Consider the following 72,089-nt stretch of genomic DNA (forward strand, 5'->3'; position numbering starts at 1 on the left):
AACATCTGTGTTTATGATCTTAGTTTCGTGCAACTACGAGCTAAGTGAAACCGAAAATTCAATACCTAATGAATTGACGGTGAACAATTAATTTGCTCAAGTTTTCACCAATGAATTGATGAATGTACCTTCATGAAATCTCAAATTTTATTTTGTGTGATTCCTATGAAATTGTTGAACACCATAACATTTCTTCCCTCGGGATCCAGTTTTTATTTTTTTATCTGAGATTTTATATTTTTCCAACCCACTTTAAAATAAATTCCTACCTACTTGTTCAATAGACTAGACTAGTCTCACAAGTACTTTGATCCCTTTCTTTCTTATTTCAAGACTAGAAGTGTTGCATCAAAGCGAAAGCCACCCTCAAGTAGCCTAATTAAAAGAAGCCTTTCAACATTTCTTCATAATTGATTGATCGTAATTCAACGGGAATCCACATTAACACTTTAAGGTCTCTCTTGACCTTGAAGGAAGAGATTCGTGCCCGGGATCATCAGTTTCGTGTCATTATTGACATCACAGTAAATCCTTAAAAGAGTTGCTTTATTTCTTTTTCTTTTACACTCTTTTGCACGAAAATCTTTGATTTTCCAAAATTCCGTTACTAATTATTACAGGCTGTATAATTACTTTGGTGGTTAATTATGAAGCTGTGGTCAAAAACAATCCACGTGGGTATTTAATTCAAAAGATGCCATTTAAAAAGATAAGACGAAAGGTTGCTGACTCGGCGGGAGTTAAACGGATTAAAATTCAAACGACGGTAAAAAGGGGGCGTCTGTGAATTTGAAACGCCCATACTTTTACTGACATTATGGATGCGTGTGCGAAATCCAAGCGACATCCTTCTGGCATTTAAAGGCGCGTGAGGATTTGAACCGGTTTTCTTCTGAAACGGTGCTTGTTGGGTGGCGTGATCCTAGGATTCTGACACTCTCTCTCCTACGTGATCATCGCATAGAAGATATGAAACGATATTTCTCTCTCCAATCCCTCACTATAAAAGGCAGTATACACTCTCATTTACCTTTTTACTACTTCCGGATTTTCTACAGAGCAAAAACTCCCAAAAGCTTCACTGTTCATCTTCTTCTTCTACTTCATTCAACAATGGCGGAATCATCCTCAGTGCATGCTACCTCACAAATACTTCGTATTCGTCCGCAACAATGCCTAGTGATCGATCTCAACCCCCTGGCGTATGACTCCTACATGTCGCCGATCATCGAGTGCCTGAAGTACTCACAAATCGCACCGAATCTATCCAGGATCGAGTCCGTGCCCATGGCATCTCTCTCGCAGGTTTATGCGACTGCTTATTACGACAAAGCAGTTGAGCGGGTGTTCTTCGAGATTGCTGAACACAAGACCTCCATATCTCGACAACGTTTCAGCACAATGCTAGGGTTGGCTGTTGACCCATCGAGAATTAATCCGGAGACGATTCTGGTTGGGTATCTGTATAATATGTTTTACAACATGGGGTACACGGAGGTCCTCACCTCCGTCGCTAAGTTCAAAAAGTCATGCCTGCCGCCACAGTGGAACGGCTTGTTTACCGTCCTATTCAAGGGCTTGTCGGAACGAATCTCAGGATCTGACGGTGCCAGTCGACTTTTCTTATCGATAATGTACGCAGTCTACAACGGGGTCAACTTGGACTTTGGGTTGGTCCTATGGCAACAGCTCATCCAGAGCCTTTCTTCATCATCCCGACACTCTGAGGTGTCGCTGGCGTGGTTCTGGATTTTGATCACAAAGTGGGCGATGGACAAGTTCGACATTCCCACTCCTGAAGGTGCATCGATGTCTTCTATTGGTACGTTTCATACCAAGAAGATCATCGTCTCGGATGCATCCAAATTCTCCTTTATTGTCTCTATTCTGGAGACAATGTATGGCGTCGTCCCCTCTGACAGCAGACTCATTCAGACGATCAAGGAATTCAGGGTAACTGGTCCTAGGGAACTTACACCGGATATGCTCAGGTCCATCCACGATGCAGACAAACCGGTGAACAGGGGTAAAAAGGCGGACAAAGGGAAGCAAGCGACCAAAGCTACTAAGGGTCCTTCTCCCAAGAAGAGGAAACAGCCTAAAGCTGCACAGTCCCCACAACCGAAGAGGAGGAAGACTCAACAGAAGCGCAAGCTTTTTATTCCCTCTTCTTCGAGTGAATCAGAAAACGAGGGTTCGGGTTCGGACGGCTCTCAAGGAGGCGAAACCCCTCAACGAGGCAACACACCACCTCGATCACCTACCCCAGAAATGGAACTTCATAATTCACCAGTTCCTTCCCCTCCTCAAACTATTCCTACTTCCATTCCGACCATAATCCCCACTACCACTATTCCTCCAACCTCTTTCCCTATACCACCACCCATTTTCACAACTGCAACCGAAACACCACCTCAAACTGAAACCCATACAACCGAACCTACCCACACTCAACCACCACTCGAAACTACCCCACCCCATACTCAACCTGAACATACCCATACCCCAACACCCCCAGCTTCACCACCCCCTCCATCTCCAGAAAATGCCTCTGATGGAGAAGATCCTTTCCTTGGCGGTGATCACATGACCTTCGATTCGGTCTACTATAGTCCGTTTCAGGTTCAGAGTGACAAAGAGGATGATGCTCCAGTGACAAAGAAGCATCTTAAAGAGCTCCACGAGAAGTTTGATCTACTTCTCGCCTCTTCTTCCAACCAACAGTCATCTCTATCTAAAGCTGCTCTTCAGAAGATCGTTGTTGCCTTCTCTAGGGCTCAACATGATTCGGTAGCCTCAGCCACTGCTGCCATCGACACCTCTACCAAAGCCTGTGAGGCAGCGACCGAAAAAGTCGATAAACTATTCTCAGACGCCTCTTCTTTGCTGAAGTCACTGCAAGAGAGTGCGGCTGCCACCAAGACGACTTTGGAACCGATTGTTCAGCAATTGGCCAAGATCGTCTCAACGGAGTTGACTTCGTTCGCTGCTCTTCGCCAAACCATAAGCGACGACAACTCGGCCCTTCGTGCCTCCATCGATGAACGCCTTGCTAAGCTACAAGAGGATCTTGCGGCTGAAAATTCTTTGATGGACGTTCTCGCGAGCAAAACAACCGCCCTCAAGATCAAGAGCACGCAACTTTCAAACTCACAACAACAACTTGAAGCTCTTCGATCCGAAAGGGAGGTTATCAAAACTTGTGTTTCGGATGTACACGCTGCCTTATCAAACATCCTGGAAGCACATGATCCGATTCTAAACCACTCAGTGAGGCGAACCCTTGCTGAAAAGCTTTCTCCGGCCATGGACCTTCTCAGCAAAATCGAAGGCCTTCCGAGTTTCATGTCCATTCTGAAACAAGGGGGAGATGAGAAGAAGAACGGATCGAAACCACCTCCTTCCTCTAAAGCTACTCACACAACCGAACCACCTCCGACTGGTCAAGCTTCGGGTTCGGGTGTGAAGGACAAAGGGAAAAACATAGCTGAGGAAGAAGATGAAGATGAAGATGAAGATGAAGATGAAGACAGGGAGACCATTGCTAACATGTTGAAACGAAAGAACAGTCGCAATGTGGATGAAGATATAAATCGTGTGGCGCGAGAGGCTGAAGAAGCCGAACGCAAGCAGAAGGAAGCCCACGATCTCCTCGAGAGCAGGAAGACTCTCTTCCATGCTTGGACTCGGGAGCGTTTGATTAAAGAGGCCATAGAAACTCCCATCATATTATGGCTCGAGCCGGTAATTTCGTTCGATTGCGTTAATTCTGTCGATTCGCAGTTCGACATGCCGTTGACTCGAAAGGAATTCATCTTCCATGCCTTCTCTAATATCTTTGAAGTCCCTCATCCGAACGCTGAGCTTGACAGGGAGCTCATTGACTTCTATCTGGTGGCTGCTCGTCCTCAATATCTTACTTGGAGCGCACAGAAGATTGTAAATGTTCGGGTGCTGAAGCCTTACACCGAAGGTCGATTCATAAACGTTCGGTTCAAGGTGATTCGGGGATCTGCACGAACTGCACACCTTATATCTCTGGCGGATCTACCGAACTTAAATCCTCATGATTGGATTGTTCTGCACAACATCCTCTTGACAAACGAAGCTGAATATGGTCCGATTATAGACCATATCAAGAGGATGATTGTTTGTTATATCATGGAGGTTGCCCTGATGGATCAGGAGGTCGCTACTGTCTTCAAGAAGAAACCGAAGATAGCTCCTGTGGGTTTGGCCAGTGATCTCAATCAGATGAAGATGGGCAAGATAGATCCGAGACGCAACTCGGTTATGTTCACTAGAGCCTAAGGACAGAAATGTCTCTTCGCTTTAGCTGACAAACATCTCTACACCACTGCTTGTCTGGAGCATGTGTTATCAATCATCAAGAGGTGTAAAGAGAATTCAGCGGATGATGTCAAGTACTTCAACGACATGATCCAATGGTACATCAGGTTTAGGCAGACGATTCTGGCGCTAATCTCTCGTCTGTTCAACACTGTGAAGAAGAAGGTACCTGGCTCCGCTACTGGCCCAAGTAACAAATGAAGGTCTCACTCCAATTGACGCAAAGGGGGAGATTGTTGGGCTGAAGTTTTGGTTAAGTGTTGCGTCGTTGGGCTCGAATGTTTATTTATTTATTTTGTATTCCGGTTTGGGCCTGTCCAACCGAGAGCCCATTATGTTTAATATATAAGTATATGCTTGCATGCATATTAGGTTAACGATTGATACGATAATTCGAGAGCGTAACGATAGCATTACAGATTTCTTTAATCGTTCTTGTAACCTACCAATCCTCTACAGTTGATGTTCTTAATCGAGCTCATCTGAGGATTTTGTTTTAATCATTCTACTCGTTTGATTCACACTTGTCTCGTTCTTATTTTTGGGTTCTTACAGTTTTATATTTATTTGCCTGTTTGAGATCTAATCGATCTTCATAGATTTAAAGGTTTTAAATCTCATCACGAAGTATAGTAAATACACTTCGACACTTTACAACAAGACTTCGACCGTAACAATCTCAACCTTTGTAAATGAGTCGAACTAGTCAATTCTTGAGAATCTGAGCATCGAAGCGCATCATCCTTCTGATTTCCGAATACCAAGTTAACACTTTCTTCAACTAGGTCTTGTCGCCTTCATTATTCTTCGTATAATTATTCATACGAACAATGAAGTTCGTATATTGTGAAGTTGTGTATCTTTCTATCTCAGCAACTTGGAATAAGAATCTTTTGGCTTGCCCCTTTGTATCTTATCCTGCAAACACCATGCCAAACATTTTTAAGCATATATCACCATCTGCATACTTCTTCAGTTCAGGTTGTGGCTTCGAAGGTAACATAGCAACTGTTATTTTCCTTTCCATACCCGAATCCAAGTCTTCGTCCTCAGGGCCAGACAATCATAGTAATTGTCAATGAAAATTTTAATGTGAGCAAGACCAAGTCTGAACACCTCTTTGTTTGTACCCTTGAGTTGAGATGCTTCCATATCCTTCAAGATTAATGGAACTTGAATAAGATCATTCAAGTTCATTAGTGGGAAATCTGCTATACTAAAGTCGGCTTGTTGATTGTTCGCACGAACAACATGATACCTAAAGTTTTGTATCATGTCTTCGAACAACACATCTTTCTTTATTGCAACAACCTTATTGATTTTGATAAGAGACCATACTTCTTCGGGTTCCTTTCCAAGTACAACATGAAAACAAATTTTCATGTGTGTGTAGTCATCAACATTTTCAAACTTCTCGCTTATTTTGTACTGAGCTGTAATGAACATCATTTCATTAATATGGAAATCAAGCTTATTCATGTCAGTTTTGGCTATGGAATAACTTTTCTTCGCCTTCTTTTCAAAGGCATATATGTGGTTGAATGCAACCCTTGACTCTATAGATTCATAACTGTAGAGTTTCTTCGGATCTCCCTGCTCCATACCTGGAGGATCACTTTCCCTCAGCCTCATGATACTTTGAATATGCCTCTAAAGTTCTATTTCAGCTTTGACTTCTACTTTCTTTTCTCTTTTGACATATCGACTACAAAACCTTTCCCTTTATCTTAATTTGTTTTTCCAATGCCTTCTTCTTTATTATCATTTTTCGACCCTTTGCTCACCCTCATTTCTCCCCCTTGCACCCCTGTGACAGTAGGTGGGCCATTCTGTGGCAACATCTGAGCAAATTTTGTGATAGGAACAACAACCTTTTTTATGACTTGATCAAGAATGTTTAACTCCTGAGTAAGAAACTCAGGAGTTAAGAATGTGTAACATCCAGATTTCCAGGTACATTATTTATTCATTTATTTTGGAGATTTTGGAGGGACTCGGCGATTGATGCTTAGATTCGCCGAGTAGAGTCGCGAATTTCATTCGGGTTCATGACCGGACTCGGCGAGTCGACTAGTGGACTCGGCGAGTCCGTGCTGTTTAATGAAACCCTCATCCCGGGGGTTTGATGCCTATTTAAAGGGGCTTATAGCCACCAATTGCGGCTACCAGACCCCTGAGTGAAACCGTAAGCGATCTAGAGCATTTGTGAGGAAGAAGAGGCCATTTTGATCCTTGTGTGGGTGTTTTTGCAAGAAAAAGGTGACCAAGGCAAGAGGGAGCTGAAGAGGGCACTATTTTGTAGATTTTAGAGCCTAAGAACTTCATATTGAGGTATATATTCGATCCACCATCAGTTTTGGGTGTTAATCCTTGAGAGTTAGGGTTTCTAGCCCATTTAGAGTGTAAATGATGGTGCAATTGGTCCTTTCTTGTGTTGAGGCTTCGGATCTGGATCCAAAGAGGTCTAGAGACCTTAACTCCTTGATCTTTATGGGGTGACGTTGGGTAATATGAGCTTAGGGTGACATATTGAGACCATTTCTTCAAATAGAATCATGGGATCTTTGCATGGGCAGCAAGATCCAGACTTTACTTGTTTATATTACATAAGGAGGCCATATCAATGGGTTAGAGGAAGGGATCTGACCTCAGGAGGTCATTGGAGCTTGAGCATGGCATGAACTCGCCGAGTCCCAAGAACAGACTCGACGAGTAGGGCTAGGGTTTCCCATAGTTCACTCAGTGAGTAACTTGACGAGTCGGGGGAATGACTCGGTGAGTCGGAGGGAAATAGAGGGCTGGAGTTCAAGGTAGAACTCGTCGAGTTCATAATGGGACTCGGCGAGTTGAGTCGGGGTGGCCCTGCGATTCATGCCAGGTGTAACCCGTCGAGCAGGGAAATGAATCGACGTGTCATGCGAGACTAAAGGGATAGTGGACATGCGTAGACTTGTCGCGTCACCCAAGTGCACTCGGCGAGTCGGGTCAAAGTTTGACTGTTGACTTTGTTGACTTTGAGGGTTGGTCAACAATGGGGTCTTTGTGTCAAGGGAAGGGTAAAATGGTCTTTTACCCTTCTGAGGATGCCAAGAGAGGGTTGAGTCTAGTCTCGAGAGTTATATTTATGAGAGTATTTACTTTATGTGATTTGGCGGAGGCTAGACCATATTTCTACCGAGTTAGAGATTTACGAAGACATCTGAGGTGAGTCTTCTCACTATAGATTACCTAGAGTGGTAACAGAGTTATGTGCTAGTGTATTGTATGTTATTTATGTGTTATTGTTATATGTGATATGCATGATTCAGAGTTTCTAAAGTTAGGACTAGTGGGTCCATAGAGTTGGGGCTAGAGGGCTCACAGAAAATTAGGACTGGAGGGTCCCACTGAGAAACACTGACCACGGGTCGGCATAGTTATAGCTTTGAGTGGCTAATATATGTTAGAGTGGTATTTTGGGGAACTCACTAGGCTTCGTACTTACAGTGTTTTGTGTTATGTGCTTCAGGTACTAGTGAGGACCGCGGGAAGGCGCCGGCATGATTCGTACACACACACATGGAGTTTTATGTATTTCGATCTTGGGAAAATGTTTGGTGGAACAGAGATATGATATAATGAGATTTTATTAATAATTGTGATTGAACAATGTGTTTTGAAAATGCGAAAAATTTGCTTTAATATTTACGGTGTTACAGAATGATGTTGGAGTAGGCTTAGAGACAACTTCTTTCAATTCTACAAGTAGGGCATTCAATTTCGCAGACTAATTTTTATCTTCAAGTGCCTTGGCTTCGAACGTTGGTACAGTTGCTTGAAATGATTGAATGAAGTTAGTTACAACCCCAACTATGATATCAACTTTCTCCTAAATCGAGTTGTAACGATCATTCACTAGATGAATTTCACTCGAAGACTCCTTCTTCAATTCTTCGAGTTTGAAATTCACATCCTCTCGTACCTTCTTCACATCTTGTATGAAGAGAACATGCCTCTCTTTAGCAACATTTTGAAGCTCCTTTAACGAAGAGTTATACAGATCACCCTGAGCTTTGATCTGAAGCTCGTTATTTTTGTCATTTACATCATGCTTACTTTGCAGACGATGCTCTACAACTTTTAGCATCACATCAACCTGTATTCCTGATACAAAATACGTTGCACCTAAGTCTTGTTGAAATTGAAGAATAGAATTAAGTTTTCGATTGAGAACTTTAAATTGTTTTCTTGACATAAGCATATGATCAGGAATATCTTCTTCCTCTGAATCGAAGTGCAAATATTCAAATGCTCCTCCGAAACCTCCTCCTTCTGTTTCATCATCGGAATGAGGCTTTTGTGGTTCAGTGGATTGTGATGAAAACAGAGTTGTGACAGGTTGTTTAAGGATATTATCAAATATTGGTGAGTGCTGACAGTGGATATAGGAAGAACAAATGGTGGTAACGAAACTAAGGACGATGATGAACTGATTGGTAATGAAATAGAAAGAGAAATGGGTTGCAAAACGTTGGCACTCACTGAAACATTTTCTCTTGTATCAGATACGTTAGCATGGATGTTTGAAATAGGGACCTCCTCAGAAATTGACTTGGTCACCACTATTTCGAGTGGAATAGGTGTTGAAGGTTCAATAGGAATAATAGGAGTAACTGATGAAATGATAGGAACTGAAGTTACCATAGGAGTAGACAAAACTGGTGGTGTATCAGGGACCACTTCGTTTTCGGACGAATCATCACGAAGAACGATATTTTGTTTGTTCTACTTCTTTGAGATATGATTGATTACATCTTGAGCCCTTCGTTTTTTAGATGATGGAGAAGTAGGAGTAGGGATCTCACGAACAATGACCCCTTTGCTACTGACTTGAACTTTACGAACTATCTGTGAGTCATCAAAAAATGTTTGTTTGTGTGACAGTCTTCTTAACCTTTTCAATACTCCCGACTTTGATGGCATCACCTCCTTGGAAGGCTTAACAACAACAACCTCTTTTATCCTCTTCATATTGTAAGAACCCATTTTTATAACGAACGGTGAATACGGAAGAAAAATATCTTGAGATTAATCGTGTTTTTGGAAGTATGAACACAAAGAACATAATATGAGTTCATGAAAAAGAATAAGAACAAGTGATAATAATAATATTAATGAAGCATGAAGAACATGGTGGGAGAGAAACTCTCCCTGGGTGGGAGAACCCACCAACTTTCTCTCTCTCTAGATTGCACTGTGAGAAAAGTAATCTTCTAAGAAAAGTAAAATGAGCTAGCTAAGAAATAAATGACCAACTTTCCCTTTATATAGGAGGGAGAGTATTTACACCACAAAATACAATAAAGGGAAAATACAACCTAATAAACACTCATTATTTGTGGAGCATTTCCATGCACCAACATTCTCTACCTAAATGCTTACAAATGATGAGAGATACATAAATGATACAAGGCTATAATATAGTAATCTGACTAGCAAGTGTGGTAATAAAGTGAAATCAAGTGTTGAAATGTCTCTGAAACTCTGAATTGTCTGTGAAGTCTGAAACTGGCCATGAATCTCTAACAATGAAGGTCTTCAGCTTCAAAGCACAACCAATGAAGCAGAAAAAATAAGATCCAAATCTTCAAACCAGTCATAATCACCCGAAGAAGGAGGTCACCATGAGCAAGTAGAGGATCCAATAAAAGAAACACTTCGGCTTCAAAATTCTGAAAAACATCTCGAGTTCTCGAATCATAATACACTGATATTCCTCAAAGAATAACCTGCTAAAAATGTGAAGCATCCATAAAATGATGTCCAGATAAAATTAATGTGAGTCCAAAAACATTGTCCAACAACGCTACAAATTCGATCCAAGGATCAAAAATAAGTGTCGTCACATCGCCAAAAGAATCTTCGTCTTCAACATATCACAAATCAAAACTTGTGAAACCATAAGATCTGAACCAGATGCGAACACAAAATCATCCTGTGGTAGAGTCCGAATAATAAATAATCTGAATCGGAAAACATCGAGTAATGCCAAAAATTTGATCCTTGATGACCAAAAATAAGTGTCACATCACATCACTAAATAAATAATCGTCTTTAGAAGTCTTCAAAAATCCAAACTCAAATAATAATAATAATGACCAAATCCGGATGATATTCTCTCCCTATTTTTGATAACCAATGACCGGATCATCAAACATCAACAAATCATCGGATGGAGAGTGTCAGATACCAAGAGCTAAGAGAAGCTCTCCCTAGACGTATGAAGGGTCTCGATAAGAAACAAGAAAGATTAAAATAAATACTCTTGCGGTCATGAGGAAGCGAGTGACATAGTTGCTGAAGCTGTGCTGAGAATAATATGTTGTGCCAAAAATATATCCAAATATCCAAACTGCGGTGCCGGAACACTTGAAGTGGTCTTCAATAGAGAATAAAGTCCACATGCTCAAGATACATGATTCATCAACCAAAAATCAAGAGCGATAAGTCATAATATCCCATAAAGTGAAGAATTTGAAACAACTTTGTTGATCATTCTCCGTTGCGGTGCAAGCATCACAAAAAGATAATATGAAGTCCGACTGCGTTAGGAGTATTCTTCCAATAATAATAATAACCAACATGAAATGAATAACCAATGTGACAATCCATGGGTAGGTGGTGGCAAAAGTTGGTGTTAAAAAAATAATTGGCTAAAAAAATAATTGGCTAGAAAAAAAATAATTAAAAAAAATAATGTAGAAAAAACAAACTGAATAATAAAAAAATAAAGTCTAAAAAAAGTTTAAAAAAAGGAAAGGAAAAAGGAGGGGAGGGAGGAAAAAAGAAGGAAGAAAGAAGGGGGGAGGAGGAGGAAGGGGGAGCTGAAGAAAGAAGGAAGGGGGAGGGGAGGGGCCGAAGTCAGGAGGGTTGCAGGTGGGAGGTGATTGCAGATGAAGGTGGTCTTGGGTGCGGATGGGTCAAGGCTACTGATGGGGTATAGCTGGCTGCGGTATCTGAGGAGCAACTAGATTGCGGATGCGAGCTGCAGCAGGCACGAGCAGGCAATGTGGTCTAGATGGTTGCGGATGAAGCGAAAGCTATGGCGGTCCGAACCGGAGAAGGAGTAATGCGGTGCGACGACCTCGGTCCGAGGCTGCGGTCTAAGGGGAGGCATCCGAAGCTGAGAAGGCTCCATTGCGGGTCAGAAGACTTCAGCCAGCAGGGAAGGGAAGGCTGCGGTCTTGAGGCTTCGGATCAAGGGCTAAGAAGGGTTGTGGGGAGGCTTCTTAGGAGGCTCCAGTAGGCAGTTTTTGGCTGCGGTCCGGGGACTGAGAGGGGCTGAACAGATGATGAAAAATGCTATTTTTCCATGAAAAATGCTATTTTTCCATGAAAAATGGTACCACAAGGGCCATTTATTCATATTTTAATAAGGGAAATATTTTATAGAGCATTTAAGTCAACAAGTGAGTCTTAGGAAGGCAAAAAGAGGAGTGTGCAGGGGGTTTAGGGACAAAAGGTGATGGGATTGGACAATGTCGCATGGTTTTTGTCTTTTTGAGGGAGTGAAAAGTGGAGTACTCTTTACCTAAAAGAGTAACAATGACAATTGACTTTTTGCAAACAAATAAACACGTCCAAACAATTCAATTTGAGATCTACAACAACTAATACATGAGAATCAAAAATCTTCATACCTCATGATGATGAAAGTTGATGGGAAAGAAAAATTGTCAAAAAGAAATGTTTTTCTCCACTTTCTTCAAGAAAAATAAGACCATAATTTTTGTGTCTTCCCATCCAAGAAAAAGAACTCCCTGGAACAATATCTTCAACAATATGGAGACCACAAAAAAAAAAAATTCTTCTCCCATTTTTCTTCATTTCTTCAACAGCAAAAATAATAATTTTTTAAGAACATCTTTTTCCAGCAACAAATAGAAAGAGCAGCAGCAGCAACATTTTATTTTTACTAAGATAGAATCACCCATAAGATAGAATTCAGATAGAACTCATAAAAAAATTCTCATAAGAAGCCCGAAAAATTTTCTTGCATAAACACGTAAAAATCACAAGATAATCACCAAACAGGAGTTGTTCCCTTGAAGTAATCGTGAGATCTTCAAGGTACGACTCTGATACCAATTGTAGGAACCCATTTTTATAACGAACGGTGAATGCGGAAGAACATGGTGGGAGAGAAACTCTCCCTGGGTGGGAGAACACACCAACTTTCTCTCTCTCTAGATTACATTGTGAGAAAAGTAATCTTCTAAGAAAAGTAAAATGAGCTAGCTAAAGAAATAAATTACCAACTTTCCCTTTATATAGGAGGGAGAGTATTTCCACCACAAAATACAATAAAGGGAAAATACAACCTAATAAACACTCATTATTTGTTGAGCATTTCCACGCACCAACACGTATCACTTTCAGTCTTGTTCTTAGGAGACTTGGATTTAGACTTTTTCGTATTTGTAACTAGTACCTCTACTTCATCATCCTTAGACTTCTTGGATTGTTAAGAAGTTCCAGCTTTGACTGTAAGAAAAACCCTTGTTTCCATATTGGGATTAATAGTCTTCAAATACTTCACAAGAACCTTGTGAGTAGGATTCACCTTCTTTAGCATAACATCTAGAATTCGTGATACACTTGGAAAAATATTCACATCATCTTCCACAACTTTCAGAAACTGATAATTTGCAAATTCAGCAGTGGTTTCATCAGCAGGGACATGGATTCCCTCTTTTTCATATACCTTCTAAAGAATAAGGCTCTAGTACCTTCCACACGAAATCCCCTTCACTAGATTCGTGTTCTCCAAACTTTTAACGAACTCCTTCCATCACTGAGTAGCATAATCAACACTCAAATCATAGTAAAGACCCATTACCATTGATTAAACTTCCAGTCTATCCTTGTCAAGTCCTACACTTTTTCCCGTCAAGCATCTAAGGTAAATTCCAAAGAAGAAGTTCCACATACAAGGAAGTCCTGATTTCTTGAAATCACTAATCTTCTCGAGTGGGGGCTGGTGACCCATCTCGTTGAATATGTGCATGATTTGTGGATTCGTAGGCTTAAAGAATGGTGGAGAGTTAGGAATTTCCAAATACTGAGTGAACATGTTCATCGTCAAGCGAACTCTCTTCTCATTGATTACATTGAAGGTAATGATATTTTTTGCTTTGTTATAAGAAGCAGTTGAGGCAGCCGTTGACTACCATGTCATCGGGACTGCGAATGAGTTGAACATTGCAGTTGCTAATCCAAAACGTTTCTGGACAATGATTAGCATCTTCAATTCTTCAGGATAAAATGAAACATTGGCCTCAACTTGGTATTGGTGCTTTGAATTTTCATCAACGGTTGAGATTCAACCTCTTCAGTGTTGGAGTTCTGAATAGAAGCCATTTGTGAGTTCTAGAAAGCTTTTTGAAAAAAATTAGGGCTTTTTGGCCGTCTGTGAATTTTTGATCGCGTCATGATCAAAGGAAAAGGATTTTCCTTTTATAGGTAAGCCCAAAATAATTTGAATCGTTTATCATTAAAGAGTAGGCCACGTCATTCCTTGAAACTCGCACCTGTATCCGTTTATCCCATCACGTCTCATAAAGTACCTAGAAACTAGGGCCAAGTTGCCAAACGGTAACTTTAGACAGTTCGTGAGTACAAAGTGGATAAGATTGAACCCTATAGATTGGAGGCTAGGCTCTTTCATTTTTAGGATTCGAAACGAAGTCAGTTTCCAGTCTTGTGAAATCTTCAGTGAGTGCAGTGTGCCAAGGAAAAAGATAAGCAGCAAATTAACAAAAATTTGGGTTCTGTGATGTCTAAAATTTAGACACGAAGTCAGTTAAACCCTAGGCAAAGGTTGCTTCATTAATTATCAAGAGAGATAATCAACAACTTGTGTATGTTCCCGTGTGTTAGTCCCAAAACCGAGGATCCAATTTAGTAATCAATGAAGTTAATTGCAATTAAATTGAGATGAAGAAGAAGAAGAAGTAGAATCAAGCATGCACACATCTATTGCCATTAAATGTCAAGTACATCTTGATAAAGTACAACTACTGCAGAGTTCTGACACAAAGCCAAAAACTACAAACTAACACAACTCAGTTGCTTTAAATAGTACTCCTTCTACCAGCACAAGAGTGTGCACCCGAACACATGAGTGCGGCGGCACACACATGTGTGGCAGCACACATTACAAGACAACACACAATCACTGCAAAAATGACACTATCACCTATACAAAATGATGGCTAGCTCAAACCACAAAATTATGTTCTTTCAGTCTCCCCCTTGGTTTGAGACTAGCATAGTCTTGTCTTCACTCCTTTGGCTCCTCAGCAGGCTTCTCAAACAACCTCAGATCTGATCTCCCCATCGATCCCATCCACAATCTTCCATTTATAATCGTAGCCACCATTGCAGTGTATTCTTTAGTAGTAGCTTCCATTACATCTTTTCTACAGATTATCTGGTGACGAGCCAGAGTCCGGATATCCCTTTCTCGAAAACGAAGAAGATCTTTTGCATTAATCAGCCTCAGAACATATTCTTGATCCTTGAATTTTATAGCAGCAGTTGCAGTTTCATCATTGTATGCCCAAAATTCCATATTGTCAAGATATCCCTCCTGGAAGTGCTGAGGGATTGGAATTTCTTTTTGCTTTTTTTGTAACAGGCCATAAAATAATCTTCATAGGTTTGCCTGTTTCTGGGTCGAGAACATCCTTATCCTTTCGATAAAGGGCTTTGGCAGTCTTCATACTGGGAAAATTTTTCTTGACCTGCCTATCAACGAACCTCTTAAAGTTAGATGCACTTGGATCTTGCGAGGGATTGTGAAAGGGGACCCTATATAATTATGCTAGATTAGTCTTAGTCCAAGAATTGAAATCATGGGTGCTTTTGTAACACTCAGATATTCCTGAGTTTCGCTTTACCACCCACAAATTCGTTTCTGGATCGAAAGCCCACATACGGATACCAGATCTGTCACCATGCTCGTCGCCAAACTTTCTTTTTTTCAATTTGTTACAGTCAGAACAGGGTCTTTAGCTTTGCGATTTTCATTGGCATTTTTCATGAATAAAAGTCCTTCACGTTGATTTGCAGTCACAATTCCTTTGCCCTGTTTGATTGTGATTCTGGTTCTGCTTTCTTCTGGTTCTTTTTCAAATCTGTTGACAATTGTAGTTGTTCTTGGAGCAGGTGGGTTAACTGGTAGATCATCAGTTGCAGGAGGTGATTGAACAGAAGGAGGATCAACTACTCCATGAGGCTATTGGAAGAGGGCTTTGACTTTTTCACCAAAAGCATCATACAATAAGTTCTTGAGATTGAAATAATTAGCTAGAACAGATGCAAGACTTGTTTGTAGATCATTGATTTGTTTGGTCTTTTCTTCATCCTTTGCCCTGAGCTCAAAGATATGTGCAGAAAGTTGATCCATTTGAATTGACTTTTCAATGACCTGTTGGCGGAGAACTCCAATTTCCTCTCGGAGATCATACGAAGAGAATTTGTCATCGTCTGTCCGACCCTCATTCAATGATATTCCTTTCCCGCGTGAAAAGGTTGGACTAGATTAAGCCAGATGTTTTACTAATCTGATAGAAGCTTCATCTAGAGAAGGTCGAGTTGGAGAATATTCTGGAATAGAAGAGGATCCACCAGTCTCGAACATGGTACTTGGACCTTCATCAGTCTGCTTTGGTGGAGAGTGAGCAGAGGTTGCAGTGAGTGTTGAAATAACTTGAGGAGCACATTTTACAGAGGGTACCTCCAGACTTTCAAGAGATTGGCTTGTTCTTATGGAAGTCTGAGAAGCATGAGGTTCAGATAAGTCAGAAATGACTGGAGCTGATGTTGAGACAAGTGACACAGAGGGAGGAATCTCTGATGTCACATCTCTTTGGCTTGTTGTGACCTCCAAGGGCTTTGAGGTAGAGAGTAGAATTTTGAGAAAATTTCCTTCATCTCTAGTCTTGGTTGCTAGAGAAGCAACTTCATTGAATTTATTTACACAGCTGCTGGGAATATCAAGAAAAGGATCAAAATCTTCATCACCAAAATCAAACTCTATGTTTGTTGGAATGTCGTCATTGATTCCTGTAAAGTCGATTTCTTTCAAAAACTCCACATCTTCATAAAGATCATCGTCATCATACCCTCGAGAAGATTTTGAATCATTTGATTTCTGATAATCATGCTCATCAACTACATAAGCTGTGAGAGAGTGATGAATCTCCTCCACTTCAGGCTCGGAGGGAGAGTGATGAATATCTTCATTTTCCGTTGGCATAAATTGTTCTTCTGATTCTTCTCTATCATCCTCTTTAAAAATTCCAAATTTTATCAATGGAAATTTTCCTTCAAATACAAATTTCCCGCCTCTCTTTTGTTTCATTAGCCCAAAAGCACTTGGACCAATGGATTTGAAATCCAAGATATCATTTCCTCTCTGCAGCTCGGGGTGATTCACATTAAGGATGATTTGCAAAAATCTTGGATACATCCAAATTTTGTCCCTTTTGCTCCCTTCAAGATTTAGAATCATTTGATTCATTATGAATTTGGAGAAATTAAACTCAAAACCTGCCGCCAATGCTGCAATGGCACCAGTGTTGGCCAGAGAAATCTCATTTGCTCCTGATCTTCGGCCGGAAATGCAGCTCACGAACACATGAGCCAAGTACTTCCAGCAAGGAGGAAACAACTTCTTAATTTTAGGGGGAAATGTTCCCTCGTAGCCCATATGCTTTAAGACATCCTGAGTTTGATGAATATCAATCACCATGGTATACTCAGGTCTGTCCTCTATTTGAAGGGATTCTCTAATGATGCTTTCTGTTACTTGGATTTTCTTGTCTTCGATTGTTGCTTCACCAAATTTTTCACCATGACCATTGTTCTTTACAACAGCATTCCTCCAGAATTCCGTAATCAAACTTTGGTAGATAGCAGGACTTGTAGTTAGGGCATGAACCAAGCAGGATTTCTTCAAACCATCCACAATGAATTTCAAGTCACTGTGGGCTGCAGGAGGGTCTTCAAGAAAAATTGCAGAATTATGAGCTTTTGCAAATTCCATGTCTCCCATGTTAATCTGAAAGTTAACACACAAAGTTATTAGGACAAAACAATAAAAAATGAAGTCGCACACGTGATTACACACAGCCGCACACGTGATTATACACAACCGCACACGTGATTACACATAGCCGCACACGTGCAAGTGTGCGGCCGCAACCGCACATCCACAAAATCATGCAGCCACGTACGGTCAGTAGCACACGCCTGTGTGCGGCTGCACAAACCGTGTGCAGTTATTTTCGAAGACAAACAATTTTTTATGAAGATCCAACAGCAAACAATCAAGATCCAACAGCAAACAATGAAATTTTTTACCGAGTTCATAAGAATTTACCGAGTCAAAGCTTTGATTTCACGAGAAATTTAATGGAATTTTTCAAAGAGGTTGAGAGAGAAAAGGTGTGTGTGCGGTTGAAGCAAGGAATAGTGACGATACATATTTCACCGCACACACACTATATATATACACAAAATTTTCACTTCCTCCCCCTTGTCCTTTAATTATTTATCCCAAAACCCCTTTCACTGACATTTTTCTCAAAAATGAATTATTTTGAGGATTAATGTGAAATTAATTTCAAAATTCCTAATAAACTAAAGCTTAAAAATAAAAAATAAAAAATAAAAAATAAAAAATAAAAAATTTAAAAATAGAGTAGAAAAAAATTTGAAATATTATTAACGACAAGGAATAAACAATTCAATAAACCTATATAAATTGTTTTAACCTGTTGAGGTTTAGGGATCAAAGTTTTTAGACAACCATTATCCGCTTGTCGGTACCTTTCATATTCACATCTTTGTCTGGTCAATTGTCGGTATTGTTGTCCACTTAAACACGAAAAATTGTGACAAAATTAGGACATACTATAAGTGACAAGACAATGTGATCCTAAATTCCTAGATATTATATCTGATCCTAAGTTTCTAGATACTATATCTTATGGACCATTCAGCTGACGACGACCAGGGATATTGTTGTCCACCTAAATTGAGCAGCGAGATCTATAGACAATCTGTATGTGTTCAATTCTAAGTGTACTAGAACGTGTTTCCCGCTTCCTGATATGCCCCAGCCATTAAGAACTTCCAGAGTACTCCTTACACCGGGTGAGTAGAAAACCATTCAGAGAGAGGATAGATTCAGAATTCTATTACTTATTATTTATTACTTTAGAGGGGTTGAGAAGTAGAAGGTTGCATATGCTGTGTACCAGGTCGGATTAGAAGTCGCGCAGAGGAGACAACATATGGCTAACAGATAAGAAGTCTTTCATATATATAACCTGTTGCATATGTTGTGTACCAGGTCGGATTGGAAGTCACGCAAAGGAGATAACATATGACTAACAGACGGAAAGAAAGAAAATGATATTCTAGAGACCTAATTTATCGGAATTTACCAGTCGCCCCATCCAACCGAAATTAAGGACAGAATCCGCACATCGAGGAAAAGTTAAACCACGGTTCCAAGTATGGGTTCATTTAATGTGACGAGTAGATTCCCATATATATCTCCCTGCTCAACCTATCCAAGCGTCATATTGTCAGGCTAAACGGAACTATCTAGGTCAGGATTTGTCAAGTTATTTGATTTCCTAAGTTCAATTCTGCCTAGTCATGTCCATTTAGAATCTTTCGTGCCTACCGACACATCAAAACAGAGCATAGAACCTTCAACTTTGGGTACGTTACGCAGACTCAGGTTGCCTGTTATCACATTATCATATCACTCCCCAGTTGAACGATTGAGCTACCATTGCCATGTTTGCAGATTGATTGTTTGAAGATGATCCTTTGTTGTTGTTGTGAACATATGTTACTGGCACCATGGTTCTTTCAGAGTTTGCTCGCTACTCAGGTTTTGGACATTCCCTTGCAAAGTGTCCTGGTTCATGACAATTATAACAACGTAACTTTCCTTTGCTAAAACCCATCTTTTTATCTGAATTTACACCCCAGTTGTTCTTCCCAGTGTTTTTTGAGAATTGTTTAGCCCTGAATACTGCCATTGCCATTTGCCAAGTAATATCCATCTCTTCCACATCTTCAGGATGGATTTGATCTTGATCAGTGAATGAGAGTTGTGGAGAGAGCTCTCTAGCAACAAAGGCATTATAGCAGTTCACCAACCCAGTAGCTAGAGCCATATTTTCTTCCTTTTCCTTTGTAAATGAACTTTGGGAACCAATTTCATGAGATTGAACTGAAACACTTGTGGAAGAACTAACACAAGAACCAACTTGAGATATGTTTTGAGGGATTTGAGTTTGTTGCACTTTAGGTATGTTGTATGGTATGTTTTGATGGGCTGCATAAGATTGAACTTGGGGAACCTGGATTTGAGTATTTTGATGGGTGGTGAAACTTGAGAAAGCAGTGTTGTTGTTTTGAATTCCAAGATTGGCTGTAGAGTACGAATTGACATGGTTGATTTCTCTTTGTTTATCATCAATATCGCAAGCTTTAATGATTGCCATTGTTTCAGACAAGCTTAAACGGTTTAGGTCTTTTGTCTTTTTAATCACCGAGACATTCATATACCATGATTTTGGAAGAGAATTTAGTAACTTCTTGTTGATTTCAGACCTAGTAACCATCACACATGCGGAGCTCATTTCAGTGGTTAGTGTGATAAATCTTTGCAATTGATTTTCTAATGTTTCTCCCAATACATAATTGAACATGTTGAATTTTTGTCGGAGCATGTCTTGTTGACTTTGCTTCATGTCTTCATTTCCTTCATAGACTTCTATGAGCGCTTCCCACAATGCTTTTGCTGATGTATATTCACGAAACCCTTGTGCAATCTCAGGACACAACGCCATGGTGAGTGTGGCAAGTGCCTTTTCTTGTTCTTCAACTCTTTCAAAGTCATCATCAGTGTAATTTTCAATCTGTTTGTCGATTATCGTGCCATCTTCTAGAGTAGAAGTAATCGTAATTGGTCCTCTTAAAATACTTCTCCAAATTTTGAAATCCTTCATTTTGATGTATTTTTCAATTCGGTATTTCCATTCATGAAATCCTTCAGCTGATAGCACTCTAGGAATACGAGTAGTGGTTCCCAAAATCGCATCCAAATCTTGATGAGCAATCATGCTTTGAGATTCCATTTGAGCAAGCTTCAACCGCACACTAACACTCAACCGCACACTAACACTCAACCGCACACTAACACTCAACTGCAAATGAATCTTAACCGCACACACTTTCCAACCGTACACGTGTAACCGCAGGCAGTTTAACAGCAAACACTACACTTGTAACCGTACACACTTCAGCAAACGACTTGGTACACACTTCAACAGCAAACACCAACCGCACAAGCTTTAATAGCAAATATCAACAGCAAAACTTCAACAACAAACACCAACCGCACACAGCAAATATCAACCGCACACAAGGTAACCGCACACTTCTTCAAAGGATACGCTCCACCGCACACACTATTGGCAGCAAACCTTCAACAGTTCTTCGATCAAAATTCTTAAAAACAGTGAAATTTTTGCACTCTCACACTCAAAAACAACTTCGATTGATATCAAATTGGCTCTGATACCAATTGTTAGTCCCAAAACTAAGGATCCAATTTAGTAATCAATGAAGTTAATTGCAATTAAATTGAGATGAAGAAAAAGAAGAAATAGAATCAAGCATGCACACATCTATTACCATTAAATTTCAAGTACATCTTGATAAAGTACAACTACTGTAGAGTTCTGACACAAAGCCAACAAGTACAAACTGACACAACTCGGTTGCTTTAAATAGTACTCCTTCTACCAGCACAAGAGTGTGCAACCGAACACATGAGTGCGGCCACACACACATATGTGGCAGCACACATTACAAGACAACACACAATCACTGCAAAAATGACACTATCACCTATACAAAATGATGCCTAGCTCAAACCACAAAATTATGTTCTTTCACCATGAATTAAAGGGTTTCTTTTTCAAGGCTTCAAAAGATGGCTTACGGATTTCGTTACATATCATCTTAAACATAAGGTGAGTAATTGTAACCGAAATTACTTGTTTGACTAGTGTAGTCAGTGACAAGTTGCTTTGGAAAATTATGTAAAAGTGACTAAAGAAAAGAATTGATACTCACACTAAAATCACACCCAAATAAAAATAATTAAGCTGGATCTTGTTGGGAAACAAATTCCGTGGGCTTCGAACATTTGATCAAGACCACTTATATGAAAGAATGTGGTTTGGAGTATACGAAATTTTGGTATAGAAAGAAGTGTTTCGTAAGAATCTGGAACAAAGTTCCCCGTCAATTCCTTGATAATTTCATATATTTGGGTTTCACTTGCATCACGGTCTCATGAATTAAGATCATTAACAGAGATTTTTGAAATATTTAAGTCATGATTGGTTTGATCAATGACCTCTTGAACATGTGTCTTTGTGTTTGAAAAGTGTTAAGAATTTTGTAATGAAAAGATGGTTAAAGATTCGAATGTACCTCTGTTAGACATGGACCAAACACTAAACTCTTAACTCATTTCAGAAGAGTAAGGTAACTCCGTGACTAATGCGAATGTAATCCTGATTGGGAAGAAACTTTCGTATGAAAATTTTCATTAAGGCTTTCATAAACACACATCGAGTCTTTGGAGGCTTGGGTCGACATGCAGCAGCATGCTTCTACGGATATCTTAACTAGTGCATAGTTTGAAGAAAAATACCTTCCCTAAGAAACATAAGCATGACCCTTGAAAAATTCTTCGTGTAAAAATCCTTGATACTTAAAACAACAAAATAACAAAGTAACAAAAATCCTTTTGGATTTTATATTTTTGAAAAGAAAGAAAAATATTTTTGTGATTTTGAATTTTTCGAAAAATAAAACATGCAACAAAAGAAAATATTTTTGGAATTTTGGAATTTTCGAAAATGATTATAAAGAAATGAAAATATTTTTGGTTTTTCAGTGTTCCAAAGAATAAGAGACAAACTAATGAAATTTAAAGATGATACCTAACACATGAAAATTTTCAGCTCCAATATACAAAAACGAAGTGTGTCGAAGTGCTGAATGTGAACAGTAACCTCTGAATGCTTAATATGATCAACCTTTGAATGAATCATTTTTCCTCTAAATCGACACTTTTTTACCAATAGAAACTTCATTAATTTTGTATGACTGATCCTGGTATAGAATTCGCATCTAACATTCCAAAACCTGCCAAAATTCTCATAAAATAGTTTTCATCAAGAGGTTTTGTGAAAATATCAGCAAGTTGATCAGTTGTTTTCACAAAATGAACTTCAATATTTCCATCTTCAACATGATCTTTTATGAAATGATAACGAAGAGCAACGTGTTTCGTTTTCGAATGTTGTACCGGATTATGACAAATGCGTATAGCACTTTGTGAATCAAAATACAATGAAATCTTTTTCATATTAATTGCATAATCACGCAATTGGCTTTGAATCCAGATGATTTGAGAAGTGCAAGCAGCAGCAGAAATGTATTCAGCTTCAGCAATGGAAATTGCAACACAAGTTTGCTTTTTCGATTGCCAACTGACAAGTTTTCCATCCAGTAGTTGAGATCCTCCACTTGTACTTTTTCTATCAAGAGTACATCCACCAAGATCTGAATCATAAAAGGCTTGAATGAAAAATCCAGATTTCGAAGGATACCACAATCCTAACGAAATTGTTCCTTTGAGATAACGAAAGATATTTTTCACAGCTGTTAAATGTGGTTCTCTTGGATTTGCTTGATACCTAGCACAGTTACACACGGAAAACATGATATCAGGTCTACTTGCAGTTAAATATAGTAAATAACCTATCATGCTTCTGAATAAAGTAAGATCAACAGCAAGTGTATCTAACGAAGGTGTTAATTTCATTCCAACTGCCATTGGCATTTTTAGCTTTGTGCTATTCGTCATTCCAAACTTCTCAAGCAAGTTCTTCGTGTATTTTTCTTAGTTAATAATAATTCCTTCTCTACTATGACGAATGTTTAACCCAATAAAATTGTTAATTTTACCTATCATGCTCATCTCGAATTGACTCTACATCAAATTCTCAAATTCACTGAACAAAGCTCGGTCAGTGGAGCCAAAAATAATATCGTCAACATAAATTTGAACAAGCATTAGATGATTCCCAACTTTCTTAATAAATAATGTGGGGTCAATTGATCCTAGTTTAAATTTTGACTGTTTTAAGAAATTGGTAAGTGTTGCATACCCTGCTCTTGGTGTTTGTTTTAACCCATAAACACCCTTATTTAAGATGTATACGTGATTAGGAAATACTTCGTTAATAAAACTTGGTGGTTGTTCAACATATACAGTTTCTTCAAGCTCTCCATTGAAGAATGCACATTTAACATCCATTTGATAAACATCAAAGTCCTTATAAGATGCATAGGCTAAAAATATTCTAACAGCCTCGAGTCTTGCGACAGGGGCAAAGGTTTCTTCATAGTCGATACCTTCTTGTTTTGAATAACCTTTAACTACAAGTCTAGATTTATTTCGAATGATATTGCTTTCTTTGTCGGTTTTGATTTTGAAAATCAATTTTAACCCGCCAATCGAAACATCATCTGGTTTTCGAATCAATCTCCAAACCTTACTTCGTTCGAATTCAGCAAGTTCAGATTGCATTGCAACAACCCAATTTGAGTGTTCCATAGCAACCTTAACTGTCCTTGGCTCAATTTTCGAAATAAAAACATTAAACATGCGTAATTCTTGATTCGTATGTAGTACCTCAATTTTCGCATGAATCTGAGCTCTCGTTAAAACTACATCTTGTGGATTTCCTATAACTTGCTCTTTCGGATGATTTTTCGTCCATTTCTCAAGTAGTGGATATGTTGGATCAAATTCCAATGGTGCATCTTCATACATATCTTCATTTTCAGATCCTGCAACAAAAATATTATCATTAAATTCATGAAATTCATCATTTTGATCAACATTTATTGTTTTTGTTTCATTATGCTCCCCCTCATCATAATTGTCATTTTGATGCTCCCCCTCGAAAATATCATTCATACTACTCTTCTCCCCCTCGAAAGGATGCTCCCCCTCAACACCTGAAGGTATATTCGTATGCTCCCTCTCTATACGAGCATCTAGCATACTTTCGCCTTTTGTAATAGTACTTGGGTGTTTGATTATCAGCAACATTAACTTCAACATCAGCAGCCCTGTCTAGTACACCAAAAATTAAATCATAATCAAAATCGATTGAATTAACATCTTCAGTATGACTATTTGATTCATTAAGAATTGATTTTTGTTCAATTTGTCTTTCCACTTAGGTTACATAATAGTCATCAAAAGTAAGACTGAACGTTTCTTCAATTTTTCGTGTTCGTTTGTTTAACACTCTATATGCAACTGAATTGTTCGAATAACCCAAGAATATTCCTTCATCAGCTTTAGCTTGAAATTTCGAAATATTATCTTTGAGGTTCATTATGAAACACCTACAACCAAAAACATGAAAGAATTTGACATTAGGTTTTCAATTGTTTATTATTTCATATGGAGTGATATTAAATCATCTATGAATAAATGATCGATTCTGAGTAAAGCATGTTGTTGATACAGCTTCGGCCCATAGGTATTGAGGAAGATTAGCATATGTCAACATTGTTCTTGCCGCTTCGCACAATGACCTATTTCTCCTTTCGACTACACCATTTTATTGAGGTGTATATGGTGATGAGAAATTATGTGAAATCCCTTTTTCAGTTAGAAACAAATCCATCACATTATTTTTAAACTCATACCCATTATCACTTTTGATTCTTCGAACATTCTTTTTCAGACTCATCTCTATTTTCTTGATAAATTGGATCATTGTTTGAGCAACTTCATATTTTAACCTGAGAAAATATACCCAAGTGAATCGTGAAAAATCATCAACTATAACCAAAATGTATGGTTTCTTATTGAGTGTTTCAACAGTTGATGGTCCACAAAGATCAATGCGAAGAATTTCCAACAGTTCAACAATTTTCGAATCTATGACTATTGGATGTCCTTTACAATGTTGTTTTCCTTGTTCGCAAGCTGCACAAAGAGTATCATTGTCAAATTTTAGCACAGGTAAACCACAAACTAAGTCTTATGTAACCAGCTTATTCAAGTTTCGAAAGTTAAGATGTGATAAACACCTATGCCATAACCAGCTATCATCATTCGAATCTTTCAAAAGTAGACACACAGATGGTTTGCCACAATTGGTTTGATATCAAGCGCGAACATATCTCCATATCGTTTCGACTTTAACAACACTTCATTCGTTTCAACTTTTAATATTATGCTTCCTTCTTCTATAAGCACAACTTGATTCCCAGTGCCCACAAGAAATTGCGAAACACTTATCAAATTATGTTAAAGACCTTCCACATAAGCAACTCGATTCACTATGAATTTGTCACAGCACAAAATCGAAACGACGGAAACGTTCAGGGGTGGAGGACATCATAGAATTCATACACAAATAACAAAACAAGACTTGAAGCTATAATGCTTCATCTTCTGAATCACCACCACGAGCACCTGTCTAATAGTCTCCTGAGAATACAAGTTATTTGAAATAGTTTATCAGCAATTAAGCTGGTGAGTTCATAAGATTTTTGTGATGTGAGTAAGCTGTAAAATGTTGTTGAAAATGTCTATGTAAAATTGTGATAAGCTGTAAGTTCTGTTTTGAAAAGTTTGCCTGTTCCTCTAGAAAATCCTATATTTCCTACTTGAATGAAAGTTTAGTAAAATGACACTACAAGCCTTTCTATGGGTACTAAGTGGGTACAATTTATATACGACTCAGAGTAAACAAACAATCGATTGTGCGCATCTACCCTAAGCTCACAACCCAACAAGGAGCATAAAGTAAGGCGGATAGCACACATTCCATTGCTTGTTAGATCATTGTCATATATAACCTTGGTGTATTCACTTGTTACTCATGGAGTTAATTGTAATGGTTCTTTTATATCTAACGAAAATTTCTTTAAGAAAACATATATTTCTTATACTAAAATAGTGACCACAATGACTACTTTTATAATAGCTTAGTTTATACTGCTATATATAATCCAATATCGGATAGAAAGTTAATTGAGTGAATCTGCCCTAAGCCCACAACCCAACGAGGAACAGAAAGTAAGGCGAAGAACACACATTTAACTACCTATTGGGTATTAGGTTTATATATAAACATGGTGTATAAACTATAGTATTATAGAGTTACTCACCTAAAGTCTTTAAAATTGTACCGGTTTAATAAAATGGATTAAACCCTTTACTGGGAAGTTTCTAGTTTTCCATACCAAAACTACTGACTTTGGAAAGTATGTTTTGTACTAGAAAATATGTGCTTTGACTCTGTGTCCTATAACCTGACCCATACCTGGTACCCTTATGATGTCTTAATGTATACTAAGCATACATGTATATAGAATCGGGTAGATAATAGATTGGGTGAATCTGTTCCAAGCCCACAACCCAACAAGGAACATGAAATGAAGTGGAGAGCACACATCCTATTAGCTGTCGGAACCTATTGGTATATATGTATCATGTGATGTATACATTAAGGAATCATAAGAGTAGCATTATGGTCCTAAATTTTAGTCGTAGCCTTCTACCAAGGCATCTTCTGATATGTGCCAGACTCGACTATTTTGAAAGTAGCCTTCTACCAAGACCCGACTGTACGACTATTATTATTCTAATCTACCTCATCGATCATGTGAATATGCCATATTGTAAAGGTATTAATAATATATTATCTGGAGTTTTATATCCTTTTGTAACTGTCGTAAGTATTGTGGTATTTGTAATAAGTGACTACTTCTTACTAATTTGACTTAATTAAGAGTTAAGGCATAATGTGATGGCTAGATCCCATGCTAAACGCTCCCTGTCAAGAGATTATGGGAACGAAACGCGACCCCTGCAATGATTGCAATCCGCGAACATCCACATTACTATTATCACGTATACCCAATATAACTATCACCTTTTGTTTAAAAAAATGAGTTAGTGATTCATTGGTATAATTAGATCCTATGTGCGTGTTCTCATGCTATAGCAAGTTAACTTGTTTGTTATGTTCTGTATGGTATTGATTGATTCTCTTCACTGTTTGTTTGACTCATGTATGAACTGACTCCTTGTGTGCTTCTCTGTACTAGAAGTAATGAATAGCATTCTCCTAAACTATACCTATTATAGTTTACTAATGTTCTACTTGGACTGTTATTGAAAAGACTCATTTATCTACTAAGTTATGCCTATACCTTAAAACAGGGTTTTGTATAACTTTAAAGTAACATAACTATAAAAGAGTTTTGAAATGTTTTGACATCTTATAAATATTCATAAGTAACATTTTGAAAGATGTTTGTAACAAACAATTACACAATTATCATTGTGTTCAACTTGTATTCCCCCCCCCCCTTAAAATAGTTAAAACAGTTTAAAAGATTCATTACGGGGTATGAACTCACCTGATGTGGGTGATTCAAACGGGTTTGCACGTAAGGATGAGAAGTTCCATGAATGAAGTCCTGAGACACAATAAATCCTAAATGAAAAATAAGGACAGATATTGACATGAATATAGTGTTTATAAAAAACTATATGAAATGAAACACCTTCCGGGACTAAGAAAAACCTTGATCAAGTGTTGGAATCACATGTGATTCATCAAAGGGAAGTGAAATGGCACTAAAAGGTGTTTACGGTTTTGTAACCATCACCTTTGGAGTTTACGGTCGTAAACCCATGAGTTTACAGCTGTAAACTCATGTTTTCTTGACCATTTTTGGTTTTGAAGTCTTACAAGTCATTCTAAGCATTCCTACTTCATGTCTTAAGCCTTAGGAAGTGATTAGGGCAACATTTCACTCCTAAATGGAGTTTACGGCCCATGGACCACTTCTCCATGTGTCTACTATTGTAAACTCATGGTAAGAAGTACCATTTCTCATATTGAAATCCTTAGATCAATGGTGTAAGGTCCTAGGCTACTATTCAAGGCTTAATCTGGTGTTTAAGGCATCAAAACACACTTTGGGGGTGTTTATGGTTTTGGGAGATTCCCAAACCGTAAAATCATATTAATGGGGGGTTTTTGGTGTTTTTCATCTGCTATACTCATCAATGGAAGGTTCTAGGTTAGTTTCCAAGGCTTGTAAGGACATAGGGCACACTTTGGCACCATTTTTAGGTTTTACGGTCCAAGAACATCTTGGACCATAAACACCTTTGATCTTGGCTTTCTTGGGTGATGTCTTGATGTTTAGAAGTGTAACAAGTCTTATAATACTCTAGGATAGAAGTACTTACTAGTTAGAAGCTTGAAAAGGTGCTAAAAGTCCAAGAACACTAGTGTGTGTTCTTGGTGAACTTGAAGATCTTCACTTTTGGAATGATTTCACGGATGAAAGTGTGTTAGATCACTAGATTAAGGTAGATATCAACTAATTAGGGCTAGAAACATTTACAAGTTGAAGATCAAGAAGGAAAATTCGGATGCTACTTGAGAGGATTTGAGTTTGGATCTTGAAATTGTGAAAAACTGATAAAAATAATTAAGTCTTACTTATATAGTCATTAGGGTTTACGGCCCTAATACCATATGGGCTGTAAACTCCAAACTCTTGGGGTTTTTGGAACCTAATTGATGTACAATAAACACTAGGGCATCCTCTCTCCAGTTATCTCTTGAACTACTAACTTTAAACCACTCAAACTTATTCCCAAAAGCTTGAAAGTTAGCAGAAACAGTTTTGACTTCAATTGAAGTGGATGGTTGTACATAATACAAATTTTTGTGTTGTCACATCACATCCCCCCATTTGAATGAATTTCGTCCCGAAATTAGCTATCTTAGCATTATTACTGGGTTTGCGCTCTCCTGATTTGCAGAATACTCACTCGTATATAATTATGGTTAGTTAGATGGTCGGATGTGTGAGTCTGCCCCAGGTCCACAACTCAACGAGGAACAGGAGAAAGCGCGCAAACACACATACTAAGTATGTGTAATCATAATAATATACCACCCTTGCATATACACTAAAAAGTAATAGGTAGGCTGTATTTGTCCATAGCCTCTGTGCTCGAACTTGGTCTGCTGGACGAGTGGTATTTCGTGACGGTCTACCGGCATCTTGATGAGTTTATAAAACTCTTTGATCGATTAGATCTTATAACAGGTAAATCAAGAAAGCAAAAAACAGTAAGATAAAGCACAAGAATGAATCTAAATGTGTCGAATGATTCAATTGAGTCAATCCTCAGCAGAGCTTGATGAAGAACTTCCGTTGTAGAGGATATTACGGTTACAAAAGATAAGAACAATGAACGCTATCAAATTCTCTATCAAATCTTACGTTCTAGGATGCATGCAAGCATCTATAAATATAAAACCCTACAAAATAACTCACGGATGGACAAGCCTATACCGGAGATTAAATGGACTAAATATCGAGCCCAAGACGCAACACCTTCTGGACCTAACAATCTCCCCCTTTGCGTCAATTGGAGCTAGACTATCACTTCTTCTTGTTGGGTCCAGTTGCAGGAACCTTCTTAGTGGTTTCAAACAGACGAGGGATGAGAGCGAGGATTGTCTATCTGAAGCGAATGTACCACTGGATCATGTCATCGAAGTACTTCTTGTCGTCTGCTGAATTCTGCTTGCAACGATGAATGATTCCCAGAACATGTTCCAGGCATGCAGTGGTGTAAAGATGTTTGTCTGCCAAAGCGAACAGGCATTTTTGGCCTTCGTTCCTTGTAAACATGACATAATTTCGTTTCGGGTCAATCTTTCCCATCTGCATCATGTTCAGATCACTGGTAGTGCCAACAAGTGAGATAGCGGGCTTTTTCTTGAAGATGCTAGAGATCTCCTAATCCATCTTGGCAACTTCCATTATGTAGCATACAAGCATCCTCTTGAAGTGATCAATAATCGGACCATACTCTGCTTCATTTGTGAGGAGGATGTTGTGCAAAATTATCCAATCATGTGGATTCAAATTGGGAAGATCAACAAGCGATATGGCATGTTCGGTCTTAGCAGAACCCCTCAGCACCTTGAGCCGAACGTTCGTGAAGTTCCCTTCTCGAAACGGCTTGACGACTCGAACGTTGACTATCTTCTGAGCACTCCAAGATTGATACTGGGGTTGGGCAGCCTTCAGCAACGTTATCAAAGGCATGGAAGATGAAGGCCTTTCGGGTCAGTGGCATGTCAAACTGTGAATTGACAGAGTTGATGCGATCCAGTGAAATCACCGGTTCAAGCCACAAAATGTTGGGAGTTTCAATCGCTTCCTTCAAAAGCTTCTCAAGAGTCCACGGAGGAAAAAGGGTTTTCCTACTCTCAAGAAGGTCATGAGCCTCTTTTATTTTTCTTTCAGTTTCCTCAGCCTCTCTAGCAACGCGAGCGCTCATATCAGCATCCTTATCACGACCTTGCTTCTTTAAGAGATCTGAAATCGTCTCTTTATCGTCATCACTCTCTTCAGCAATTTTCTTCCCTTTGTCTTTGACACCCGAACTTGAGGCTTGACCTGTTGAAGGAGGTTCGGTTGTTTTTGTTGCTATAGAAGTGGGAGGCGGTTGAGATACATCCTCTCCCCCTTGTTTCGGAATGGACACGAACTCAAGGAGCCCTTCAATTTTGCTTAGGAGAGAAAGGGCAGGAGCAAGCTTTTCTGCGAGATCACGCCTCACCGAGTAATTCAATATTGGATCATGTGCTTTAAGGATGTTGGAAAGGGCGGTGTGGACATCCGAAACACATGATGAAATAACCTCTCATTCAAATCGAAGAGATTCAATCTCCTTTTGAGAATTGGAGAGTTGAAGACTCTTGACCTTGAGAGCAGTGGTCTTTCGAGCGAGAGCATCCATGAGTTAGTTCTCGGCAGCTAGATCTTCTTGTAGCTTAGATAGGCTCTCCTCAATAGTCGCCTAAAATGAGGAGTTGTCATCAGAGAGAGTTTGACGAAGACTGGCGAAGGACTGCAGTTCTGAGGCAACTGAGGTAGCCAGCTTGTTGACAATAGGGTCAAGCTTCGTTTTATTGGCATCGGTAGTTTCCTGTAAAAACTGCAAAAGAGAAGAACCGTCAACAAATAGTTTTTCGACTTTTTTGGTCGTAGCAGCACATGCCTTGGTGGAGGCGTCAATAGCGGCAATTGCTGAGCTGATGGAGGCTTCATGAGCCTTAGTGAAAGCATCAAAAATCCTCTGAATAGCAGCCTCGGAGATGCTAGACTGTGATGAAGAAGAGGAGGAAGCAATGAGAGAATCAATCTTCTCGTGAAGCTCCTTGAGATGCTTCTTGGTGACAGGAGCATCATCGTTATCATCACTTTGCACCTGATACGAACTGTAATAGACCGAATCAAATGTCATGTTCTCCCCACCAAGAAAAGGTTCTTCATTGCCTGCGGAGTGAGCAGGAGATGAGGGTGGAGGTGAGGGTGGAGGCTCGGTTGTGAAAGTAGGTTCGGGTGCTAATCTATGCTCGGTAGTGGGAGTGGGTTCGGGTGATTTAGAAGGAGCCCCCGTATCAGATACGTTGGTTCTTTCTTCAACGGTTGTTATGGTAGCTTCAGTGAAAATGGGAGGGGGTACTGGGATAGAAGTGGGTGGTATTTGAGTGGTGGAGGTTATGGGGGGAATGGAAATAGAAATGGAGATTGGTGGAGAAGAGACAGGGGAAGTGGAAACGTGTACCTCTGGGGTAGGCGATCGTGGAGGAGTGTTACCATGGGGGACTCTTCGGAGTCAGAACTTTCTCCCTCAGAATCGCTTGAGGAGGAAGCAAGTATCAGCTTTCGCCTAGGTTGGGTTTTCCTCTTCTTCAGTGGAGGAGATTGAGCTGCCTTGGTAGGTTTGCGTTTCTTCGGAGAAGGGCCTTTCGCTCCCTTGACAATTGTCTTTCCCCTTTTCGTTTTCCTTTCCCCTTGGAGCGGGCCTATCAGCATCATGGATTGACTGAATCATATCAGGAGTGAGCCTTCTAGGACCAGAGCGACGAAACTCCTTGTAGGTTCTGATGATGCGGTTGTCGCTTGGAATGTCTCCAAACATCGACTCAGGGATTGAGCCATTGAACTGAAACTTAGATGCATCAGAGCAATAATCTTCGTAGTATAGAAAGTACCTATCGAAGAGAGTGGAGAACCAGCAACAATTGGAACGAGATACTTCTCCATCACCCACTTGGTGACCAACGTCAAAAGCGAGCGTAGGAAATCTCTGAATGGCGAGATGTAGATGCAAGACTCTGAATCAGCTGCTGCCATAAAACCGACCCATAGTCAAGGTTGATACCGTGGTATACCCTATATAGAATCATCATAAAGAGACGACTCGCTCCGTCTGAACCGGCACTGCGTTCCGATAATTCCTTGAAGAGCACTGTGAAGAACCCGTTCCACTGAGGAGGCAAACAGGATTTCTTGAATTTTGTGACCGTCGTCAGAATCTCAGTGTATCCCATGTTGTAAAACATGGAAAACAACTGACCCACTGGAATGGATTCAGGGTTAACCCTAGATGAATCAGGTTCAAACCCTAAAAGCGAACAAAATCGCTGCTTGGAGATGGATGCGTTGTGATCAAGAATGTCGAAGAAGATTCTATCGATAGACTTATCATAATGAGCGGTGGAGAAGATTTGTGATAAACACTCCATTGGAACAGCTTCAACTTTGGTGAGAGCGGGAGCTAGCGGCAAAAATTGGAGACATTCGATGATTGGAAACATAAATGCATCGTAAGCGTGTGGAGTGAGATCGATGATCAGGCTTTGTTGAGGACGTATCGGCAGAATGTGGGAAGTGGCATGAACAGAAGATGAGTCTGCCATTGAAGTGAAGAAGTTGGGAGAGATGATGAATAGGAGAATAATCAAAGCTTTTCTTGCTCTCTGAATTTTGGGTGCAGTAAAGAGGTAAATAATGGTCGAAGTTACCTTTTATACCGTGGTGAGATGAGAGAGAAGAATCTGTTCCCAAATCTTCGAGGAAAAAACGAAGAGTTTCCTTAGGTGATTGACGCATGACAGTTGGGAACCCCAATGATTACGCAGGAGAGAGAAGAATTGTCCCGATTCATACGCCTTCCCATCAGGCGCCGTTTGAAGTATCAAAAACGGTTCCACTTCACACACCTATCCTTCAAGCGCCGTTTGAGATATCAAATCGATTGGATTTTCGGCTGAGGTAGCAACTTATCCCATTAGTGTGAGCTGTCATCATAAAGTGGCTTGTAATTAAAGAAACCAGAATTATGGAAAATCAAATAGATTTTCGTGCTTAGTGTGTAAAGGAAAAGAAATAAAGCAACACATATGTGGGAAATTGTGATGTCAATAAAGACACGAAACAATGGATCCTGGGCACGAATCTCTTCCTTCAAAGTCAAGAGAGACCTTAAAGTGTTTGTTTGGTTTCCCGTTTAATTACGATCTGACACTTATTGAGAAGTGTTGAAAGGCATCTTTTAATCAGGCTAATTTGGGTGGCTTTCGCTTCAGTGCAGAATTCCTGATCTTGACATAAGAAAGAAATCGACTGAAGTACTTGTGAGACCAATGCAGTCTGTTGAACAAGTAGGTTTGAAAAGAATTTAAGTGGCATGGTGAAAAGAATTGTAGGTGAAATGTCAAAAAAAAATTAAAACTGGATTCCATGGGAAGAAATGTTATGGCATTTAACAATTTCATAGGAATCACACAAAGATAAAATTCAGAGATTTCAAGGTACAGTCTTAAGGCTGAATTCGTCAATTCTTTAGTGAAAACTAGAGCAAAGTTAATTGTTCACCGTCAATGCATAGAAGGTAGTGAATTGTGGGTTTCACTTAGCACGTAGTAGCACGAAGCTAAGATCATGAACACAGAAATTGTGTAACCATAAACCTCAGTGGTAATTTCTGAGAATCTCAAGGGTTACGTGTATGAGATCGAAATAAGATGGAGAAAATTAGTTGAGATGGTGTAAGGAAACCAAAGTACCTCTGCTGTTAAAATAAGAACCAAGCAGAAAACTCTTATCTCATGTGAGAAGAGAGTAAGGTAGCTCATGATTAAAATAAATATAAAAGCCTAATTGGGAAGACAAGGTTTGTATATACCAAGTCAGTAAGGCTATTATTCAGAATCAGGTGAGGCTTTGGACACATACAGCAGCATGCTTCTAGGGACACTTAACTAATAAAAGAATTTGCCCACAAATATCCACACAAAAAAATTAACGAACACAAATAATAAAAAAATGTTTTTGTAGTTTTTGATTTTTTTTTAAATTTTGGAAATTTTGATTTAAAGAAAGAAAAATAAAAAAAACACAAAAAAAATTTGGAACCGAACCCGAGCGTTCGGTCTATTTCGGTTGCAAAAAAAATGAATTTGAAAAAGAAAAAGGACTTTGAAAATAAGAGCGATGAAATTGAGAAAAGGATACAAAAGGTTTACAACCAAAGAAACTACCTTTGAGTGATAAGCGAAGATAAGAGAATAGGACCGAACCCGAGCGTTCGGTTCATTTCGGCACACACGTGAACCGAACCCGAATGTTCGGTTCATTTCGCTTCCGACTTTTAGTTTTGAGAAGTAGTTTTTGGTACTGACTCCAATTCCATCATTCCTAGCCCTTGTAGAATTTTATTGAAACTTGCTTTAGGAAGAGCTTTGGTGAAGATATCGGCCAGTTGATCAGTGGTTCGAACAAAGTGAATTTCGACGTTTCCATCTTCCACATGATCCTTAATAAAGTGATACCTCGGTGCTATATGCTTTGTCTTGGAGTGTTGCACTAGGTTATGACAGATCCTAATTGCACTTTCTGAATCGCAATATAGTGGGATCTTTTTAATATTGAGTCCAAAATCACGGAGCTGGCTTTGGATTCAAATCACTTGAGATGTATGGGAGGCAGCTGCAATGTACTCTGCTTCGGCTGTAGGCAGAGAAACACATGTCTGTTTCTTTGATTGCCAACTAACCAACTTCCCATCTAGGAATTGGCAGCATCCTGTGGTGCTTTTCCTGTCTAAACCACATCCTCCAAGGTCTGCATTTCAGTAGGCGTGAACAAAGAAACCTAAGTTTGATGGATACCATAGACCGAGGGAGGTGGTTCGTTTCAGATACCAGAGTATGTTTTTCACTGCTAGCATATGTGGTTAACGAGGATTTGCCTGAAACCTAGCACAATAACACACTGAAAACATTATATCGGGCCTGCTAGCTGTGAGGTACATCAAGGAACCAATCATCTGGCGGTATAACGTTATATCGACTGCCGGTTTTTCCAAGGATGGTGTGAGCTTGGAGCCGAACGCCATTGGAACTTTGACCTTTGAGTCTCCCATCATGCCGAATTTAGCAAGAAGAGTCTTGGTGTATGCTTCCTGGTTGATAAAGATGCCTTCGGGTCCCTGTCTAATATTTAAACCAAGGAAAAAGTTAATCAGACCCATTGAGCTCATTTCAAATTTAGTCTCCATCAGCTTTCTGAATTCAGCTGTTAAGCTAGGATTCGTTGAGCCAAAGATGATATCATCAACATAGATTTGAACTATCATAAGGTGGTTACCTTCCTTTTTACGAAAGAAGGTTGGGTCAACCGAACCTTGTTTGAATTTTGACATCTTTAAGAACTTAGTTATTGTTTCATACCATGCCCTAGGCGCTTGTTTCAGACCGTAAACTGCCTTGTCCAGAATATAATAGTGATTTGGCTGCTTTTCATTCACAAATTCAGGAGGTTGCTCCACGTAAACCGTTTCTTCAAGTTCTCCATTTAGAAAGGCGCATTTTACATCCATTTGGTAGACCTCGAAGTTCTTGTGTGCAGCGTAAGCCACAAATATTCAAACAGATTCCAGCCTTGCTACCGTAGCAAAAGTTTCTTCGTAATCAATTCCTTCTTCCTGGCAGTATCCTTTCACCACGAGACAAGCTTTGTTTCGAATCACATTACCTTCCTTGTCCATTTTGTTTCTGAATACCCATTTGAGACCAACGACTGAGGCATCTTTAGGTGTTGGAATGAGGTGTCATACCTTGTTTCTTTCAAACTCATTGAGTTCATCTTGCATAGCTTGAACCCAATCGAAATGATCAAGAGCCATGTTAACTGTCTTCGGCTCAACTTTGGGCACGAAAGAATTATACATGCAGAACTCTACTTTGGAGAATAGAGATGATTGCTTTGCCTTCAGTTGGGATCGGGTCAGGACCTTTTCAGAGACATTACCCACTATCTAAGATACAGGATGATCTCTGGTCCAGTTAATAAGAGGAGGATAATTTGGATCATAAGATGGATCCAATTCAGCGTTGACCATTTCTTCCAATTCAGATTGACTATCGTCATCGTAGAACATATCGGAATTCTCCCCCTCGACTAATGAATCTCTTTGATTTTCAGGTTGGTTCGTACCTTCGGGTGCAACAGAACTCTCGGGTGTAGCTGGACTTTCTGGTGCTACAGGACTTTCGGGTGTAGCAGAGCTTCCGGGTGCTACAGGACTTTCGGGTGTAGCAGAGCTTTCGGGTGCTACAAGAATAGAATTCCCCCCCCTGAAAGTGTGAGATCGGTTGATTTGAGGAAAATGGATTCTCCCTCTCAACTGAAGTGACGTGCTGAGGAGGTTCGTTTGGAACTTGTTCTCCTTCACCCATTTGTTTGGCTACATCTTCGACAATTTGTTTCAGATAATCGATTTTTTTTGTCTGCTGCCTTGGCTTCCAAGAGAATAGCTTTCTCAGGTTCATCGAATAAGTCCACAAACTGATCGAACAAATTAGCAATCGTGGCCGTGACTTGACCTGTTTGAGAGAAAATCTCTCCAATTGCTTCTTCAGTAGTCTTTAGCTTCTTGACGTAGCTATCATCGAAAGTCACATAATATGTTTCTTCAATCTTTCTAGAACGCTTATTTAAAACCCGGTATGCTTTTGAAGTAAGAGAATATCCCAGAAAAATTCCTTCATCAGCTTTAACGTCAAACTTGTTACGATATTCTTTGGAGTTGAAGATGAAACATCGTGAGCCGAACACATGGAATAATTTTACGTTCGGCTTCCTGTTATTGAAGATCTCATAAGGAGTAAGAGAGAAGCGCTTGTTGAGATAAGACCTATTCTGCGTAAAACATGTTGCAGCAATAGCGTCAGCCTAGAAATATAAGGGAAGAGAAGCGAAACTTAGCATAGTTTGGGCCGCCTCACACAAGGATCGGTTTCGCCTTTCGAAAATTCTATTCTGTTGAGGCGTGTAGGGGGCAGAGAAGTTGTGACTGGTTCCTTTTTCTGCCAAAAATTCTTCAAATTCTTTGTTCTTGAACTCTAGTCCATTGTCGCTCCTAATGTTGCGAACGACTTTTCTCAGTTGCACTTCAACTTGCTTGATAAACATCTTTAGCTTAGGAGTAGCCTCAGATTTGTGCTTCAGAAAGAACACCCATGTAAAACGTGAGAAATCATCAACAATAATAAGAATATACTTTCTACCGCCAATGCTTTCGATTGATAATGGACCACACAAGTCGATGTGAAGCAACTCAAGTGGTTCAACAACTTTTGTGTTTATAATTGATGGGTGACTTTGACGACTTTGTTTCCCCATTTCACATGCAGCGCACAAGTGTTCTCGATCAAACTTGAGCAAGGGAAGACCCCGAACATGACCTCCGGTGACAAGCTTGTTGATGTCTTTGAAGTTGAGATATGAGAGCCTTCGGTGCCACAACCAGCTTTCGTCAGAATAAGCTTTGGACAAAAGACATATAGCTGGATTTCCTTTGATTGGATTGAGATTTAGAGGAAACATTTCGCCTTTTCGGTCTGATTTGAGGATGACCTTGTTGGATTTCTTCTCTATAATCTCTGAACCTTCGTCGTCGAATGAAACTTTGAGACCGGTACCTCCCACCAGTTGAGATACACTGATGAGATTATGCTGCAATCCTTCAACGTATGCCACCTTTCTTATTATGAAGTCTCCATTGGTTATCATCCCATAACCCTTTATCGTTCCATAGGAGTTGTTACCAAACTTGACATGACCACCATTTTCAAGAGATCGAAACTCCCTCAGCTCTTCCTTCCTTCCTGTCATGTTACGTGAGCAGCCACTGTCAATGTACCATTCTTCATTGAACTGCTCGTCACTTATAACCTGCAAAAATTAAGCAGATTTAGGAACCCAAAGTTTCTTGGGTCCACGTGAGCTTTTCACAGGAACATGAATAGTAAGAGAAACATCAACAAGATATGTTCGTTTTATTAATGTTGTTTCATCTTTTCTTTTAATAGTAAACACTTTGATTTTGATAGGGTTAGCTATAGTCGTTTTGGTTTCAGATTCTGGTGTTTGGGCATTTGTCTGCTTTTGGTATTCCTTGACAGAGGAAATCTTCGATTTTCCTTTCAATTTCGTTGATGATTTTGAATTTTGTGCAGGAACAGAATTGGGTTTAGAAGAGAATTGAGAATGAGAAGAATTAGAAAAAGAGAATTTAGAATGGGAAGTTTTTCTAACTTGAGGTTCGAAATGACCCTTTTGTTTATGGTCATTAGAGGGACCGAACCTGGATCTCCGGTAGCTACTTGCTGATGAGCCGAAGTTGGATTTTTGAGTGTTGTTGATCGGACCAAACCTATCCTTTCAGTTCTTTTTGCTCTCAGGACCGAACCTCTCCTTTCGGTTCTTGTTGCTTTCAGGACCGAACCTATCCTTTTGGTTCTTGTCGCTTTTAGGACCGAACCTATCCTTTCGGTTCTTGTTGCTTTCAGGACCGAACCTCTCATTTTGGTTCTGTTCTTCATGTGGCCCGAAAGTCTTTTTCCCTGACTTTGAATCTTTATTAGGATAAGAGAAGTGAGCATTTTGAGAGCGCCAAAACTGCTTTCGCTCTGAGAGATTCTTTTTGTATCTCAGGTTTCTCTGCTGCTTTTGATTTTTTACCTGTTTCGGTTGTCTATGGATATTAGCTTTTTGTTTTAGCTTCTTGACAGCCAGTTCACTCTTTATAGATGAGTTTTCACTTGTGGAGGTGACTTCTTCTACAGGTATTTCTTTTCTGCCACTTGTACTTGGCACGTCAAAGTTGTCAGGCTTATTCAGCGGCTCTGGTACATATCTTCCTTTGGTTTTCCAGGACGTTCGCTCTGACAGACCAACTGTTTTGTCTGCACTATCTATAGGAGCTGACCAGAAAAACTCATAACAACCATCTGCGTTATCTTCGTTCACTATGGAAGTGAGTTCGGCTGTTTGATGTTCGGTTACTCCTGTGACCTTATATAATTGATTCGGTGTGGTTCTCACCTTTTGGTACACAACAACCTTTTCTTCAAGGGCCGGGGACTTATTTTTGGACAAACGAGCGAATTCCACAGAATTTTCAGAAATCAGATTTTTGTGGTTTTCGGGTTCGCTCTTGACAAACTCAGAACAGTCGACTTCAACCTCTACAAAAATTTCACTCATATCATCGTCCTCATTAAGTTCAAATGCGTTTTCAACATCAATTTTATTTTCTGAACTTAAATTGGCACTCAATGAGTCGAATTTGTGTATGGTTTCGGTCCTGAGTTTCAGCTTATCGTTTTCATCCAAAAGATTTTTAAGCATATCCTTATGGTCTTTGGACTTTATAAAAGATTCTATTTTGTCCAGACCATACATATAAATAGGATTCACATCATCAAAAGATACAAGACTTTCACAGTTGTATGCTTCGGCATCGATTTCATCCTCCTTAAATTCAAGGAAGGGTAGAATCATGCGATGTATCTTCTGCCCTATTTCACAATTCAGATGTAGTTGAGTAATGTTAGCATAAAGTCTTTTAGCAATCAAACAAAAAACATTCCTTTGTTTTAACAATTTCAAATTGTCTCTTTGCAAATAAATGTTTTCATCCTTAGACTTAATTAGCTCCGACTCCTTCTGCTCAATCCACATCCTTCGCTCCTCACTCTTGGATGACACCCTGCTTATTTGGTCAGTTAGGTTAGAATTTGTGACCCGTGTTTGAGTTAAAGAACTATCTAGATTTGAGATTCTTGAATTTAAGTTATTTAATTCCTTTTCATATGATTTCTGTGGAATTTTGAACGAAATAAAAAGAGATTGTACCTTCTTGATCAGTTCATCAAGTTCACTGATCTGCACACTGAGAGGTTTTGCTGTGAAGCACAAGTCCTCTCGCTCCTTGGTGTCTTCATTTCCACCATCAGTATTATATCCCCTCATGTGAGATACGTCAGTCACCATCAGACACTTTCCACTGCTTTCACCACCTCTTGTGACATAAGCCTTTCCATGAGAAGCTTTCTCACCTCATCATCTTCTAAGTCGGTCGACCACACCTGTACGCCACCGAACTCATCATCCTCTGTCTAACCCTGTACAATAAGAGCATTCATAGAAGGATTAGTAGCAGCTTTCTTCATTTTAATCTCTTCTAGCTTTTTCATCAGGATCGCCTCTTCATCTTTCTCCTCATCTTTCTCCGTCATTTTCTTCAAAACACAGTCTTTGGCGTAATGCTTCTTTCCTCCACAGTAATAGCAGCTGACACCGGAATCTGCTTCAACCTTCCTCTCTTTCTTTGGTTCTTCAGTCTTCGGCTCCTCCCTTACTTTTTCAGAACTGTAGCTTCCCTGCCAATTTCGGTTCTTATTGGTAGGAAACTTCTTCTTGATGAACCTTTTAGGATTGGACACCATCATAGCATAATCTTTTGAAGTTAGATCGTAGTCCTCCAGGTTCAGATCTTCGTCTTCTACTGTATTCTTACTTTTAGACAGGAGGGCCAAGGACCCCAAGTTTTAGACCACACTCTTCTCTTGCATCACTATCTTTTCTTGGGATTTCAGAATTCCCACCAGTTTCGCCAGTGAATATGATTTGAACTGCTCGTGTGCTTTAACTGTAGACACAACAGCTCTCCATTCGGATCTTAAGCCATTCAGAAAAGTAACCTTCTGTTCAATAAGCTTCCTTTCGATATCATGTTTGATCATCTTGCTGAGAAGATGATTGAAGCGATCAAACGTCTGTGTAACGGACTCATCAGGATTTTGCTTGAACTCTCCAAACTCAGACAAAGCAAGGTCTGAATTGAGTGCTCCAAATCTTCATCTGTGGAATACAGCTCTCGCAGCCGATCCCAGATTTCTTTAGCAGTACTGCATGAGCTCACCAATCTAAACGTGTCTGATTGAAGAGCGAATCGAATCAACCTCAATGCTTTGATGTTGCACTGAAATTTCTCATTTTCGTCCTGAGTGACGTCTTTCACATCTTTTAACAGATCATTGTACTCCTTCTGAGTTTTAATAATTCTGGATGTTCCTGAATGAGCAAATGGTCCAGATACAATGGCTTCGCATATTAGATACCCATTATCTTCAGATCTGATGACGTAGTCTTCGAAATGATGCGCCCAAACCTCGTAATGTTGAGTGTAAAGAATTGGAATCTTTGTTGTAGATTCAATATTGTTTGAGATGTTGATAGGATTAGATTGAGAATCGTCCATGCTTGATCGTTTAACCTGTTGCAAGATCAGACTTTTAATATGTAATATTAGGGAAAACAAATAAATAATTAGATACGTCAATTATGGAGTGACGGATCAATAAATATCAGTTAATGCGGAATAAACCCTAATCACTTCTTTCACAGAAGAGATGTGTATGAATTACATAGCCTCCTGCTCTGATACCAATTGATGAGTTTATTAAACTCTTTGATCGATTAGATCTTATAACAGGTAAATCAAGAAAGCGAAAAACAGTAAGATAAAGCACAAGAATGAATCTGAATGTGTCGAATGATTCAATCCTCAGCAGAGCTCGATGAAGAACTTCCGCTGTAGAGGATATTAGGGTTACAAAAGATAAGAATAATGAACGCTATCAAATTCTATATCAAATCTTACGTTCTAGGATGTATGCAAGCATCTATAAATATAAAACCCTACAAAATAACTCTCGGATGGACAGGCCCATACCGGAGATTAAATGGACTAAATATCGAGCCCAAGACGCAACACCTTCTGGACCTAACACTTCTGACGATAAGGATTTGGAGAATAAAGTACTCTTCGCACGAGTACTTTGGGGGTTTAGAATACGAAAGATAAAGTTTAGGTTTAGGTCGGACCTTCAATACGAATGACGAAAGTTTTGAGAACTTGCCGTTCGAGGCGATAGAAACATATGAACTTAGTATGGTGAGGACCACACCAACTCATGACGAAAGAAAACAACGGACTTAATACCGAAAAAAATTTAGTCAAATGAAAGAAACCTCTGATAAACGAAGATGTATCCCTGGTATGCTCGATACTGTACTCCTAGTATGTTTAACAATTTACTCCTCGTAAATGTCCTCGTTTTTCCTGTTTTCTATTTGAAGTTAACACTCCTACGTATTGTACCACTATGTGCGCATACATACGAACAAAAGTGCTCTATTAACTGTGGGGATACTTTATACCATGATGCTCCTTGGTACCACTACCATCGCCCGTCATATACAAGTTATAAATAATTAAGATGGACCAGGCAGTCGATTGAGTATCTCTACCTCAAATCCTCAGCCAATTAAGGAAAGGGGACCTAAGCAGAGTCACTCACTCTAAGTCTGCAACATCTTAGTTGCGCACAACCCTGATGTATATGGTGAGCCATAATAGCTTCTCTAAGGGATCTTTTAGTTCTCTTGAATACTATGACCTATTTTAACATGTGAGTTGTTATAGTTACTTTTAAGTTTCATCCCCAAATTTTAATCTTATTTGAATATAAATTAATTTTAAAAGTAATTACTATTTTGAAAACGTACCACTACTCGTCGACGACTCTGGGAAAGACTCTCATGCGGTGATCATCAGAATGCGTCCATCCGCTCCTGAGTTCCTTATTATTGGGCAGTCCCTCTGACGGTGACCAGCCTCACCATGGCCATAGCAGGCTTGGTTTTCTTCAGCTCCGAGGACTTGGGAGATCGGTTGAACCGGTGCCTTGCAGTAACGGACTGTGTGCCCCTTTTTGTGGCAGTTCAGGCACTGCATTTCCCGGCATATTCCGGTGTGGTGAAAGTTGCACTTTCCACACTTCGGAAGGTTTCCAGCATATCGACTGGCTGGTGCTGAAGCAGTAGACATAGTAGTGGCGTACATAGTACTCGCTCGTTGCTCTTGCGGGGTGTCTTGTGTTGTTTGCTTCTTCTTTCTCTTGTTCCCCTACTTCTGGTTATAGTCTTCTTCCCTTGATGGATTGGGAATAGGGACTTTTACACCATGGTGGACTCCATGGTCAATGAGTCGCTGAGCCAGGCATTTAGCACTATCGAACGTGGCTGGGTTAGAAGACAGCACATTTCCTTGGGTCGGACCAGTCAGACCCCAAATGTATCTTTCTATCTTCTTGCTCTCCGAGGTAATCACCTCGGGGCATAGATGTGACATCCCCAATTTCACGGCCAGAAAAGACCGTTTTGTTTATGCTTTGTTTTTAAAATTAGAGTAATCGTTGAAAAAAAACTGTTGCGGAATTTGTCCCCAAAACAAAATATGATAAGAATTTATCAAAGCATTTCTTAAAGAAAAGTTTTTCATTATATAACCAAATCTCGGGATGTCATGTTCCGATACAGACACATAAGCATAAATAGAACTTACATTTATTTACACTAATGATTTACATCTCCTTTAATCTCTCAGTGAATTATGTCTTCGTATTCATACCTGTGATACAAAGAAAACTGAGTGGGTCAGGCTTGGGAGCCTGGTGAGCATATAGGGTTTTCAACCTACAATAATACATTTATTATATTCAATCATCAAGCAATCAACGCAAATACCCATCCCCATTATCTCCTTTATTTCTTAAGGTTTTACCCTAAGAATCGACTATCCTTCCTTCATTCATTCCTAAGGATTTACCTAAGGAATTGGCACGAAGTCCATTGCTGCCAAAGTTTATCTATCGTGTACTAAATCCATAGCTATCAGGCGCTAACTCCATAGTTACCAAGGTTTATGTAACAAGCGCTAACTCCATAGTCACCAGGGTTCATTTAATTGGCGCTAACTCCATAGTCGTCGGGGTTTATCTCGTTTATTGACAGTATTGGTTCCGAGACATCCTCTAGCAATAAATATTAATGGGTTTTTGGAGTACACCGGTGAACATCAAGTCCACAACACCTACAAGTTAGGAGCTTGCTAGTGTTCCACAGGACTGTCTAGAATAGTCCGTAGTTGTCATCCCTAATCTGCTGAATGACGGGGGACATCATTTGGGTAAAGGTTTCACTCATTTTTCACCTGTCACCCTCGTCTCATGATCTATATTATTATTCGTCTCATCCTCAAACGAATCTTTCCTCACACACCAACTATTTCATCTACCCATTGACTGCCTAACATATTTGTAGATATAAATTACATATATATAGTTTAAATCATTTAAAACCCTGTATAAAACATTCATTCAACATCCATCTCAAGTAAACAAATAACGTATAAACACATAGCACATATTTCATAGCAAATACTTCATATCTATGCGGTAGAAGAAAGTAACTACACGCTCACACATCTAAACAACAATATACTTAATACATTCAAACAATACTTGTATTATTATCGTGTTTATGAAAGGGACTATACACTCACTTGATCAGAAGATGATCAGACAACACTACGGCTTGTAGAAGTAGTATTCTTCAGTAGATCTGGAAGATCTTCACAAAAATTAGCTTCCCACGGGCAAGGCTTTTGCTCGGGAATTTTACTTCTCGGGATCTTCGGGGCCTCGGGAATGGTACCGGGGCTTCGGGATATTTCTTGCATGAAAATCAGTGCAAAATGGGAGAGAGAGAAGAGAAAATGAGCAAAGGAATCGGCTGCCCTCGCATTCTATTTATAGGGTGCTGAATCTGGGATTACGCTGGGCATAAATCTTGGTACGCTGGGCGTACTAAGCCTTACGCTGGGTGTACACGACGTCATTGAATGCGTATGCACTCGAGTGACGTCATTGCATGTGTAGCTGAGGCGGTTCCAAGTATGCTGGGCGTACTCCAAAATTACGCTGGGCGTACTCGATTAAGCAGACTTCAAACTTGCGTAACATTCGCATACGAGCTCCGTTTTTGACGTTCTTTATATCCACACTACAACTTTCATTTAGACTCTGTCGGCTAATTTTGAATTTATTTTTATTATTATATTTTTAACAGGCCGGGACGGGAAATGTCCGTTAAAAATTCATAACTTCTTCCTCCGACGTCCGTTTTCATCTGTCTTTTCACCATTGCACTACTAATAACGAGATCTTCGATTCTCATTTAGATTGCTTCGGCTAGAATTCACTCGATCACATAATCGAGCTTCGGGCTGCACACTGCTAAGCTGAAACTTAGAAAAATCACAACTTCAGCATACGAAGTCAGATTTCGACGTTCTTTTTATGCACGCTCTCTGTAACACCCCAATTCTGGTATGATATTTATATTAATTTTTTCCTTCAAGTTTTAGGGGGAACTCAACGAGTCAGTAGCTGGACTCGTTGAGTAGAGTCGGGATTTCGAGCACGTTTAAGTTGGCGACTCGACGAGTCCATATTCCGGACTCGGCGAGTCCGCCAGTCTAGATGAAACCCTAATTTCAAGGGTTGCACCCTATTTAAACAACTATTGGGGCCTCAAGTCAGCCCCCATCACCCCTCAGAGCATCATTCTCGAAACCCTAGAGCCCTCTTGTCATTTTGTGTGATTTTGGTGTTTCTTTGAAGATCTTGAGAGAAAAAGGAAGGTAGATCAAGAGGAGAAGAAGGAGATCCTAGATCCTTGAGGAATTTCAGAAGATAGTAAGGTATATCTTAGCCCTTTTCTGTTTCTATGCTTAAACCCCCTTTTAGAAGCCATTAAAGCTATTCTTGAACCATTTCTTGGCTTAATAGTAGCATAGAGGACTCATTGAGTGGATCAGCCTTCGGATCTAGCTAGGTTTGAGTTCCAAAAGCTTAGATCTAGCACCTTCATGGAGCCATTCGCATGAAAGCTCTAGATCTACTCTTATAGTGTCCTTTGAACCCTAAAACTTTCATTTGATGATCATTACACGTAAAGTTGGAAATTTTACTTGTTAATCAAGTCCCAAGAACCCAGAGCTATGAATGGAATGGATTGGTTTCAAGCAGAATCGAGTATATAGTGTTTGCATGTATACGACTCGGCGAGTCAAGTCGCGAATCCCCTCTTTCCCCTTTTCGAGTTATGCCGAGTGGAACCAGTGAGTGAGAGATGGACTCGGTGAGCTAGAGGGTTAGACTCATTGGTGGAAGAACTCAGCGAGTCAATGCCCTAACTCAGCGAGTCCAAGGCAATCTTCATGCCTCAAGAACAGACTCGACGAGTTGTTCATACAACTCGGCGAGTCACAACTAGAGTGTTCATCCGATGAAGGAGAACTCGACGAGTTGTTCATACAACTCGGCGAGTCGGATGCAGATTGTCGGAGTGTTAGTAACAAAGAGGAACTCATCGAGTTTGCGCCAAAACTCGACGAGTAGTAGCGAGTAGAAGCAAGAAAGTAAGAGTAAGGATTCGACGAGTTGGTGACCCAAATCGACGAGTCAGGTCAACTGAATGTTGACTTTGACCATTAGGTTGACTTGGACCAGGGGTAAGAGAGTCATTTGACCCTCAGTATTATTATCAGTATTTGATTGATGGTACTTATGGAAATTGTAGCTGGGGTGAAACGGGAGCTGCAACAGACAGATTCTGGAGTAGTCCTTTGAACAGTTAGGCTACGAGGTGAGTTTCCTCCCAGTAGGAACGGGTCTAAGGCCACGATGCTGGCCCGTTTAGCTAGCAGTAGTTTCCGGACTTCGGTCCGATGCAGTAGTTAGTATGTTTGATGCCTTCATGGCTCAGACAGGATTTATGTGTTGTGTGTTCCGGGCTACGGCCCGATGCAGGATGCATTATATGTGCGTTCATGCTAGTTGATATGTTTATGTTATGCTTTGTTCAGTTAGTCCCTGACTTCGGTCCGACGCAGTTAGTCCGGACTTCGGTCCGATGCAGGGGACAAGGTCCCAGTCAGTTTCCGGACTTCGGTCCGATACAGGGGACAAGGTCCCAGTCAGTTTCTGGACTTCGGTCCATTGCAGGGGGCAAGGCCTCAGATAGTCCGGACCTCGGTCCGATGTAGTGGGAAAGGCCCAGTATGTGCTTTATATGTTATTGTATGGTATGTGGTAGATTGGGGGAGCTCACTAGGCTTTATGCTTACAGTTTCAGTTTTGGTTTCAGGTACTTCTGAAAGTAAAGGGAAGAGCTCGGGATGATGGCATCGCACACACCACAGCTTCAGTCTTTTTCCTGGGAGTTTGTTTGATTCATAGTGTGATTTAGGCACGAATGTTCATGACATTTTATTATGGGTTGAGATATTTGACACATGGTTTTATGATGTGACGATCAGTATATGGATTTTATTATTATTAAAACAAAAAAAAATTTGGTCGTATTTTTGGATGTTACAAGTTGGTATCAGAGCCTTGGTTTGAGAGATTCGGGCACACTTTCGGGTGTGTCTGAACTCAAACTAAGGAAGTGGTAAAATGTTTTCAAAAGAAAAGAGTTTTAGAAAAATGAAAAGAATTTTTAGAAAGAAAAGAACTTTGAAAAGAGAAAAGGGGTGTTGTGCATGCGATCAGCCGAGCTCAAGTAAGTACTCCCAAATTACCCATACAAGTTTATGTTATGAGTTATCAGTTTCAGTTTCAGTAGAACAACATGCTAGAATAGGACTTAGGATCTAGGAGGATGCCTTATGTGCCTGCTATATGTGCTTTAGCTTTATGAGAATTTCATACTAGTTGAGTGTGCAGCATAGGTCCTTGTTATGAGGATAGAGTTTCTTGATTAGGTTTTCGGTGTCTGAATGCTGCTTGCATTGTGCTTTGTGGGGCTCTAAGTGATGGGAGTTAGCCATTAGGTGAATATGTCACGTCACGTGTGAACAAGGTTGAATAATCTCAGAGTGCTAGATTTGGCTATATTGCACAGCTCTGGTATGAGTCTGACCGTAGTAGGGACAAGTCTTCACTCGAAGGATTATCTGAGCCTCGCCACATGTGATGGTATTCAGGTAATGGCTAATTGGCATTACAAGGAGGCCTTCAGCAGCTGAGGACTGGTTTGGGTGGAGTCAGAAGTTCCCTAGGGCAAGCCTAGGAAGGTAGTAACAGAGATCAGTAGTTGTAAAGTGACTTGGTGGAGTCAAGGCAGTTCTTGAGGAAAGTACGGTAGATGTGGAAGGTAGTATGGGCGCGTGCTACTGAAAGCAGAGGATCCGCACTCAAATCAAGAAAGCTGAGATCAGACCAGGAAACTTGTGATAGTAGTGATCCCTCGATATATATTTATGATCCTATAGTTTATCATGATGTGTTTTCAGAATGGTGGTATTGCGCCCTCGACCAGCAGTCGACAGTTCAGGTGCTGAAGGGGGATCAGGATCAGACCCAGAGGCCGGGAAGATGGATGAGCAGACTAGGGAGTTTCTCTCTTCATATATTACTCGCACCATACTTGAGCAGACTCCTGTGATCTTCAGTTCGATCAAGGAGGGCATCGTAGAGTTGATGGACGAGAGGTTGAGCACTTTCCGTGCTGAGGTAGCGGCCATGATGGGGTCGTGCACGCTTACTTTCAGGGAGTTTCGGGCATGTAGAGCTCCAGATTAACACAGGGCACAGGACGCCATTGCGAGTACCAGATGGTTGGCAGATGTGGCCAACGCATTCCGCATGAGCAGATGTCCCGAGGGGGCCAAGGTCAGATTGGCGTCCTATGTTCTGAAGGATTGGGCACGAGATTGGTGGGAGGAGGTTGGTCATGCCATCGAGGATAACGCAGCTTTGGATGCCATGACCTGGACAGAATTTTCTACCAGGTTCAGAGCTAAGTTCGCACCGGTTATTGAGGTGCAAAAGTTAGCACGTGATTTCCAGGATTTGACTCAGACTACAGAGACAGTGGCGGAAATTACCGCCAAGTTTAGAGAGAGGGCACTTCTTGTTCCTCAGTACGCAGCTGATCAGGAAATGAAGAAAGCCCGTTATCATGAGATGTTGCGTAGTGATATCCGCCAGTTTGTGAGTCGGTCTAACTGTAAGACGCTAGATGACATGATTGCTAGGGCTCGAGAGAGAAAGATTGATCTTGAGATGGAGAGAAAGAGGAAGCCGGAGGCGGCTCCAGGTTCAGGGAGTTCGGGCAAAAAGCCCAAGGGTTTAGATCACAGAGCTAGGAGTCAGAAGAGCCACACTTGGTGTGGCAAGTGTGGGAGATTGCACGATGGGGCGTGCAAGGCAGGGAGTGCCGGCTGCTACAAGTGCGGCCAGACTGGGCATATGAGCAGAGATTGTACAGCCACTACTACCACCGTTGCGGCATCAGATCTGATTTGCTTCCAGTGAAATCAGAGGGTACTTATAAAGTCCCAGTGTCCGAGTTTAGTGGCTACGGGGAAGGTGTCAACACCTGCTCCTGTTACTTTAAGGATTTCAGATGGTCGTCAGGGCTGAGTCGAGACGCTGGTGGCGAAGAGTAGGGCTTTCCAGCTGACAACAGAGGAGGCACGAGTGACTCCTGATGTGGTGGCGGGTATGTATTTTTCCCTTATCTCAGTATTTATTTTTGATTGTTTCTTATGGTTATATGTTTTGTATAGGGTCGTTCTCGGTGAACAGCATTTCAGCTACAGTATTGTTTGATTTGGGAGCTACTCGATCATTCGTCTCTCTTGCACTTAGCAAGAGGATTAGCAGAGCTCCAGGGGAGCTAGATTGTCCACTTGAGGTTTAGATAGCAGCTGATAGGACCGTTAGGGTTGCAAGGTTACATAGAGGGTGTTCCCTATAGTTATTCGATGAGCAGTTTCCGGTGGACTTGGTCCCTATTCCCCTATGAGGGAATAAGGTCATAGTAGGCATGGATTGGCTGAGCCCCAATGGGGCGGTGATAGATTGTGAGCTACAGTTGGTGAGGGTTCGCACTCCCAGTGAGGGAGAGTTAGTGATTCAGGGCGAGAAGCCATAGTGCGGACCAGTTCTATGTTCAGCAGCGAGAGCGAGATGCTAGTTTCAGCAGGGTTGCGCCGGCTATATTTCCTATGTTTTAGATGCCCGGGAGAAGGGCAAGATGACAATTGATGATGTTCCGGTGGTGCGAGACTATCCAGATGTATTTCCGGAGGATTTTTCGGGGATACCTCCTGAGAGACAGGTTGAGTTCGGGATGATCTAATCCCTGGTGCTGCTCCGATAGCCAAGGCACCGTATCGGTTGGCTCCCCCAGAGATGCAGGAGTTGTCTATGCAGCTGCAAGAGCTGCTAGACAAGGGATTTATCAGGCCGAGCAGTTCGCCCTGGGGTGCACCGATTTTATTCGTGAAGAAAAAGGACGGGTCGCACTGTATGTGTATAGATTATCAGGAGCTGAATAAGGTAACGGTGAAGAACCGGTACCCACTTCCGATGATAGATGATTTGTTTGATCAGCTTCAGGGAGCGTCTTGGTTCTCCAAGATCGATTTATGCTCTGGATATCACCAAATGCGAGTTAGAGGCGAGGATGTGCAGAAGACTGCCTTCAGGACCAGGTATGGTCATTATGAGTTTGTGGTGATGCCGTTTGTGCTCACCAACGCTCCGGACGCGTTCATGGACCTCATGAACCGCGTGTGCAGGCCGATGCTGGATCGGTCTGTGTTAGCATTCATAGATGATATCTTGGTGTATTCCAAGACTTAGGAGCAGCATGAGGAGTACCTAAGAGAGGAGCTAGAGGTTTTGAGGAGGGAGAGACTTTTCACGAAGTTCTCCAAGTGCGAGTTCTGGTTGCGCGAGGTGCAGTTCCTTGGTCACCTCGTCAACCAGAAGGGTATTTTGGTAGATCCGGCCAAGATTGAGGCCGTGATGCAATGGGAGGTCCCGAAGTCTCCATCCGAGATTCGGATTTTCCTAGGTTTGGCAGGGTATTACAGGAGATTCATCCAAGATTTCTCCAAGATAGCAGTACCACTCACCCGACTGACAAACAAGTCGGTAGCGTTTCGTTGGGGGCCTGAGCAGCAGGTAGCGTTTGAGACCTTCAGGCAGAGATTGTGCGAGGCACTAATTCTTACCCTGCCAGAGGGAGTAGAGGATTTCGTAGTCTACTGTGATGCCTCGATCACAGGTATGGGAGCAGTGTTGATGCAGAGAGGCCGTGTGATAACTTACACCTCGAGACAGTTGAAGCCTCATGAGGCTAATTATCCTACACATGATTTAGAGTTGGGGGCAGTGGTGTTTGCCCTCAAGATTTGGAGTCATTACCTTTATGGGGTCCGTTGTACCATTTACACGGATTACAAGAGCTTGAGGTACCTCATGGATCAGCCGAATCTGAACATCAGGTAGAGGCGATGGTTAGATGCGTTGAAGGATTATGACTGTGAGATCCTTTATCACCTAGGGAAAGCCAACGTAGTGGCCGACACCCTGAGCCGCAAGGCAGTAGCGGCCCCGATCAGAGACATTTTTTTGAGGATGACGGTGATTACTCCATTATTGGAGAAAATCAAGGAGCCACAGGTAGAGGGCCTCAAGGAGGAGAGGCAGAAGTGTGAGAGGATCGTGGGTCGAGTAGCTTCTTTTGACTACGATAGTAGAGGATTATTGACCCTTCACGGGAGAGTTTGGGTGTCGTACTGGGGCGGAGTACGACAAGTGTTGATGGATGAGGCTCATAAGTCTCGATTTTCCATTCATCCAGGGGGCGATGAAGATGTTTAGAGATCTTTGACCCTATTATTGGTAGCCCTGCATGAAGCGGGATGCCACCTGGTATGTGGAGAAGTGCCTGACCTGCAGAAAGGTTAAGGCAGAACACCAAAGACCTCACGGCAAGATGCAGCTGTTAGACATTCCAATGTGGAAATGGGAACACATTACCATGGATTTCATCACGAAGCTTCCCAGGACTGCGCGTGGAGTGGATTCTATATGGGTTATAGTGGATTGGTTGACAAAGAGTGGTCATTTTATATGGATCCAGGAGAGCATATCAGCAGAAAAGTTAGCTAATATTTATGTGAGAGAGGTGGTGGCACGTCAAGGAGTGCCTGTTTCAGTGGTGTCAGACCGAGATGTCTGTTTTACTTCCAGATTCTGGAAGTGGTTTCACGAAGAGATGGGTACTCGTCTCCATTTTAGCACCGTTTTCCATCCTCAGATAGATGGACAGAGCGAGAGTGATTCAGACTCTTGAGGCCATGCTGCGGGCATATGTTCTAGACTTCGGTGGCAGTTGGGATACGTATCTTCCGTTAGCGGAATTTTCGTATAACAACAGTTACCACACGAGTATCGATCGACCTCCTTTCGAAATGCTCTATGGGAGGAAGTGCAGGACCCCGATTTGTTGGGGCGAGGTCGGTCAGAGAGTCATTGGAAGCACTGAGGTGGTGCTTAGGATGACAGAGTTGATCCAACAAGTTCGTGGCAGATTGCAAACTGCGCAGAATCGGCAGAAGAGTTACGCCGATAGGAGGCGTTCAGATTTGGAGTTCCAGGTGGGCGATATGGTCCTCCTAAAGGTATCACCCTGGAAGGGTGTTATCAGGTTTCGGAAGAGGGGCAACCTTGGCCCCAGGTTCATTGGTCCTTTAAGGGTTTTGGCCCGGGTGGGTCGGGTTTCTTATCGATTGGATCTTCTGTCAGAGGTTAGCCATATCCACAACACTTTTCATGTTTCTCAGTTGAGGAAGTGCTTGGTGGATGAGTCGACAATAGTGCCCATTGAGGATATTCAGGTTGATAGCAGCCTGAATTATGTCGAGAGGCCAGTTGTGATCTTGGATCAGAAGGTGAAGACCTTAAGGAACAAGGTGATTCAGTTGGTGAAGGTGCAATGGCAGCACCAGAAGGGTTCAGAGTGGACGTGGGAGTCCGAGGAGGAGATGCGGGGGCATTACCCAGAGTTCTTCCCAGATTCAGCGACAGTAGACTTCGAGGACGAAGTCTGAGACAAGTGGGGGAGGGTTGTAACACCCCAATTCTGGTATGATATTTATATTTATTTTTCCCTTCATGTTTTAGGGGGAACTCGACGAGTCAGTAGCTGGACTCGTCGAGTAGATTCGGGATTTCGAGCACGTTTAAGTTAGCGACTTGACGAGTCTATATTCCAGACTCGACGAGTCCACCAGTCTGGATGAAACCCTAATTTCAAGGGTTACACCCTATTTAAACAACTTTTAGGGCCTCAAGTCAGCCCCCATCACCCCTCAGAGCATCATTCTCGAAACCCTAGAGCCCTCTTTGCATTTTGTGTGATTTTGGTGTTTCTTTGAAGATCTTGAAAGAAAAAGGAAGGTAGATCAAGAGGAGAAAAAGGAGATCCTAGATCCTTGAGGAATTTCAGAAGATAGTAAGGTATATCTTGGCCCTTTTATGTTTCTATGCTTAAATCCCCTTTTAGAAGCCATTAAATCTATTCTTGAACCATTTCTTGGCTTAGTAGTAGCATAAAGGACTCATGGAGTGGATTAGCCTTCGGATCTAGCTAGGTTTGAAACTTTATGTGTTAATCAAGTCCCAAGAACCCAAATCTATGAATGGAATGGACTGGTTTCAAGCAGAATCAAGTATATAGTGTTTGCATGTATACGACTTGGCGAGTAGTTCTTCAGACTCAGCGACTCGGGTCGCGAGTCCCCTATTTTCCCCTTTTCGAGTTATGCCGAGTGGAACTAGTGAATGAGAGATGGACTCAGTGAGCAAGAGGGTTAGACTCATTCGTGGAAGAACTCGGCGAGTCAATGCCCTGACTCGGCGAGTCCAAGGAAATCTTCATGCCTCAAGAACAGACTCGACGAGTTGTTCATACAACTCAGCGAGTCATAGCTAGAGTGTTCCTCTGATGAAGGAGAACTCGACGAGTTGTTCATACAACTCGGCGAGTTGGATGCAGATTGTTGGAGTGTTAGTAACAAAGAGGAACTCACCGAGTTTGTGCCAAAAGTCGACGAGTAGTAGCAAATGGACGCACGAAAGTAAGAGTAAGGACTTGACGAGTTGGTGACCGAACTCGACGAGTCAGGTCAACTGAATGTTGACTTTGACCGTTAGGTTGACTTGGACCAGGGGTAAGAGAGTCATTTTACCCTCAGTATTATTATCAGTATTTGATTGATGGTACTTATGGAAATTGCAGCCGGGGTGAAACTGGAGCCGCAACAGACAGATTCCAAAGCAGTCCTTTCAACAACTAGGCTACAAGGTGAGTTTCCTCCCAATAGGAACGGGTCTAAGGCCACAATGCTGGCCCGTTTAGCTAGCAGTAGTTTCCAGACTTCAGTTTGATGCAGTAGTTAGTATGTTTGATGCCTTTGTGGCTCAGATATGATTTATGTGTTATGTGTTTCGGGCTACGGCCCGATGCAGTATGCAGTATATGTGCGTTCATGCTAGTTGATATGTTTATGTTATGCTTTGTTCAGTTAGTCCCGAACTTTGGTCCGACGCAATTAGTCCAAACTTTGGTCTGATGCAGGGGACAAGGTCCCAGTCAGTTCCCGGACTTCGGTCCGATGCAGGGGACAAGGTCCCAGTCAGTTAGTCCGGACATCGGTCTGATGTAGGGGATAAGGTCCCAGTTAGTTTCCGAACTTCGGTCCGATGCAGGGGGCTAGGCCTCAGATAGTCCGGACCTCGGTCTGATGCAGTGGGCAAGGCCCAGTATGTGCTTTATATATTATTGTGTGGTATGTGGTAGATTGGGGGAGGTCAGTAAGCTTTGTGCTTACAGTTTCAGTTTTGGTTTCAGGTACTTCCGCAAGTAAAGGGAAGAGCTCGGGATGATGGCATCGCACACACCACAACTTCAATCTTTTTCCTGGGAGTTTGTTTGATTCATAGTTTGATTTAGACATGAATGTTCATGACATTTTATTATGGGCTTAGATATTTGACACATGGTTTTATGATGTGACGATCAGTATATGGTTTTTATTATTATTAAAACAAAAAAAAAATTGGGTCGTATTTTTGGATGTTACACTCTCGGGTTAACGAACTCTTCGAATTTCGTTTAGACCACTAAGGCTAGATATTGCTCTAACATAAATTCATATTTTACGTCATTCAACGTCATGTCGGTTCTGTCGCGAAACTTTGACAGGTCATAACTTCTTCGTTATAACTCGGATTTCGGCGTTCTTTATATGCACGGACACCTTGTGACATATACTACAACTTAGTTAAGATTATTCATTCTAAATAATCTTCTATCAAAAGTCATTTTCTGACTCTTACTGTCCTTAAATTGACTAGCCCAAATCTATGGGCATTACAATAGAGCTGCTAGTTCGCTGAACTGGTCAGTGTAGGTCACTATGTCTGAGCCAACCATAGTAAGATCCCACAGTTCTTGTTCCAGTTTTTGAATCTCGCCTAACGAGCAGTATTCCTCCCGCGTTAACTCTTTTAGGTATTCCCAACCTGTTGAGTTTTCCATTGATAGAATCAGTGACTTAACATGGCTGTTCCACCATGTTAGGGCCTTGCCAGAGAAGGTGCAAGCAGCAAACTTCACTTTGCTTCCTTCTGGGCATAAACAGATTTCAAAAACCGACTCTATTTTGTCGAACCATTACATGAGGGCAATGACTCCTTCAGTCCCATTAAAGGACAATGGTTGGTATCTGGTGAAGTCCTTGTAGGAGAAATCTACCGGGCGCACAGGGACCTCACATTGAGTAGAATCAATAGGCGTTTCACCTCCACCTGCACTGATGGGGTGATATTGAGCCATGGCTGTTGCCACATCCGCGGCTACCGCAGCGTTTATAGTTGCCATATCTATTTGCGAAGGAGGCGGCGTTGGGGTTATCGGAGTAGTGTGTCTGGGTGATCTGCGAGGAGGCATCTTTGCTAGAAGAAAACAAAGATGAGACAGAATAAATCTATAGCAATGGACACATGTCGAAAGCTTAAAATACAAGGCTATCCTAGTTATGAATTTATCGGGTCCTGAATTCTACAGGGTTCTAGAAACAATTCATACATGAGTCTATACCTAATAAACGCTATGAACTTGAAATAACTATCCTCGAATGAATATCTGTTTCCTAAATAACTGTTACCAGCTGCATGTAAGAAAATAATTCTAACACATGTAATGAGAGCAGTGTTTCCACTCGCTCGATAAATTAACATGATTAATATTTATTAGTGTGACACGTAAGACGTTTTGGTTTCTTCGGCTGATCTTTCCTTCAAAACTTCTCATGAACTTGTCCTAGTTCCTCCTGGACTCTTCTGTTATATACTATGAGGGATTGGTTACATTTATCTGGGCTTGTCGTGCGAGAATGGGGTGATCCTTACGGAATCCTCCTATAATTCTATATAATTGAAGATCAAATAGACTTTCGAATTATTGATCCCACCTCAACACTACTCCCTTATGAGGAATGGATAGCGAAGCGTAGGCCATAGATTCTATGTGTATAAGATCCTGATTATATATAACACTTTAGGAATATACCTTGCAAGATTATAGACTTATCCGTAAGAGTCCTTTAAATTCTCACATAAGTTATTTATATGGACTAAAATACTCCTATAGTATTTTTAACGTAATGTACTTGGTATGTTCTAAGCTCGCTATCGTATCATAGAATACACCCATAGTATTCTAACTCTAAATGTACTTGTTCTGGCGTTCTCTTGACTGGTGTTAAGGTATGTTCTAAGATCGATATCGTATCATAGAATCCTAGCTATGATTACATAACTGTTCAGGTTGACGCCAATGCCCAACCATTAAATACTTTAGTTCTGTTCTTCTCGTGACACTAGTTCTATTATGTACATGTATAAGTATGTAGGTATATTTTTATAACTTGTAGTTATATTCTAAAATATATCATTATCCAGAGCACTTAAGCCCCATTGTATTTATAGTTGTATATCTTTTATCGGTTGATATACTAAGTCAGTACAAACAATGCTCTGATACCAATCTGTCACACCGCAAAACCGGAATGGCGGAACGTTCAGGGATGGAGGATGTCATGTTTAGTATCACAAGATATGTATATGGTAAGCAAGTAATGAACAACCATTTCATTTTGAAAGAAAGTGTTTACAATGTGTGTGTTCACAAAACATTGAATTCATACACAAATAACAAAACAAGACTTGAAACTAAATGCTTCATCTTCTAAATCCCCAGCACGAGCACCTATCTAATAGTCTCCTGAGAATACAAGTTATTTGAAAGAGTTGATCAGCAATTAAGCTGGTGAGTTCATAAGATTTTTGTGATTTGAGTAAGCTGTAAAATGTTGTTGAAAATAACTATGTAAAAGTGGGATAAGCTGTAAGTTCTGTTTTGAAAAGTTCGCCTGTTCCTCTAGAAAATCCTATATTTCCTACTTGAATGAAAGTTAAGTAAAATGACACTGCAAGCCTTTCTATGGGTACTAAGCAGGTACAAGTTATATACGACTCAGAGTAAACAAACAATCGATTCTGCGCATCTGCCCTAAGCTCAGAACCCAACGAGGAACAGAAAGTAAGGCGGATAGCACACATCCCATTGGTTGTTAGATCATTGTCATATATAACCCTGGTGTATTCACTTGTTACTCATAGAGTTAATTGTAATGGTTCTTTTATATCTAATGAAATTTTCTATAAGAAAACCTATATTTCTTATAGTAAAATAGTAACCACAGTGACTCCTTTTATAGTAACTTAGTTTATACTGCTATATATAATCCAATATCCGATAGAAAGTTAATTGAGTGAATCTGCCCTAAGCCCACAAGCCAACGAGGAACAGAAAGTAAGGCGGAGAACACACATTTAACTACCTATTTGGTATTAGTTTTATATATAAACATGGTGTATAAACTAAGGTATTATAGAGTTACTGACTTTGGAAAGTATGTTTTGTACTAGAAAATTTGTGCTTTGACTCTGTGTCCTATAACCTGACCCATACCTGGTACCCTTATGATGTCTTAATGTATACTAAGCATACATGTATATAGAATCGGGTAGATAATAGATTGGGTGAATCTGTTCCAAGCCCACAACCCAACGAGGAATAGGAAATGAGGCGGAGAGCACACATCCTATTAGCGGTCGGAACCTATTGGTATATATGTATCATGTGATGTATACATTAAGGAATCATAAGCGTAGCATTATGGTCCTAACTTTTAGTCGTAGCCTTCTACCAAGGCATCTTCTGATACGTGCTAGACTCGAGTGTTTTGAAAGTAGCCTTCTACCAAGATCCGACTGTATGACTATTATTATTATTCTAATCTACCTCATCGATCATGTGAATATGCCACATTGTAAAGGTATTAATAATATATTATCTAGAGTTTTATATCCTTTTGTAATTGTCGTAAGTGATGCGTTTGAACCATAAGAACTTTCTTATGTGCACATGCAAACCCTAATGCTTGGATCTAGGTTTCTCTAATTGAACATGCAATGTATCCAAGGCTAAGAATTTTAGATCTAGTGTAAACAATTGAATCATAACATATGAAATTAGATCTAGAAGATTACCTTAAGTTGATTGCTTGAAACTTCTTGTTCTTGGAGCTTAAAGTCACAATTGTCACTCCTCTAATGGCTTACAAACACCAACTAGCAAGAGGATGATCTTGAGAGAGAGAGAGAGGAGGTGAGAAAATCGGCTCTAGGGTTTCTTTCTTGCAAGAGTGGCCGATTTCCCTCACCTATGGGGGTCTATTTATACTATGAGCTACTAGGGTTACACCCTTAACCCTAATTAAATAACTTAGGCCCTAAGCAATCCAAAGATCCTCCTAGATATGAGGTTTGCACGATTTTCAGATATCCAAACCCTAAAATCCGTCCACCCTAATATCCATAAGGATACATAGCCCAAAACACAACTATCATACATTTGACAGTTTATGCCCCTTTATTCAATTAACCTCTCTAAGTCACCAAATTAATTTATGACTTATATCAATCAAATAATATTATTATTCCTTTAATATATTACTCTCATAATATATTAATAACAATATCTCTGCTCTCTTTACACATCACCCTGTGAAGTTGCTATGGTGAAGGCAACCCAAAAGGACCATGCACAACCGGGTCAAGTACTTACCAAATATAGTTACAGGCTTAGACACAAATTGAACAGTCTCCCACTTGGATAAGTCTAGTAACTATATATGCAAACACAATCCAATTAGCAATCGTAGCTCTCAAAGATGTTGTCAAACTCTGATCTTATCAGCATCCTGTCCTTTAGATAAGGGATCGTACAGTCCTCTGTTTAGATATTGTGCGGACAATCTCATGGAACGTAGTCATACTTATTGTCTAACAGTTGGTTTCTCGATCTCAGATTCATTTGAAGTAAAACTTAATTGAACACATCAATTCAGTCCTGACCGGGCCCGACACATAAGTCAAATTAAATCATCGAGGGGCCCTGATATCGCTTTTACCCTCTTAGGATAAAAGTAACAGATAAACTTCGACTTATATGCATTTACTATTTACTAATCAACTATACACAACAATGCATCTTATGACATCAATTTACTGATGTGGTTTCGCATTGTTAACCAATTAATAAACAATAAACCATATATCTTGGTTTAAAGACCATATGATATTATCATCTTGCGATCACTTGCGGTACATTCCATAAAGTGATTCCAACAAGCGCGGGTTTATTCTAATGCTCAAAACTTGTTCATAAACACTCATGAACATTGCAGCAAGCCTTTGCTATGTCTAATACCTTTTAGACAATCTACACACCAATTCATGATAATCTTCATTCATACCAACTTCCAACATATGAAAGATTGTGGACCATTCGAATAATTCGATTATTCTTAATAACTCAATTATTCAGGAAGTCAAAACATGCAAAGTGAAACAATAGTTAAACAATTAACATAAGACAGTAGCTTTACTTATAAATAATACTCCTTTATTTAATCATCAAATGTCAATTACATTTATCTGTTACATGTTTCCAAACTATCTAATTTATACTAATATCGTCTTTCAGCCCAATGCTCCTAGTGTACTGCAAGTGCTTAACCCTACTCACTCCCTTCGTAAGCGGATCTGCTGGGTTATCCTCTGACGATACCCTCTTTACTACGAGGTGTCCTTCTTCTACTTGATGTCTAATAAAGTGATATTTTATGTCGATATGCCGAGATCTACCATGATCCCTTATTTCCTTGGTCAAGGCAACCGCTCCTTCATTATCACAGAAAATTTCCATAAGATCCTTTATGGCAGGCACAACTCCAAGGTCACTAATGAAGTTCTTCAACCACATTGCCTCTGACGCTTCGCTTATTGCAATGTACTCTGATTCGCACGTTGAATCAGCTACGGTCTCTTGCTTGGAACTTTTCCATGTCACTGCTCCTGCATTAAGGGTAAAGACCCAGCCCGACTGCGAACGGTAGTTGTCCCTGTTGGTCTAGAAGTTGGCGTCACTATACCCTCGCACCTTTAAGTGATCACTCCCTCCGATGACTAAAAACCATTCCTTGGTCCTCCGAATTCTTGACTGCGATCCAATTAGCTCTGCCAGGGTTCCCTTGATATCTACTGATCATGCTCAAAGCAAAGGCCACATCAGGGCGAGTACAAGTCATAGCATACATGATTGAGCCAACTGCGGAAGCGAAAGGTACTTGGCTCATCTCAGCTATCTCGGCTTCTGTACTCGGACTTTGAGTCTTACTCAATTTGGCATTACTCTGTATCGGTAGTACTCCCTTCTTCGAGTTTTCCATACTAAAACGTTTTAGTACCTTATCCAAGTAAGTATTCTGACTAAGTCCTATTATTCTCTTACTTCGTTCTCTCATTATCCTTATTCCCAAAATATAGGAAGCCTCTCCGACGTCCTTCATAGCGAAGCACTTCCCGAGCCAGGACTTAACCTCCTGCAGCGTCGGGATGTCATTTCCTATGAGCAGTATGTCATTGACATACAAAACGAGGAAGCTAACTATGCTCCCACTGGCCTTGACATATACACATGATTCATCTTCACTTCATACAAGTCCAAACTCTTTGACTTTCTCATCGAAGCAAAGATTCCATCTGCGAGATGCTTGCTTAAGTCCATAAATGGACTTCTCAAGCTTGCACACTCTATTGGGATGCTTCGTATCGAAAAAACCCTCTGGCTGAGCCATGTAAACATCCTCATCCAACTTCCCATTAAGGAAAGCGGTATTGACATCCATCTGCCATATCTCATAATCATGAAATGCAGCAATGGCTAGCATCACCCTAATAGACTTTATTTTAGCAACTGGCGAGATGGTCTCATCATAGTCAACTTCGGGAGTTTGAGTAAAGCCCTTCGCACCCAATCGCACCTTATATGTGTGCACATTCCCATCCATGTCAGTCTTCTTCTTGATGATCCATTTGAACCCAACCGTCTTACGTCCGGGCACATTGTCAACCAAATTCCAAACTTGGTTGTCATACATGGACTGAATCTCGCTGTCCATTGCCTCTTTCCATTTTGCAGACTTTGGGCCTGCCATGGCTTCCTTATATATATATATATTAGGTTCATCTAGATTTATTAGTGTACCATCACTAATATACGTGTCCTCTTCGGTAGTAATATGAAAGCCATAAAATTGGGGTTGAACTATAACTCTTTCGGAATGTCTAAGAGGTAAGGACTCATCAATTGGTTCAACCAGAGTTTCCTCCTCGGGTTGAGAACTAGCGTTAGAGGTTCCTTCATCGCTCGACTCTTGAATCTCTTCAAGATCATTTTTCCTCCCACTGTCTCCTAGGCTTATGAGTTCTCGTTCTCGGAAAACTCCTCTCCTCGCAACGAAGACAACATTGTCACTCGGTCTATAGAAGAGATATCCAAAGGATTTCTGCGGGTAGCCGACGAAAATACACCGCTCACTACGAGGTTCGAGCTTGTCGTTAGTTTCTCATCTTACGAAAACTTCACAGCCCCAAACCTTGATATGTGCCAATGAGGGAGCTTTCCCTGTCCACATCTCGTGAGGTGTTTTGGCAACCTTCTTTCTAGGGACTCGGTTAAGGATATGGGCGGCATTCTATAAGTCATACCCCCAGAATGAGATAGGTAGTGAAGCATGACTCATCGTAGAATGAACCATGTCTAATAGGGTTCGATTACGCCTTTCTGCCACACCATTCAACCGTGGTGTCCTAGGTGGCATCAATTGCGAAACTAATCCGCATTCCTCGAGATAGTCGTGGAATTCAAGACTTAGGTACTCTCCTCCTCGATCGGATCGAAGTATCTTGATTTTCCTACCCAATTGATTCTCCATTTCATGTTTGAACTCTTTGAACTTTTCAAACGTTTTTGACTTGTGCTTGATTACGTAAATATACCCATATCTACTATAATCATCGGTGAAAGTCACATAGAAGCGGTTCCCATCCTTTGTGGTAGATTTAAAGGGCCCACACACATCGGTGTGTATGAGATCAAATAAACCCTCACCCCTCTCACAAGTGCCAGTGAAGGGTGACTTGGTCATCTTTCCAAGTAAACAAGATTCACACGTGTCATCTTCCCTAAGGTCAAATGACTCCAACACTCCATCCTTTTGGAGTTGGGCTATGCGCTTCTTGTTGACATGTCCAAGACGACAATGCCACAAGCATGCTTTATCCATACTATTGGAAGAATCCATACACAACACATCATTTCCTAGGTTATCTACAACCATAACAGTTTCATAAATTCCATTACAAGGCATTGGTTTAAAATATAAAACACCATTTAGATAAGCACAAATCGAACCATTCTCATTATTAGACGAATATCTAAATCCTTGTCTAAATAAACCATGAAAAGAAATGATGTTTCTTGCCATATCTGGTGAGTAGCAACAATTATTTAAATCTAAATTCAATCCATTAATAAGCACTAGAGAATACACTCCAATCTTGGTCACAGGTGCTGATATTCTATTCCCCATGATTAGATTTATTCTTCCACGCTCCACATCCTTATTTCTTCCTAGTCCCTACAAATCAGAACATATGTGATAACCACATCCTGTATCAAGAACCCAAGAAATAGCATGAGATGAATCATTAAATTTAATTGTGTAAATACCTGTGAAAGAAGGCTTGATCTTCCCATCCTTGATGGCTTGTAGATATTCCAGGCAGCTTCTCTTCCAATGCCCTATTTTGTGGCAATGGTGGCACTCTGCCTCCTTTGGGTTTGGGTTGGGCTTATCAGGGCCAACCTTGGTCCCACTAGAAGAGGAACCATCTTGGGACTTTCCCTTGTGGTGGCTCTTTGAAGAAGCCTTCCTCTTCTTGCCCCTTCCCTGCCCAATAGCCAAAACAGGAGCAGCGGGTGGATTGGGAGTTAATGCAACAGACTTGTCCTTAAGGTTGCTCTCAGCAGTCCTTAGGAGCCCTTGGAGTTTGCTTAGGGTGATGTCTTCCTTGTTCATGTGGTAGGTCATCCTAAATTGGTTGTAGCATGAGGGCAAGGAGTGAAGAACAATGTCGATAGCCAAATCTTCCCCAAAGTTAACATTTAACTTGCGCAGACGATCAACATATCTTTGCATCTTTTGCAAGTGCCCGGTTAGAGACTCTTCACTTCCCATCTTAGCAGTGAGATTCATTGAACTTTTCAATGGCATGTTTAAATCTTGATATGCCCCTCTAGTTTGTGACTGGGATGCCGAGGATCACAAAGTGGGTGTGAATAACCATGCAAATCTACATGGTGCCTTCATTGTTACAGTCATCTATTCGATGTGCCGGTAAACCACATACGCTCCATCGAACTATGACAAAACACACGCTCCATCGAACTATGACAAACAATGAATCACCCTTTGCCACCTTTGCTTAGAACCAATTAGCGTGTCGTTTAACGACACATGCTCCATTAATATCTTAGCAAGGGTGCAAAGTGTAACTTCATGGGATTGCATCAATTCACTTTTCCAAAAGTAACTAAGATTGGGAATATTATGAAATACATTTAGTTACATTATATAGATTCATTATACTTATTAATGAGGAGATGATTGCCCTATCCTACCCGTTCGGCTAACAACCATCCACCAGTCAAGCAAGCGGTGGGTGTGAGTGTACACCCATTAAGCGCCATTTTATAGGCAGCAACCTTATACCCACCTTATAGACCGGCTTCGTGAATGCGGCCTACTAACGGTAAGACTAGCATTTTAATTCATACATACATATATATATATATATATATATATATATATATATATATATATATAAGCTTGTAATAATATAATAGTATAGGGTTGAATTTTAAACTCTTAAGATTCTAGGGTTTGAAATTTAAATTATTCAAATTAAACTTTTAATCACAAAACTTAAATTTCAAAACTTGAGGACAAGTTTTAAACTTTTCAAAACATAAGGATCAAATAGCAAATAATGTAAATCAACTAATTAGATTATTTTCATTTGATCTAGTCACTATTACTTGCAGGACAATTCACCAATTCAATTCAAATAATCAATTATTATCATATAAGAAAATTATTATTCAATTAAATGTTAATTATCTTTTGTTTAGTCAAGAATATGCTCAAATATATGATAAAAATCGGATTTTAATGACCTAAAACAATTAAGGCAAGTATCCTCAAGAAAAACAGCAAGAAAACCCGAAAATAACTCTAACTGGCGCTAGAACTCGCCGAGTTCCACTGTGAACATGCCGAGTTGGAGCTACTCGCTGAGTTCACCAGTCAGAATCACAAAAACCGAATTTTTTCAAGCAAAATCAATCAACCAAAGCATCAATTCAATAGAAATCAATCAAAGCTCTGATACCACTGATGGGTTTGAGCCATAAGAACTTTCCTATGTGCACATGCAAACCCTAATGCTTGGATCTAGGTTTCTCTAATTGAACATGCAATGTATCCAAGGCTAAGAATTCTAGATCTGGTGTAAACAATTGAATCATAACATATGAAATTAGATCTAGAAGATTACCTTAAGTTGATTGCTTGAAACTTCTTGTTCTTGGAGCTTAGAGTCACAATTATCACTCCTCTAATGGTTTACAAACACCAACTAGCAAGAGGATGATCTTGAGAGAGAGAGGAGGTGAGAAAATCGGCTCTAGGGTTTCTTTCTTGCAAGAGTTGTCGATTTCCCTCACCCATGGGGTCTATTTATACTATGAGCTACTAGGGTTACACCCTTAACCCTAATTGAATAACTTAGGCCCTAAGCAATCCAAAGATCCTCCTAGATATGAGGCTTGGACGATTTTAAGATATCCAAACCCTAAATCTGTCCACCCTAATATCCATAAAGATACATAGCCCAAAACACAACTATCATATATTTGACAATTTATGCCCTTTTATTTAATTAACCTCTCTAAGTCACCAAATTAATTCTTAATTAATTTATGACTTATATCAATCAAATAATATTATTATTCCTTTAATATATTACTCTCATAATATATTAATAATAATATCTCTTCTCTCTTTACAAATCACCCTATCAAGTTGCTATGGTTAAGGCAACCCAAGAGGACCATGCATAACCGGGTCAAGTACTTACCAAATATAGTTACAGCGTTAGACACTAATCCAACAGTAAGTATTGTAGTATTTGTAATAAGTGACTACTTCGTACTAATTTGCCTTAATTGAGGGTTAAGGCATAATATGATGGCTAGATCCCATGCTAAACGCTCCATGTCAAGAGATTATGGGAACCAAACGCGACCCCTGCAATGATTGCAAGCCGCGAAAATCCACATTACTATGATCACGTATACCCAATATAACTATCACATTTTGTTTAAAACAATGAGTTACTGATGCATTGGTATAATTAGATCATGTGTGTGTGTTCTCATGCTATAGCAACTTAACTTGTTTGTTATGTTCTGTATCTTATTGTTTGATTCTCTTCACTATTTGTTTGACTCATGTATGAACTGACTCCTTGTGTGCTTCTTTGTGCTAGAAGTAATGAATAGCATTCTCCTAAACTATACCTATTATAGTATACTAATGTTCTACTTGGTCTGTTATTGAAAAGACTCATTTATCTACTAAGTTATGCTTGTACCTTAAAACAGAGTTTTGTATAATTGTAAAGTAACATAACTATAAAATAGTTTTGAAATGTTTTGAAAACTTATAAATAATCATAAGTAACATTTTGAAAGATGTTTGTAACAAACAATTACACAATTATAATTGTGTTGAACTTGTATTCCCCCCCTTAAAATAGTTAAAATAGTTTAAAAGATTCATTACGGGGTATGAACTCACCTGATGTGGGTGATTGAAACGGGTTTACGCGTAAGGATGAGAAGTTCCACGAATGAAGTCCCGAGACACAATAACTCCTAACTGACATATAAGGACACATATTGACATGAATATAGTGTTTATAAACAACTATATGAAAGGAAACACCTTTCGGGACTAAGAAACACCTTGATCAAGTGCTGGAATCACATGTGATTCATCAAAAGGAAGTAAAATGGCACTACAAGGTGTTTACGGTTTTGTAACCATCACCTTTGGAGTTTACGGCCGTAAAACCATTAGTTTACGGCCGTAAACTCATGTTTTCTTGACCATTTTGGGTTTTGAAGTCTTACAAGTCATTCTAAGCATTCCTACTTCCTTTCTTAAGCCTTAGGAAGTGATTAGGGCAACATTTCACTCCTAAATGGAGTTTATGGCCCATGGATCACTTCTCCATGTGTTTACTGCCATAAATTCATGGTAAGAAGTACCATTTCGCATATTGAAGTCCTTAGATCAATGGTGTAAGGTCCTAGGCTAATATTCAGGGCTTAATAAGGTGTTTAGGGCATCAAAACACACTTTGGGGGTGTTTATGGTTTTGGGAGATTCCCAAACCGTACACTCATATTAATGGGGCTTTTTTTGTGTTTTTCATGTGCTATACTCATCAAGGGAAGGTTCCAGGTTAGTTTCCAAGGCTTGTAAGGACATAGGGCACACTTTGGCACCATTTTTAGGGTTTACGGTCCAAGAACATCTTGGACCGTAAACACCTTTGATCTTAGCTTTCTTGGGTGATTTCTTGATGTTTAGAAGTGTAACAAGTCTTATAATACTCTAGGATGGAAGCACTTGCTAGTTAGAAGCCGAAAAAGGTGCTAAAAGTCCAAGAACACTAGTGTGTGTTCTTGGTGAACTTGAAGATCTACACTTTTGGAATGATTTCACGGATGAAAGTGTGTTAGATCACTAGATTAAGGTAGATATCAACTAATTAGGGCTAGAAACACTTACAAGTTGAAGATCAAGAAGGAAAATTCGGATGCTACTTGAGAGGATTTGAGTTTGGATCTTGAAATTCTTAAAAAGTGATAAAAATAACTAAGTCTTACTTATATAGTCATTAGGGTTTACGGCCCTAATACCATTTGGGCCGTAAACTCCAAACTCTTGGGGTTTTTGGAACCTAACTGATGTACAATAAACACTAGGGCATCCTCTCTCTAGTTATCTCTTGAAGTTATAACTTTAAACCACTCAAACTTATTCCAAAAAGCTTGAAAATTAGCAGAAACAGTTTTGACTTCAATTGAAGTGGATGGTTGTACATAATAGAAGTTTTTGGGTTGTCACAAAATTGGCCATTTGTTACTTTTCCATAACCTTTAACTTGACATTTATGATTATTTCCAAACTTCACCACTCCAGCATTTTCAAGACATCGAAAATCTCTTATGTTCTCCTTTCTTCCAGTCATGTGACGAGAGCAACCACTATCAATGTACCATTTCTCATCATATTGCTCATCACACAATACCTGCATTCAATTAAAGAATTTAGGTACCCAAGGCTGTTTGGGTCCTTGGTTATTAGCTTGAAACAATGAATGAAATTTAGAACTTAAAGCCCAAGTTCAAACTTTTGTTTTTACGCTATCAATTAAGTCAACATCATCAGTAAAAGATATTGAAACATAACTTTTTGATAGTTTTGGACTTTCATTTGATTCCACCTCAGGCTTCTCAATTCGTGTAGCTTTGTTGATTGGTTTCCATCTCTGAACCGGAATATTCGAATCTTGAGAAGATAAACTTCCAGTTGAAGATTTATTCGAATATTCTTCATAAGCATTTTTGATCTATTGTTGAGAAAACTTTCCTAATTGAAACTTTTTCCCTTGTCCCTCAAGCCAATGATTGATTGATTGCACATCTGAAGTACCTTTTAAGTATGTAACCTTTGTTGTTTTATGAACTGATGGATTTGGAAAATTTGGTTTTTGCGGAGTGAATTTGATATTCGTTTGAGAATGTGTTAATTTTCGAACATTATCAAATTTTCGGACATTGACAAGGTTGTGAGTTGCCTTAAAATTTTGAAAATTGACAACCTTTCGAACATTTTCAACCTTTTGATTTGTATCACTTTTATGCTTAGCTGAAGGAAATTTATCTATTATATTTGTTGGATAATGAAAAGAAGTATTTGTAGGTTTTCTTTTGAAAAACGTCTTTTGAAGAGTCTTTGTTTGAGAATTCATTGATGAGTTTAAATTTGAAAAATTGTTGATTTTTCATTGTTGTGAATCAGACGAAACTTTGGATTTGATAGAGCGGGATTTTTCTGTTTCATTGTTGACTTAGTTGTTTGATTTTCGTTTAACACTACTTGCCAAAAAATTTCTTTCCGTGCCTTTCTTTTTGAAACTCCTTTTTCTTTTGAAAATTTTTCAACAAGTGTTTTATATTCTTGTGAATTAAGTCTCACAACTTGAGGTGTCTCAACAATTTCTTGTTTGAAAACTTCGTTTTCTTTTTCAGATTTTACAACCCATTTTCGTTTTGGTTTTTGTCTTTGAAAAACATATGAATTCTTGGTTAGGTTGCTTTCAACAGTGCTTTGATTTGAAAAGAATCCTTCGTCTGAAATTCGTTTGTTGTCTTCTTCAACCAATTTATTAAACTCAGGCTTGATGCTCTCAGCATTCCCAGTAGTGACAAATACTTGATTTGGAAAAACTACTTCATCTGTGCATGTAAAATTTGGATACACGACAATATTAGTTTCCAAATAATGAGCACCTTTGTTATTCATCACTTTGTCAAACTTTTCTGTTCCGCCATATAGTTGTTCAACAACAACTCTTGGAATGTATGTTTCATTCGAAACATTCTTTTCTGACTTATTATTCCACGAAACTTTGACTTCATCCTCCTCATCATCACTACTATCTGTTTGATTGTCTCGTATCTCCATATCATCAAAGTCACAAACATTCGAAGTATAGGGTTTTCCAATGTTATCCTCAACCATCAAATCATTAACAAATTCTTTACCTTTGATCTTAGATGTGACATGAATAATAGATAACTGAGAACAATCAATACTTTCCTCTTCTTCAATTTCACTGATTTCACTATCATTATCCGAGTCATCATCAATATCAACAAAATTGAGTTGAGTGTCAAGTTTCGAATGTTCAGTACTTTTCAAAATTTTCACTTGTTCATCTTTTGTCAAAATTTCATTTACAATTTCAAAAGCTTCATCAGCTTTTAGAAATTCATCTATCTTAACAATACCATAAGCAAATCTATCATCTGGCACTTTGTTAAAATCCGCTATGGTGTTTTCACAATCATATGAGATGATATCAACTTTTTCTCTCTCAAAGACAAGAAAAGGTTGATGGGTTTTGGTCCTAAGAACATCCTATGTGCTCATACAAACCCTAATGCTTGGATCTATGTTTCTCTATTGTACATGCAAGTTATCCAAGACTATAAACCCTAATTCTAGCATACAAGTAATCATATTAACATGAGAATGGGTTTAAGATGTTACCTTGATTGTTATGTAGCAATAACAATCACAATTCCTTCTTGTATTGACTTTAGAAAGCTTAGAGTCACAAATGTCACTCCTCTAATGGTTCACAAACACCAAGAGCAAGAGGATGAAGAGGAGAGAGGATGGAGGCTGACCTAAAACGTGTGAAACCCTAGAAGGATGCTTAGCCACGTTTTTGGGTCATAAGGGATCTATATATATAGGAGGCTATTAGGGTTATCTAACAAGGAAACCCTAATTTGGATGCTTAAGCCCTAAGCAACCCATAGATTCCTTTCCTTAAGGCCTTGGACGATTTCTTCTTGGGTTTCCCCATAGAATTCGTCCACTCCTTAATACAAGGCAATCCATGGCCCAAATTGCAATTATCTTATAATTACAATTTCAGTCCCTTAAGTTTAATTAATCTCTTTTAGTCACAAAACTAATAACCAATTAATTCTTGACTAATATTAATTAAACAATATGATTTCTCCTTTAATATATTATTCCCATAATATATTAATAAATCATATTTAATCATTTCTCTCCATAATTCATCCTATCAAGTTGCTTTGGTGAAGGCAACCCAAAAGGACCAAGCACCATCGGGTCAAGTACATACCAAAATAGTTATGGACGTAGACACTAATCCAACAAAGGTAACAACTTACGATGTTGTTCTTTGCTAATATCAGATGAATGTGTTGGATATAGTGTCTAAGTCCATAACTATATTTGGTATGTACTTGACCCGACCCGACATGGTCCATTTGCATTGCATGGTATCATGCACTTGGGTAGACTAAATGAGAGAAATAAGACACTTATGGTTTATTAATATATTATAAGTTCTAATATATTAATAATAAGAATAATAATATTTAGTTAGTATTGATCAATAATTAATTTAGAATTAATTATATGATCAAAAGAAGACTAATTAAATATATGGGTTGATTGTGTCAATCATCCATAACTTATATAGTGGGCCAAGGCTCCATGGATTATCAAGTTGGGTTAAACCCATAAGATGCTCCATGGATGCCCCCATGGGGGTTACATAACCCATGGGTCATGGAAATGAAAGGTCATGACAACTAGGGTTTACATGGTGTAACCCTAATTGTAACATACTATATAAAGAAGCTATGCGTCACTATTTTCAGCAACTAGAGTGAACAAAAGAGGGCCAACCGAAATACTAAGTGTTATTATTCTCTTAAGAGTTTATTCCAAGTGTACTTGGTGTTGTGTGAAGCATTTGTGTCACAACTGGAAATCTGGTGTCATGTAATCTATACATTCAAGCTAAGGTGAATCAAAAACTTAAGAACATGATTGACACCTATGATTATGACTTCAAAAACTTCCAATTAGACTATCGTGGGCTTAGAACCCTAATTGGGCTCTAATTGGACCCACACTAATTTATTTCAACATTTTGGGCCATGTTGGGCCTAGAATGAAATGAATTAAAAACTTTGAGCCATGAATACCCTAAACTAGTCCAACAAAAATGGAAAAAAAATCATACTACATTCTTTTAGGTATAAAGCACACCCTAACTAACTCTAATTTTGGGCTTAAGGGAAAAAGCCCA

Source organism: Lactuca sativa, chromosome 6 (genome assembly GCF_002870075.4).
Source record: "Lactuca sativa cultivar Salinas chromosome 6, Lsat_Salinas_v11, whole genome shotgun sequence".
Lineage (NCBI taxonomy): Eukaryota > Viridiplantae > Streptophyta > Magnoliopsida > Asterales > Asteraceae > Lactuca > Lactuca sativa.